The sequence below is a fragment of the Akebia trifoliata genome, chromosome 3, assembly GCF_017979445.1.
Source record: "Akebia trifoliata isolate Shusen 1 chromosome 3, ASM1797944v1, whole genome shotgun sequence".
Lineage (NCBI taxonomy): Eukaryota > Viridiplantae > Streptophyta > Magnoliopsida > Ranunculales > Lardizabalaceae > Akebia > Akebia trifoliata.
In genome coordinates, this window is record NC_141377.1 from 35,011,764 (window position 1) to 35,083,852 (window position 72,089).

Sequence of the window (72,089 nt, forward strand, 5' to 3'; positions counted from 1 at the left end):
CTGACCTATAAATACCTCACTTTTTTTTTTTTTTTTTTCAGATATTGCATATCCTTTTGAAATGTGAACTTATCCCTATGGTTGCATGCCCTAACCACACAGAAGTTACACAACATGCAACAGGGTAAATTAGGAGATCATCCAATTTCAAAAACACAATCAGAGAAAGCAAACCTCTGTTACTAGCTTTTGGCCCCTCATTTCCCTCAGGAAAATGAAGGGAAAGAGGGGACATAAGCACTATATTAAAGTATGTTGAGAATATATTTTTCTCTACTCTTGGGTGTGCCGTACCCCCATTTAAGCCTTGTGACCCTCTTATTCATAGCTCTCCCCCACTCCAACACATCGTAGTGATTCTCGGATCTTTTGGAGTAGTTGGTTGGTTAACATGGTATAAGAGCGCTAGGTTTGTACAGGTCACGAGTTCGATTCTATCCACCCTTTGGAGTGTTTAGTGTATATTTTCCTCCACTCCCAGGTGTGACATACCCCATTTAAGTCCCGTGACCCTCTTATATTCTTAGTTCTCCCAATCTCCAACAAATAGGACTTTTGGAGTAGTTGGTTGGTTAACAAAGTATATCAAGCAAACTTCCACGGATGGTAATAGTCCAATTAAGTTACAAGTATATAGTTGCAGTAAGATAATAGAAAATTCTAGGACCAGGCTCGTCCACCCTCTAGACACTTTCTCCCACCCTCTAGAACATCCTGCACTCCTTTATTAGAAGCATTATATTGAAAGATTTGAGATATGTATTGCTAAAGATCCCATCGTCCAATGTCAAGTGACTAACTATACTTCATTCTTCAACTTAAATAAGAGTGCACATCGCTCAAAGGAAACAAGAGATGTGCGCACATATAGGAGAATCATCACATAAATGCATTAGGTATAATGGAGATTCAACCAGTGGTGGTGGTGATTTTAGTCACCTATTACATTTTATTTGCATCTCACCCATGAGAAGCCATGACAAAGCAAAGAGATCGAAAAAAAGAAAAAGAAAGGAGAACCTGACTTTCAAGTTGACGCGCAAGAACCATCATGAGATCAATAAGAACATCCACAATATGGTTCCTTTGTATTAATGGAGATTCAACCAGTGGTGGTGATTTTAGTGTTTCCATACATTTAGCAAGAATATTTCCAGTCCCCCTGCTGTGAGCCTTACATCGTCATAATAATAGTCTTTGAAGCTATTTGCATCCGAGTTTAGTTCTACAATAACACTAGTAATTATCGGAACAAAAAGTGAGGCATTCCTTTGAGTCGAGGTCAGTAGTATTGGGAAGTAAGGAATTGATATAGTCGGACGTGTCTGTAGAACTGACCAGACCTAAATTGATAGAAACACTTACGAGGCCTTCAAGATCTATGGTTTTTAATCGTGGATCGGAACTTAGAATATTGACACACAAATTGGGATCCCCGGTCTTTGAACATAGTTGGTTAACTAAGTCCTTGGTAACCTTCACAAACGCACTTGTAGAGGATGGGTTCATGAAGAAGAGAAACATGTATGCATGAACTACTAAGAGCATCTCCAACAATGCTCTTTGAAATAAAGAGCATATTTTGTCAAAATCTGACAAATGTTATTTTTTAGCTATCCTAAAATTTCTTGTGTTCTCTAACAGACTCAACAAAATTTTCATTTGTTGAAAATTGACTCAAATCTTAATAAAACTTGTGACCTCACATTTTGAAATCTAAAAACATGATCTGATGCCATAGGTTTCTAGAGAATGAAATTCTAAGAACTTTGAAAAAAAAAAAAATTTGCACTGTTGAATTTTAAGTTTTGATAGTTCGGTAGCTGTCCATTTCAACAACTCGAATCAAATTAAGATTATATTTTTTTTAAAGTTTTTTTGTACGTATTAGTTTTTCCATAAAATCTAGAAGGATCTTGTGTTCGATTGTCAATGTGATAATTTATGTGGGCCCAACGACCCTTATTAATTTTCAAAATCTTACTAAGTTAATAAGGAAAGGTTTTTTATATCATATTTTTATTTATAATGAGCCAAAGGCCTTCGCTATATGTAACGAGTCATCTCCTCGATTTTTGAGCTCGTTACGTTAATTCTGACATCCATTGAGTCTGTTGGTTGTGAAAATGTGCATTTCACTCTTTATTATAAAGAGAGTATGACACCTAATGGGTCTCTTGGAGATGCTCTAAGTAATGACAACGAAGTCCTGCTTCTTTTTTTTTCCACTACATTCCCTTTATGAGCATTATAAAGGATTGATAATTGCGGATGATGCAAATGTCCTGTGATGTTATTACCTATTAGCTACATGATAATTTAATTTTAAACCCCATCCCATGAAATCATCACTATTAGGGAACATCCCCTCCCTCCCCCCGGGTCTCTCTCTCTCTCTCTCTCTCTCTCTCTCGCTCAAAATGCAAGATGAAGCATATCCCCCTAACAAAACTCTGTATCATTGATTGGCAAAGAGATGACAATGATTTTTGAATTATTTTTTTCACAAAATGTCCAAAGTATACTTTCAAAACAAAATTACTAAAGTGCAACTAAATATTAAAAAAAATATATATAGAAGAATAAGAAAAACATTGTTTTTATTGGAGAAGGAATGAAGGAGATGACGATCACGTCTTGACATGTACAGACCAATAGAACAAATTACAAAATTATATGTAGAAATGTGGGACGTATAAGATTAAGATGATTATTACATCTCCTAATAGTACTATAGTCTAAGGAGGGATGGTATAATCACTTATCGAACATAGAACATGATTTAAATTTGATATTTAGATTATTTCTGAGATTTTTATACAATTGCACGTGCCACTTTCTATCATGTTTTAATTAATTTTGTTACAATAACTTGACTCGGTTTTCTATGTTAAATACAAAAGTAAATAATATAAAATTAAAATTCTAATTTTTATATAGCATATATTTAGTAAAGCTGTCCAAATTGACTCATTCCCCATCGAGTTCACCAATTTAATGAACTTTACTATGGTTTAATAATAGGATTAAGAAGGAGCAGGGCTGTCAATGGGCCGGGTTTTGGCACAATCAGTCCAGGCCCGCTATGGACCAGGTTTATGTTTAGTTGTTAAATCCTTTTAGTATTTGGTCGGGCAAAGCCCGTTTAATAATAGGGCCGATTTTGGGTTTTGAATGTAGGCCTGACGGGTGGCTACTATATTAACTCATATATAATGTCCATCAAAACATAAATGAAGTCAGAAACTCGTAGTCATATTCTTGAGAAAAAACGAGAGAAAAAGAAAGAACGAGAGAGTGAGTGAAAGAGACTGCTTGAGAGAGAGAGAGAGAGAGAGAAAGTTGTTTGGATCGAAAGAGAGAAATGTTGTTTCCAGCAGGTTATCGGTTCGTTCCAAGCGACAAAGAGTTGGTGACTTACTTTCTGCTTCAAAAAACGTTGGGAAACAGTCCATCATCTCATGGTGATCTTATCATGGAGTTTAATGTTTACTTAACGGCACCATGGAATCTTCCAATTATCAGTTCAGATATCAGTGGAGGTATTGAAGAACGATACTACTATGCTCTAAGAGAGAAGAAGTGTAAGAATGGAGGATCTCGAGCTAATAGAGAAGTAAGTGATGGAGGTGGTCGATGGAAAGCCTCACGTGGAGACAAGAACATTCTTGATGCACAAGGAAATATTGTTGGTCTCATGAAAACTCTAAACTTCTTTAAGTTCGATAAATCTAGTAGTAAAAAACAAGTGAAGACAAACTGGATCATGCATGAGTACAGACTTGCATCAAATATTGGCCAACAAAATGAGGTTTGTAGTCAACTTTGTTTATTGAGATGTTTACAAAAACATGACCTAGCTACTTTTGATGAATCCGATTCACTGGTCATTTTAATTACCAAAACATGAATGAAAATGATATCAGACGTTTTAAACCTATGATCTCACGTCACTCGAAAGACCTCTCATTCAGGTTTTGGTAATTAAAATAAACACTTAGCCGAAATTGTAATTTCGTCAAATTCGGCTCACCAAATGATAATTTACGCTTTATTTAATTATTTATTATTTTATGTATTTTTTAATGACTTTCTTAAATTATTACTAAATCTTTATTTTATGTATTTCTAGATTCATGAACTAGTTCTTTGCAAGATCAGAGAGAGAAAAAATAATGATTCTGAAAGACACGAAGAAAATGTGGCCTTCTCTAACAACAATGAAGAAGAAACCATTAATGGTTTCGATCAAGTAGAGGAAGTAGAAACCATTAGTGCTTTTGAAAGACAAGATTACGATTATCAAAGCCAAGAAGTAAACAAGTTCTTCTTCAACAACGAAGAACCCAGCATTAATGGTTGTGAAGGAGAAAAGGAAGAAGGTGCGGTTGTCTACCCAAATGAAGTACCAAGCTTTAATCCTACGGAAAGACAAGAAGGCGTGGTTTTCTTGGAAGATTATGATTCTGAAAGACGTGAAGAACTATTAATCAATAATGTTTCTAAAGAAGTAGAAAAAGAAAAAGAAGACGAAGAAGGTGTGTTTGACTACCACAACAAAGAACCACAGATTAATGAAATACAAGAAGAAGGTTTGGTTTGCTCCAAAGATCACGAATATGAAACCCAAGAAGAAAACTTGGTCTTCTATGAAAACGAGGAACCACTGATTAATATTTTTGAAGGAGGCGAAGAAGAAGGTGTGGTTTTCTACGACGATTACTACGAAGAACCGTTATGGGATATCCAAGCATGGGATATGGAATACCTAAGAAATCAGAAACGACAAAAATTGAATTAGGGAGATATATTGGGTCGATAGTATGGATTCTTGGAATTTGTATTCTTTGGATTTTATAGTTTAAAGATTTTCCTGCTCGGATAGAGCCGTGGATGTTTCCCCAAATCGGGGTTTTACCACGTTAAAAAAAATGCCAATGTGTCTTCTAATTTGGCCCAATATTTTAAAACTTGGTAATTAGGATTAACTCAACTCTCAAGTTGAGTCTATCTTGATTACTTGCAAATCTACAAAAGCAAGTTAATAAACATGTTAGATCTAACAAAATAAAAAAATATATATCGTAAAATTATGTTAATGCTACCCAACTGAGATAATTCAGATTCGACTTGATGCACTAACTATTTCGATCAACTCTGTTTTTGTGATAATCAGTGCTTTAAAATCTGATTGTCTATATGAAAATAAATGACGGTAATTTAGAAAGAAATTAAAAAAAAAAAAAAAAGGCACATGTGTATATACATCTTTTATTTTGTTATTATAAATGCAAGTCTGCCGAACCTAATCCACTCAGATCCAACCAATTTTGGGTCCAATATTCACTTTGCTTTTTAAAACTATGATGATAATCACACTTATAATAAGTTTAATTATCTTGTCCTCATAACTGATCACTAGTATGGGGATAGTTTTTCAAGAATGCAAATTAATGAATAGTTTTTCAAGAATGCAAATTAATGAATCTTGTGTAGGTAATAGTGAAAGGATCTCACTATCATCCATGAATGTTTGCAATCTTGACAAATCACGTAAATTCCATTTTCTGTTTTTCTTTATGTTTGATGTGCATTAATATTTTCTAATGTTTGCATTGAGTATCATGCCCAACTGTCAATAGTACAAAATAACAATAGAATAATATACAGGGGTGATTATGAAATTTCCCATTTTGAAGAAACACATTTTCCTTACTAAATAGTAAGATTTCAAATCTTTGTAAGGTTTGTTGGGCCCACATGAATCATCACATTAGCAACTAACACAACAGCCTTCTAGATATTATGGAAACCCTCACATTCAAAACAAAAATAAAAAATATTTTTTTAACTTGATCATCAACTGAACTTTTAAATTTGAAAGTGAAAAATAATCATTTAAAAAAAAAAAAAAAACAAATTGTTCTTTGAAGTTGATATATAGAATTTATCAATTAACTGGAGTACCTTACTTGTCTGGCTTGGCAAGACATTTTGAAAACTTCTTATATTTCTCTTTTTGATAGAATGATTTTTCTACAAATACAACTTAACATAAATAATATTATTTTGTCATTGTTGTAAATGTAATAAAATCTCACAATTTTATTATTAACTAATTAGAAGATACATTTTCATGATAATTTTTGGGAAAAAAAAATAGAGATTTGGAGATGACTAATGTAAAAAAAAAAAACCAAAATGATGAATTTTTATTTATTTATTGTAGTGTAAGTGATCCATTATTTCCAGCACTGGAATCAAGCTGATGTCAGCAAGCAGAGGAACACTGGAGATCAACTACATCATCATGCTTCGATCCATTCAGTCATTAAGACATCCTCTTGATTGTATGGAGCACAAATACTTAAATATAAAAATATGTGAGTTGTTCAACCCAGAATTTGTTCCTCAATTTCCATAATTCTTCTTTTTTTTTTCTTTGAATTAATAAATATATCTTTTTCCTTAAGAATTTAATTGCATCAAACCCTTGATCCCAATACCGACCAACATCAGTCAAATCAGTGCGCACAAATTCCATCTTAGGTAGATTTGATTAGTACATAAATGATCTTTAGAAAGATTTGATTAGATTAGCTAAGATTATCTTTATCTAAATTGTATTTCTATTTAGAACTGCTGCATTTTAAATATCAAACTAGTAATTCATTGCAAATCTAAGAGAATGAATCCAAATCAATTCTTCTTTAATTAGCCTGCAATGTTGGGAAATTATTGAGGTGGATTGGAACTTGTATTGGGTTGGCCTCTTCATGATCCATAACATGGGCCGAATGAGCTTGAGCTACACGAGATAATGATATTGGTTGATATTTGGAAATTTTTTTGCTAAATGTCCTATCAAGCTCTCACTCAAAATTTACGGATTATTCAAAAATAAATCCTTCCGTCAAAGTCCTTTAAGTAAATTTTCTAATTATAATTGACCTATGAAAAGGAGTGAAACTATAATTTTCTTTTCAGAAGACATGATTTAATTAAATAAAATTTATTTACTTTCTTAGGACCTCTGAACGCTTCCCACACACACACACACATATATATATATATATATAGGCATTATACTTTACAGATTATAATACTGAATGTTAGAAAGGACATTATAAGCTGTTTTTCATAAATACGATAAGCAAGGACATTATGATGCTTATTGGGCAATGAATTTTTTTGTAAATATCATACTGTCTTGACTCTTGAAAAGTTATTTACAAATATACTTACTAAGTGATGACGAGGAAATTCTTACTTCTTTTTTTCTTTTTCACTAAAGTGTAATTAGTTATTTTAAAAAAAAGTAGTAGAAGAAGAAAAATAAAAATAAACGAAGTTTAAAATGAATTGCATACACCCTTTATTGACCTTCTTCATATTTTCTATATTAACGATTTTTTACTTAAAGTAGTCGTGAAATTGTACTTAAAATCTCTCATTTCATGTGATGGATGAATGATGGTTAAAGCACTTAATTAAGTTCTTCTATATATATATTCAATTAAAAATTTTCATTTCATAATAAAATTGAAGCTAAAGTTTTCTTTTCGGCACCACGAGAAACACTTTCTTTTTCAAGTTAGTAAGAAGTTTCCAAATCGTATCACCTTGTGGCATCCGAAAACATGATCTGATGCCACATGGTTTTATCAGACAAAATTCTAATAGCTTAAAAAAAAGTTAATTTCAATTTTAAATTTGGGTATCCACTAGTCATCCATTTTCAACACTTTAGGTTAAGGTCAAAATAGATTTTTCTTTTCAATCTACTTTTTTAATGAAATGTATTTGATTTCCAAGTGTAATAATCTATCTGGCCCAACAACCTTGTTAAGATATGAAATCTTACCAAGTTAATAAAGCTAATATGGTTCTTTTTGTTTTCTTATTAATGGAATGGGAAATAAAATTTAATATTCACACCTTAAAACACACATTAAAGATGTGCCAAGTACAACTAAAACCCTATCAAAGAATTTAGGATGAGTTTGAACATCTTCTTAAAGCAACTTCAATGCAAATAAGTATAATTGGTAAGTATTTTATTATAATCATTTTGCTTGCTCAAGGGGTTTGTTGAACTCCAACCATGCTAATTAAAATGACTCTCCACAAATGCAATTACAATAAAATGTTTTACAATTGTCATCGTTTTTTTTATACCACTAATAAGTAGAAATAGAGAATTTCACTCTCTTCTTTTATCAGTCCTACTCTCTCTCTCTCCAAAATATTTTAAGGTAGAGAATCCCAACTTGAGTGAGTTGGTGTGCTTTTGGAAGGTTAAGACTATAAAATAGCAATTGGAAGAGGGATATTGAGCCTAAGTACGTTGGAATTGTTTTTAGGGCTTAAGCTTTGCATCCTCTCTCAATTGTTACTTTGGAGAGCTAAATGCCTCTCAAGCTACTCCAACGCACTTTACTATAGGCTCTCAACTTTGAAATATTTTGGAGAGAGGTAAAAGAAGAGGGTGGGATTCTCTCTCTCTCTCTACTTGTTTTAGCTAACACAGTTGTAGTGAAGGCACTTGAACATACAAAATGACTATCCACGATAAAATGCCTAGTAGTCAAAGATTCAGAGATGCCTATTTGCGTTGGAGTTGCTCTTAAAAGGCTAAGGTGGTGTTTGTTACCGCTTCAAAATGCGGTTTTCACTGCATTTGCGGTGAAAAGCTGCGGTTCCATCTCTAATTACCGTTTGGTAAAAATAGCGTCAAAAATTTGAGGTTCGTAATTGCGTTTGGAAACACAAATTTGAGAAGCTCTTGCAACCCACTTTTTTTTTTTTTTTTTTTTTTTGCGTTTGCGGGAGAAGCAAACAACGAAAAAACGGTTCAAGCAAAAGACGTTAATAGCCCCCGATCTTCTCTTCTTCTCTTTTCTGCTGACGGCTCTCGCACAGCTGTCTCTCTCTCACTCTCTCTCTCTCCCACAGTAATCTCTGCCTCTCTCTCTCTTCTTCTCTTCGCTGTCAATAGAAGCTCGAACATGCACGCACAGCTCTCTTATGCTAGAACTCACAGAGAGGGAGGGAGGAGAAAAAGTATGAAATGTTAATTGAGTCAAAGTCGCAGCCAACTAATATGCACCACATATTCAAAGCTTGGAAAACAAGTTTGATGTGTTCTTATTCTATAAGAAAAGCTACAAAATGTGTTCAGATTTGGATACATCATATCTAAAAGCACAAGTATATTATTTCTATAAAAAAGTAATAATCTTTTGATACTCTCTTTCTAAGAATGTCTGCCATATAGTTAATTAGCTCATTAGCCTCATGATATTTGAAATATTTGAAGAAAACTCAATATAAAAATAAAAGGATTAAATTTACAACTAAAAATTATTAAATCTAACAAGTAAAAGTCATTAATCGAACTATAGATTAGAAGTGTCAATAGGTCAATTTTGTTGATTTGATTTGGTTTCACACATGCCTAGAATTGAAACTTAAATAAAACCTTGATTTTGGTTAGGTTAAATTGAACCTTGGAATCATACCCAGTCCAAAGTTACAAGTACTTTATATACAATAGACAATCATTAAGATGGGCGTATTTTTTTAATTAAGAAAAAAAGACGAGTATATGATATGATAAATAAACATTTTTGGATGAAAAAATCCAACTTGTAGTATGTCGAATGATAATTGATACCAACAATGACTTTTTTAATTAAATCAAATGTCTTATAAAATATCTTAAAAAATTATAGTATGGTGTAAAAAAATAAGAGACATAAAAATAAAAAAAATAAAAAATTCATATATATATATTGTTTTATATTTTAATTAAAATATGTTTATTTTAAAATATTTCTTAGGTTTTTGTTTTCGGAACGAGAAACTTATTTTTAATGAAATTAGTTACTTTGTACTGACTCGATTGTACCAAATATATCATATCATCAACCACAGATTTTATTCACTAAGCTAACTAGCAGTGACATTGTTGGTAAGTGGGAGGAGGGCAACACGAGGAGATGCTGCCGAAATTTCTATAGAATTATAAATTCTTTAAAATTAAAATAATTATTTTTATAAATTTTTAATATAAACTTATTATATTTATATATATTTAATGTAATTATATATTTATAAGGGTATTATGATAATTTTTTATGCATTATAGGTGCACTATCAACCTTAAGGGCATTCTGGTCATTTTACCCTAATACAGTAGATTCTAGAAGCTGTACCAGATTCTGGTCAACAACACAACATTTTTACAAAGCTCTATCAAATAAGCTTTTCAGTATTTCAATTTTTGATAGCAGAAACTGACAGCAGATTCAGGCAACTTAATCAAACGGGACCTAAAATTTTCTTTATAAAAAAAAAATCTGAAGTGAACCACTATTATTGTCATTGTTTCCCTACTAATCGTTTCTTGAAAAGTATTCGTTGCACGAAGAATGGATGAAGAACATCACAATCCAACTTCTTCTTCGTCCTGCTTGTTGAAACTGGAGCTTGGGGATTCGTACTCGACCTTCAATCTGGAGAAGGCAGTGTGCAGTCATGGACTGTTCATGATGGCACCAAACTTGTGGGATCAGTCAACCAAAACCCTCCAATGCCCATTGCGCCTCTCTGACTCCACCACTTCCCTCACTATTCGAATCTCCTCCTCCTCATCCTCATCCTCCTCTTCTCTCCATGTTTTTGTTCTAGGCACTCATTCTCTCTCCCCACTTGACCAACAATTTTTGCTCGTAAGCGCCCACTCCTAACCTACTAATACTTCTAAGTTCATATTAATTTGATCTCGAATTCTGTCTCTCTATGTGTCTGTGTCATAGTAACAAATTTTCGATTGGGTAATTATTAAATGGTGGTTTGTGACTATGGTGTGTGTTTGTTTGTTTGTTTCAGGATCAGGTAGCACGGATGCTGCCAGCGGCGGATTTACAGTGGGGGCAGTGGGGGCAATTGCCCCCGCAAGAATTTCTAAAATCAATAGGAAGGTATTAATAATTTTAAAAAAAAATTTAACATTGTACTGCTTTCTCCCCCACAAAGTTTTGAAATTTTTTTTATTTATAATTTGCCCCCACAAAAAATTTTAACATTCTACTGCTTTGCCCCTATAGAAAATCAGAAAATTTTTCTATTTGAAATTTGCCCCCACGAAAACAAAATCTTGGCTCCGCCCCTGGATCATGCTGCGGTTATCCGAAAGTGATGAAATGTGCATAGAGGAGTTCCATAGGATTCACCCAGAAGCCAAGAACAGAGGATTTGGCCGAGTTTTTCGATCCCCCACCTTTTTTGAATATATGGTTAAGTGCATGCTACTCTGTAATTGTCAGTCAGTCTTTTTTCTTTTTTCTCTCTTTTCTTCTATACAATTAGTGGGGAATGGAGATATCAATGTTTTGGAATTTTTAAGGTGCAACACATGGATATAACTATCCAATGACGGGCGTAAGTAACATTTATATCACAGATTATCTATCATGGTTTTAGAACTCGTTTTGATGTCCCGTCTCGGACGAGTTTTCCGATATGTTTGAGACATCTCATTCAACAATGAGAAAAATGAACATTGGGCTTTAAATCTCGTCCAATACGTTGACTTGTCCATCCATCTCGTTGTTGGGCGGTATGTCTTGGTCTCAGACGACTTTTGAAATCATGTTATCTATAACCTTGAGTACATTTGGTGATAATGGGATAATTTCCTGTCAAGGGTACAAATAATAACTCTAGCACATGATTTGTCCATTTCATGGAAAAGATGATATATTCTTGATAAATTGTACCACATTATATCAATGTTTTCGTCCATTCATATAATTATTAGCCTATAGATTTCTCCACATCTATAGTTTCTATATCGGACATGGATACATCGATTTCTCCTTATTTTTTGTTCCCATAACGAGATCTATTCAAACTTAAATGTGAGTAACACTCCCTTTTCTATCACATTACACATTTCCTTTTGCATGAAATGTTGCTAGGAAACATCCAATTTTCTCTTCGAACACTTGCCACTATGATATGGTTTATATTGAGTCCAAGGAAGGGCTACCTTGCTAAACTTTGGGTCCTGAGTTGAACCATGTCAAGTCTCTTCAAAGTCATGTTCAACACTCGGTCAATGAGTCAACTGAATTGGAAGTTTGACCCTGGTGTCAACTCCATAAATTCAAGTCCTAGTTGTTATATTACTTATGCAGCATGAGTTCAATAATAGGATATTTTGGTGGAAACGAAGGACAAGACCAACTTTTTAAGATCTGAAGGCGTGAGATGAGGCATCAAGATTAAAACCAGTGTTTTATTCCATTTGGCATCAACCTATTGAACAAAAGGAAGCATATTGGAATTGAAGAGTTGTATCCGTGTCTCGTTACCATTTTCCATATTGTAGCATCTTAGCTTGCGAGATATGAATTTTGAAAAGGTGGTTGCAATGAGCTATGAGCTATTAGCTATTGGATTGAAAAACAATCTACAATGTGTAGGAGTGCATTTTTGTATGTATTCTGTTGGCAATTCAATATGCAGAACAGGACAGAGGGATTCAGGTCTTGCCTGACTAGCTTTTGTCAGCATTCTAAGAGATTTCAGATACTCCTTGGTCTTTGCGAGTTTAGAGACACTTTGATAAAAAATACTTGAAGGATTTCCCTAAATTTTTTTGTAAAGGTTTAGTTTGGCACCCTTTGGTGATTCAGCTAGGGTTTTGATGGAGTTTGATCTTCGGAATAGTGAACCACACTAGAAGAGAAAGAATCTAGGATATGATTAATAGAAGGATTGTGTAATTTAAAAAAAAAAAAAAAAGGTAAAAAGCCCAAAAAATTTAACACTCTTTTCTCGATGCTCGGTTTTTCATTTGAGACTTTTTTATATGATTATCCTTGATGATTTATTGTTCTGTTCCATCTAAGTAGTAATTTCCTATTTACTTTTTATAGGTGGCCGAGGACTTTGACAATGGCTAGAGCACTTTCTGAGCTTCAGTTGAATCTGAAGTCTGACTCATTTAAATACCTCGGCACAGAAGTTGTTTCTCAAGATCCAAGCTGCTTGAAACCTCAAACTGATGGTTTCCTTCCAATACGCCTATTGGAAGAGAGTTAAAGAGAAAGTGATCAATGAAGAAAATATCTGCAAATTTAGATTGTAAATTTTCCAAGAATGAAACCAAGTTGGAAGCTGAAACCACCAATTGTCACCAATAGACTACTTGTTTTCTTAGTAAGGAGAAACCAAGCCTAAGCTTCCTCTTCTCTGTCGAAGAAGATGATTCTAATGGGAAGCGCAACTCTTGCCAACTTTTGAACGACAATAATAAGTTTGATGTATGCTCAATTTTAGATCAGACGTTGTCAGAAGGGAGAACCGACTCTTCCTATAGAATTGGAGATTTTCCTAGCCCAAAAGAGCTGGCAAGCCTTGACGTGGATTTCTTGGCAAAACGCTGCAAGCTTGGATATAGAGCAAATCGAATAGTAGAGTTACTGGGAGTATTACAGAAGGAAGGTTTCAAATTGAACAACTTGAAGAACTGGATTGCAATAGTGAAATCCCATCTCTCTATGATAAGCTGACCAAGCAGTTGATGGAAATTGATGAGTTTGGACCTTTTACTTGTGCCAATGTGCTCATGTGCATGGGTTTTTACCAAGTGATTCCAATTGATTCAGAAACTTTTACGCGTTTGAAAAAGGTTTGGAATTGTTAATTGTTTCTTCCTCATTCATGAATCCCCATTGTAAAAAAGTGATAAACACTTGAGAGGTTGTTTGTGCAGATCCATGGAATAAGTAGCACGAGTCAAACTGTTCGAAGAGATGTTGAAAAGGTCTATAGGAAGTATGCACAATTCAAATTCTTGGCTTACTGGTAAAATTAAACAAAGCAACTCTTTTGAATTCTCTCCCTTGTGCTTTTCATGATTGAAAACCTAAATGTTTTTCTATATTAAATTAGTTTCATTGTTCAGTTATGTCTTTGATCAAGTCAGAGCTATGGAATTTTTATGAGAAATCGTTTGGGAAGGCAAGTGCAATGCCTCCCTCTAATTATCATCTTATTACTGCCAGTAACATGAGGAGTAAGCAAAAAAGTAAACAGAAACACAAGGACTAAGATATCTTAATAAATGGATCTTGCTTTCATTTGAACGACGAAGTCACGTAAGCTCATTGAAGTTAATTCTAACGTAAGGTTTGTTGTCCAAAACTTCTCAGGGGAACAGTAGAATGCATTAACTCTTTTGTTTTATTCTCAACTTATACTCTCTTGTTTTGCGATGTTTTTGCATCGTGGAGAACATTTCTTGACAAAAGATGTATGGTTTTAGAATGTAATATAATTTTGTTATATGATTTATTTTGGACTTTGGTTAACGAATATAGATATAACCTGCTGAATATCTGATTGAAGTGAATTCATTTTGAAGGGCAAATGAATTCAATTGTTAGGCCCCGCCTTGCACTTTTAACAACCTTGCCTGGGAAAATATCAGAAGAGAAGGAGCCACTTAGCTAAGCAGTGAAGGCTTGAGGACATTTTTCCACTTATTTTCCATGAGCAATCGTACATACTAAATGAGGAAGTCAATTGTAAGGAATTTAAGGATTCTATGTTTTTTTCTTTTTTTGAGGATTTTGCTTGTTGGTAGGAGCAGGTTTTTCTTGGGACTATTAATATATATTTTTTGCACTTGTCCGAAACATTTGTGATATGTTTGTTAATAATGTATTTATGAAACTTGAAACTATAGTGAGCAACTGAGTCCGAGACCTCATCATGGATTTTGATATTTATTTCACATCCCTACTTTTTCATCAATATTTGTGATGCTTCATCCTATCGCACACAGATGTGCTTCTCAACGGTTTCCTTATTTGTTTGCCAGTTTTTCTTTTGTTTTCTTCTGTTTTCACTAAACGACTTCCACGATGATGAGTTAGTTCGTTTAGGGAGATCCACTGAAAAATCTGCCAAACTAATGTTTTGGAGAACCTCTTTGCCGATACAATGGTTTGCCAATAGATTAAAGATTTGATAGCGCTATCTGATATGTAGTAATTGCATTCCATAATAGAAACAAGGATTAGCGAGAAATCAATCTCAAATCAATTCATTCTACAAATTGTTATTTTCACTACCAAAACAGTCGATAACACTGCTCACCATATATGGTTCACTTCCAAACTCTGTACAATCAGTAAATTAAAAGCCTAGTTGTTGATCCATTAGAACTGTACAACATGGGCCAAGGGCACCAACCTCTGTTACACAAACAATACGACTAAATGCCAAAGCAGAGAGAGAAGCAATGGCAAAAAAACTCAAACCCTTAAAGAATTTAAATGGATCTTTTTTGAAGATTTTGTTTTTGGTTGAGAAGTTCTTTTTAACATTTAAGACATAGTTTCTTTTTCTTATTGTTTTTTTTTTTTCTTAGGTTGGTCCTCTCGACCTTCCTTTTTTTCCTCATAAATTATATATAAAAAAAATTAAAAAATTATTTTATTAATATTTTAAATTACAAATAAACCCCTTAGAGACATTGTGTTTGCACGTGCCACTTTCTATCATGTTTTAATTACATTTGTTACAATAACTTGACTCGGTTGTCTATGTTAAATACAAAAATAAAGAATATAAAATTAAAATTCTAATTTTTATATAGAATATATCTGGTAAGCTGTATGAATTGACTCAGTCCGCATCGAGTTCACAAATTGAATGGACTTTACTTTGGTTTAATATTAGGATTACGAAGAAGCAGGGCTTTCAATGGGCCGGGTTTTGGCACAATCCGTCCAGGCCCGCTATGGATCAGGTTTGGGTTTAGTTATTAAGTTTATTTAATTATTTGGTCGGGCCAAGCCCGTTTAATTATAGGGCCGATTTTGGGTCTTGAATGTAGGCCGGAAGGTTGGTAACTCATATATAATGTCCATCAAACATAAATGAAGTCAGAAACTCGTCGTCTTATTCTCGAGAAAAAAGAGAGAAAGAAAGCGAGGGAAAGAGAGAGAAAGAAAGAAAGAGAGAGTGAGTGAAAGAGACTTCTTGAGAGAGAGAAACTTGTTTGGATCTAAAGAGAGAAATGTTGTTTCCAGCTGGTTATCGGTTCGTTCCAAGCGATAAAGAATTGGTGACTTACTATCTGCTTCAAAAAACGTTCGGAAACCATCCATCATCTCATGGTGATGTTATCATGGAGTTTAATGTTTACTTAACGGCACCATGGAATCTTCCAATTATCAGTGGAGGTATCGAAGAACGATACTACTTTGCTCTAAGAGAGAAGAAATATAAGAATGGAGGATCTCCAGCTAATAGAGAAGTAGGTGATGGAGGTGGTCGATGGAAAGCCTCACGTGGAGACAAGAACATTCTTGATGCACAAGGAAATATAGTTGGTTTCATGAAAACCCTAAATTTCTTTAAGTTCGATAAATCTAATAGAAAAAAACAAGTGAAGACAAACTGGATCATGCATGAGTACAGACTTCCATCAAATATTGGCCAACAAAATGAGGTTTGTAGTCAACTTTCGTCAAATTCGACTCACCAAATGATAATTTACCCTTTATTTAATTATTTATTATTTTATGTATTTTTTAATGATTTTCTTAAATTATTACTAAATCTTTATTTATGTATTTTTAGATTTATGAACTAGTTCTTTGCAAGATCAGAGAGAGAAAAAATAATGATTCTGAAAGACACGAAGAAAATGTGGCCTTCTCTAACAACAATGAAGAAGAAACCATTAATGGTTCTGATCAAGTAGAGGAAGTAGAAACCATTAGTGATTTTGAAAGACAAGATTACGATTATCAAAGCCGAGAAATAAACAAGTTCTTCTTCCACAACGAAGAACCAACCATTAATGATTGTGAAGGAGAAAAGGAAGAAGGTGCGGTCATCTACCCAAATGAAGTACCAAGCTTTAATCCTACGGAAAGACAAGAAGGCGTGGTTTTCTTGGAAGATTATGATTCTGAAAGACGAGAAGAACTATTAATCAATAATGTTTCTAAAGAAGTAGAAAAAGAAAAAGAAGACGAAGAAGGTGTGTTTGACTACCACAATAAAGAACCACAGATTAATGAAATACAAGAAGAAGGTTTGGTTTGCTCCAAAGATCACGAATATGAAACGCAAGAAGAAAAGTTGATCTTCTATGAAAACGAGGAACCACTGATTAATATTTTTGAAGGAGGCGAAGAAGAAGGTGTGGTTTTCTACGACGATTACTACGAAGAACCGTTATGGGATATCCAAGCATGGGATATGGAATACCTAAGAAATCAGAAACGACAAAAATTGAATTAGGGAGATATATTGGGTCGATAGTATGGATTCTTGGAATTTGTATTCTTTGGATTTTATAGTTTAAAGATTTTCCTGCTCGGATAGAGCCGTGGATGTTTCCCCAAATTGGGGTTTTACCACGTTAAAAAAATTCCACTGTGTCTTCTAATTTGGCCCAATATTTTAAAACTTGGTAATTCAGATTAACTCAACTCTCAAGTTGAGTCAATCTTGATTACTTGCAAATCTACAAAAGCAAGCTAATAAACAGCTGAGATAATTCAGATTCGACTTGTTTTTGTGACAATCAGTGCTTTAAAATCTGATTGTCTATATGAAAATAAATGACGGTAATTTAGAAAGAAAAAAAATGCACTTGTGCATATACATTTTTAATTTTGTTATTATCAATTCAAGTCTGTCGAGCCTAATCAACTCAGGTCTGACCAATTTTGGGTCCAATATTCACTTTGATTTTTAAAACTATGATGATAAGCACACTTATAACAAGTTTAATTATCTTGTCCTCATAACTGATCACTAGTATGGGGATAGTTTTTCAAGAATTCAAATTAATGAGCCATGTGTAGGTAATAGTGAAAGGATCTCATTAATTCTGTTTTTTCCCATTTTGATGAAAAACATTTTTTTTATTAAATAGTAAGATTTCAAATTTTGCTAAGGGTTGTTGGGTCCACATGAATTATCACATTGGCAATCCAACACAATAGTGTTCTAGATATTATGAAAAATCTCATATTAATATTTATTTAATTTTTTTTTTTTTTTTAAACTTGATCCAAAGTGTTGAAAATGAACAATTACCAAATTCTTAAATTTAAAAGTGAAAAATAATCATTTTTTTTTTAAATGATGAGTGGTATGGATTTCTATTCCATTACTGCATAATAGATACCGCCAAGATGACATACCATCACTAGGCCTAGTTATATACTTGGGTTCACCCTTTGGAGTTCAAGGGACCATTGTAATTACCTTCGCGGGTGGTTTGATAAATCTAGTTGGGAGGAATACTTATAATGGAACAAGTGGAGCAGCAAATATAATTATTTATGAGGTATTTAACAACGTCGGGCTAGGAGCAATTACAATAGGTCGTATTCCATCCGAAGAATTTAGAATATTAAATATATTTGAAGCAAAGATGTGCATAGTAGGAGCTTTTATCAATAAACATGACTGGTTGCTAAGGTTGTTAGCAACTGCAGTACCTTACTTGGTTGGCTTGGTGAGACATTTTGAAAACTTCTCATATTAATTTCTCTTTTTGATAGAATGATTTTTCTACAAATACCACTTAAAATAAATAATATTATTTTCTCATTTTTGTATAGGTTATAAAATCTCAAAATTTTATTATTAACTAATTACTAGATACATTTTCAAGAGAATTTTCTGAAGAAAAAAAAAAATAGATCTTGGGAGATCACTAATGTAAAAAAAATATACCCTAACGATGACTTTTTTTATATTTATTTATTGTAGTTTAAGTGATCCATTATTTCCAGCACTGGAATCAAGCAGACATCAGCAAGCAGAGGAACACTAGAGATCAGCTGCATGGTCATGCTTTGATCAATCGTCAGTCATTAAGACATCCTTTTGATTGTATATAACACAAATACATACTAAAATATAAAAATATATGAGTTGTTCAACCCAGAATTCATTCCTCAATTTCCATAATTCTTTTTTTTTTCTTTAATAAATAAATATGTCTTTTTTTCCTTAAGAATTTAATTACATCAACATCAGCCAAATCACTGCACACATATTCCATCTTAGGAAGATTAGATTAGTACATAAATTATCTTAAGAAAGATTTGATTGGATTAGATATGATTATCTTTATCTAAATTGTATTTCTATTTAGAATTGCTGCATTTTAAATACCAAACTAATAGGTCTATTGTAATTCATTGTAAATCCAAGAGAATGCATCTAAATCAATTCTTCTTTAGCCTCCAATGTTGGGACATTATTGAGGTGGATTGAAACTTGTACTGGGTTGGCCTCTTCATGATCCGTAACATGGGCCAATCGAGCTTGAGCTACACGAGCTAATGGTATTGGTTGATATTCGGGAGAAAATTTGCATCTCACATTTTAAAAGGTAGTGAACACGACAGTAAATAGTGGTGAGATTGATAGTAAAAACTGTTAACCCGACAGTACATAGTGGTTAGTTCTACAGTAAAAATTATAAACTCGACACTAAATGAATAATCATTAAGTTAGATAAAAAATAAAAAATGGTAAACTCAACAATAAATAAAAAAGCAGTGAGTTCGCTAATAATGAGGGATCAAGAAATAAAAATTTTACTAAATGTCCTATCAAGCTACCACTCAAAACTTAGGGATTATTTAAAAATAAATCCTTCTGCCAAGGTCCTTTAAATGACTTTCCCAACTATAATTGACCTAAGAGAAGGAGTGAAACTATAATTTACATTTATGAAGACATGATTTAGTTAAATAAAATTTATTTACTTTCTTAGAGATAATCTCATTTTTATGTTATAAAATAAAGGGCAATGTTATGGCAATATGCATGAGTAGTCAAGCGCCGTAGTTAAATTTATACAAGCAACTAATATAACATTTGCGTATAGAGTAAGAGGGTTCATGAAAATGGATGTTTAATAGACATATTAAGTTAGTGCACACCAAAGTTGCCCAAGTCCTAATATATATATAAGCATTATACTTTACAGATTATAATAATGGATGTTAGTAAGGACATTATAAGGTGTTTTTCATAAATACGATAAGCAAGGACATTAGTATCTCTATTGGACTGATATTTTTTTAGGATGATCTTCTCATCCATAGAGACCATCCACAAAAAAATCGACTTAATCCAAAACTTCTAACCCATATTTTGAAAATTTTATTATTATACATTGTTTTACATATATATATATATATATATATGGTGGCGTTCAAGGGCCAACTTTTTGGCAAAAAAAATTTCAAGACACGGGTTAGAGGTTTTGGAATGAGCTGATTTTTGGTGAGGATGATCTCTACGGTGAGGAGATCATCCTCACAAAAAATCAGCCCATTCCAAAACTTCTAACCCATGTTTACAAGTTGAAAAATCGTGGACCGTCCATTTTTTATAAACTGTTTTTGATGGGGCTAGAAGTTTATCATCATCACCGTAGAGATCATCCTCACCAAAAATCAGCCCATTCCAAAACTTCTAACTCATGTGTTTGAAAAATGTTTTGCCAAAAAGTTTGCCATTGAACGCTACCCATATATATATATAATAGAAGTGAAGGTTTTCTTTTCAGCACCATGAGAATAATATTTATTTAATATTTATAAGTAGGGACAATATCAATTTTGTTTTGAAAAACACTTTTTTTTTTCAAGTTAGTAAGAAGTTTCCAAACTGCATCACCTTGTAACATCCGAAAACATGATCTGATGCCACATGGTTTTATTGGGCAAAATTCTAAGAGATTTAAAATAATAATAATAATAATAATAATTTTCACCATTGAATTTCAATTTTAAATTTGGTGTCCACTAGCCATATTTTCAACACCTTGGGTCAAGGTCAAAATGGAATTTTCTTTTTAATCCATGTTTTTCAATGAAATGTGTTTGATTTCCAATGTGATAATCTATCTGGCCCAATAACCTTGGTAAGATATGAAATATTACCAAGTTAATAAAGTTAATCTGGTTCTTTTTGTTTTCTTATTAACAAAAAGAAAAAAAAAACTTAATATTCACACCTTAAAACGCAAGATTGAAGATGGTGCCAAGTACCCCTAAAAGCTCGAAGAATTTAGGATGAATTTGAACATCTTCTTAAAGCAACTTCAATACAAATAAGCATAATTGGTAGGTATTTTATTATAGAGAGTCATTCTACTTGTTCAATTGGTTTGAATTACAATCATACTAATCAAAATGACTCTCCACAAATTCAATTACAATAAAATATTTCATAATTGTCATTATTTTTTTTACCTTTAAAAGATAGAAAGAGAGAATCACACTCTCTTTTTTTTTACCTGTCCTACTCTCTCTCTCTCTCTCTCCAAAATATTTCAAAGTAAAGAATCTCAGTCCAAGTGAGTTGGTGTGCTTTTGGAAAGGTAAGGCTCTGTAAAATGATAGTAAGAAGAGGATACTAAGCCTAAGTATGTTGGAATTGCTCTTAGGACTTTGCATCCTTTTTCAATGGCGACTTTGGAGAGCAAGATGCCTCTCAAGCCACTCCAACGCACTTTACTATAGGTTCTCAACTTTGAAATATTTTGGAGAGGGGCAAAAGAAAAGAGTGATATTTTCTTTCTATACTTGTTAGAACTAGAAAATAATGACAATTATGAAATATTTCAATGTAGTTGAATTTGTGGAGTCATTTTAACTAATACAATTGGAGTGAGGGCGCTTAACATGAAAAAAGACTATCCTCAATAAAATGCCAAGCAGTATCCAGATATGCTTTGCATTGGAGTTGCTCTTAAAAAAGTTAAAATTTTCTTTATAAAAATACAAAATCTGAAGTGATTAAAATTCAATTTCACGTCTCGTCTCATCCAAGCCCGATATCGAGTTATCTCGGATGAGTTTTTCGATATGTTTGAGATGTCTCATTTAAAAAGAAAAGAAAAAAAAAGAATATAAGGTATTAAATGTCGGTAAAAAAAAGTGACTTGTGAATTGGTCTCGTTCGACTCCAATACCGAGTTAACTCGGGCGATACGTCTCGGTCTGGCCGAGTTTTAAAATCATGAACCACTGTTGTGGTCATTGTTATTGTTTCCCAACTTTTGGTTTCTTGAAAGGTCGCAGGAAGAATGGATGAAGAACATCACAATCCATCTTCTTCTTCGTCATGCTTGCTGAAACTGGAGCTTGGGGATTCGTACTCGAGCTTCGATCTGGAGAAGGCAGTGTGCAGTCATGGATTGTTCATGATGGCACCAAACTTGTGGGATCCATCAACCAAAACCCTCCAACGCCCATTGCGCCTATCTGATTCCACCACTTCCCTCACTATTCGAATCTCCTCCTCCTCCTCTTCTTCTCTCCATGTTCTTGTTCTAGGCACCCATTCTCTCTCCCCACTCGACCAACAATTTTTGCTCGTAAGCGCCCACTCCTAACCTACTTATACTTCCAAGCTCATATTAATTTGATTTCGAATTCTGTCTTTCTATGTGTCTGTGTCATTGTAACAAAGTTTCGATTGGGTAATTATTCAATGGTGGTTTAATTTGGGCGAATTTTGTGACTATGGGATGTGTTTGTTTGTTTGTTTCAGGGTCAGGTAGCACGGATGCTGCGGTTATCCGAAAGTGATGAAATGTGCATAGAGGAGTTCCATAGGATTCACCCAGAAGCCAAGAACAGAGGATTTGGCCGAGTTTTTCGATCCCCCACCCTTTTTGAAGATATGGTTAAGTGCATGCTACTCTGTAACTGCCAGTCAGTCTTTCTCCATATCTCTTTTTCTTTTTTTTTCCCCTCTTTTCTTCTATACAATTAGTGGAGAATGGAGATATCAATGTTTTGGAATTTTTAAGGTGCAACACATGGATATAACTATCCAATGACGGGCGTAATTAATATTTATATCACACATAATCTATCATGGTTTTAGAACTCATTTTGGGCGTCCCGTCTCGGACGAGTTTTCCGATATGTTTGAGACATCTCATTCAACAATGAGAAAAATGAACGTTGGGCTTTAAATCTTGTCCAATACATTGACTTGTCTGTCCATCTGGTTACTGGGTGACACATCTCGGTCTCGGACAAGTTTTGAAACCTTGTTATCTATAGCCTTGAGGGCATTTGCTGATAATGGGATAATTTCCTGTCAAGGGTACAAATAATAACTCTAGCACATGATTTGTCCATTTCATGGAAAAGACCATATATTCTTGATAAATTGTACCACATTATATCAATGTTTTCGTCCATTCATATAATTATTAGCCTATGGAATTCTCCACATCTATAGTTTCTATATTGGACAAGGATATAGGATATTTTGGTGGAAACGAAGGACAAGACCAACTTTTTAAGATCTGAAGGCGTGAGATAAGGCATCAAGAATAAAACCAGTGTTTTATTCCATTTGGCATGAATGATGTAGGCTATAAAAATGTGGTATCAACCTATTGAATGAAAGGAAGCATATTGGAATTGAAGAGTTTTATCCGTGACTCGTTACCAATTTCCATATTGTAGCATCTTAGCTTGCAAGATATGAACTTTGAAAAGGTGGTTGCAATGAGCTATAAGCTATTGGATTGAAAAACAATCTACAATGTGTAGGACTGCATTTTTGTATGTATTCTGTTGGCAATTCAATATACAGAAGAGGACAGAGGCATTCAGGTCTTGCCTGACTAGCTTTTGTCAGCATTCTAAGAGATTTCAGATACTCCTTGGTCTTTGTGTGTTTAGAGACACTTTGATAAAAATACTTGAAGGATTTCCCTAAATTTTTTTGTAAAGGTTTAGTTTGGCACCATTCTTTGGTGATTCAGCTAGGGTTTTGATGGAGTTTGATCTTCAGAATAGTGAACCACACTAGAAGAGAAAGAATCTGGGATATGATTAATAGAAATGGAAAGAAACTGGGTTTTTTTTCTTGGAAGAATAGAAGGATTGTATAATTTAAAAAAAAAAAAAAAACGTAAAAAGCCCAAAAAATTTAACACTATCTTTTCTCAGTGCTCAGTTTTTCATTTGAGACCTTTTTATATGATTTTCTGTTCCATCTATGTAGTAATATCCTATTTACTTTTTATAGATGGCCGAGGACTTTAACAATGGCTAGAGCACTTTGTGAGCTTCAGTTGAATCTAAAGTCTGACTCATTTAAATACCTCGGTACAGAAGTTGCTTCTCAAGTTCCAAACTGCTTGAAACCTAATACTGAAGGTTTCCTTCCAATAATGCCTATTGGAAGAGAGTTAAAGAGAAAGCGATCCATGAAGAAAATACCTGCAAATTTAGATGGTAAGTTTTCCGAGAATGAAACCAAGTTGGAAGCTAAAACCACCAATTGTCACCAACAGACTACTTGTTTTCTGAGTAAGGAGAAACCAAACCCAAGCTTCCTCATCTCTGTCGAAGAAGATTCAAATGGGAAGCGTAATTCTTGCCAACTTTTGAATGACAATAATAAGGTTGATGCATGCTCGATTTCAGATCGGACGTTGTCAGAAGGGAGAACCGACTTTTCCTATGGAATTGGAGATTTTCCTAGCCCAAAAGAGCTGGCAAGCCTTGATGTGGATTTCTTGGCAAATCGCTGCAAGCTTGGATATAGAGCAAATAGAATAGTAGAGCTTGCTCGGAGTATTACAGAAGGAAGGTTTCAAATTGAACAACTTGAAGAACTGGATTGCAATAGAGAAATCCCATCTCTCTATGATAAGCTGGCCAAGCAGTTGATGAAAATTGATGGGTTTGGACCTTTTACTTGTGCCAATGTGCTCATGTGCATGGGTTTTTACCAAGTGATTCCAATTGATTCAGAAACTCTTAGGCATTTGAAAAAGGTTTGGAATTGTTAATTGTTTCTTCCTCATTCATGAATCCCTATTGTAAAAAAGTGATTTAACACTTAAGAGGTTGTTTGTGCAGATCCATGGAATAAGTAGCACGAATCGAACTGTTCAAAGAGATGTGGAAAAGGTCTATGGGAAGTATGCACAATTCAAATTCTTGGCTTACTGGTAAAATTAGACAAAGCAACTCGTTTGAATTCTCTCCCTTGTGCTTTTCATGATTGAAAACCTAAGTGTTTTTCCATATTAAATCAGTTTCATTGTTCAGTTATGTCTTTGATCAGGTCAGAGCTATGGAATTTTTATGAGAAATCGTTTGGGAAGGCAAGTGAAATGCCTCCCTCTAATTATCATCTTATTACTGCCAGTAACATGAGGAGTAAGCAAAAAAGTAAACAGAAACACAAGGACTAAGATATCTTAATAATTGGATCTTGCTTTCATTTAAACGACGAAGTCACGTAAGCTCATTGAAGTTAATTCCAACGTAAGGTTCGTTGTCCAAAACTTCTCAGGGGAACAGTAGAATGCATTAACTCTTTTGTTGCATTCTCAACTTTTACTCTCTTGTTTTGCGATGTTTTTGCAGCGTGGAAAACATTTCTTGACAAAAGATGTATGGTTTTAGAATGTAATATAATTTTGTTATATGATTTATTTTGGACTTCGGTTAATGAATATAGATATAATCTGCTGAATATGTGATTGAAGTGAATTCATTTTGAAGGGCAAATGAATTCTGTTGTTTGGTTGCATCTGGGAACTCTGTTTTCAAAAGCCCTGTCTTTGCCCCGCTTTTCCTGCCTAGACCATCCAAGCACCTAGGTCTTACCCGCTTTAAGTGAGGTTTCAAAAACTGGGGTTAAGACGATTCTTTTATGAAATAATTTTGGATAAATAGGGTTTTAAGGGTATTTAATCAATTTTAGAACATAAGAGATTTCTCAAATATTTAGCTAAACTTGTGAGGTGTGTTGAAGATTTAAAAAAAATTAGTAGGGGGATTGTTCAAACACACATGTATGGAACAATTTAGGATTTATGCACAATTAAAATTACTTCTCTCTCTCTTTCTTTCTTTCTTTCTTATTTTATATATATATATAAAATAAAAAAGAATTATTAAATTTCCATATAGCTTGAAGCCATTAGGAGATCTCAAGGAGAGAGTCTTTGGAATGAAGAAAGAGTTGAGAATAGGTTCTTATTTATAGGTTTAAAAATCCCTCCAAAACATTTAAAAAGTAATGTGGAATTTATAAAATATTTGAAAAAGGAGTCAAAAAGAACTTTTATAAATTTCAATCTATATGAAAAGTTATCAATCAATAGAAATGTTCTTTTTAAAAATACTTACTTTTCTTTAATAAAAGTACACCAATCATAAAGTAACTTTCAAATATCAATTTAAAATAAACTTAATTAATTTTATTTGAATCAATTTTAAATAAATATTAATCAACATTTATTTTAACAGGGACACTTTTCGTTAATTCAATATTTGTAGTTAAATTGTTTTCATTTCCCTTTGTGTGGACTTACAAGTTTGGTTAGTAGTTAATAATGTATTATTATCTTGGTAATGACATTTACATTATTTTTTTGCTCTTTTTATTTTTTATTTTTTTATGATCTTTATTACATATAAAAAGTTGAAAGGAAGTGTTTGGAGGTCCTAAAAGAGAGCCAAACATTGTGCTAAACATTTTTCAAAATTGGGGTTAGAAGCTTCGAAATGAGCTGATTTCTGGTGAGGATGATCTCTATGGTGAAGAGATCATCCTCATTAAAAATCAGCTCATTCTGAAATTTCTAAGCCTAGTTTACAAGTTGAAGAATCGTGGACCGTCCAATTTTTGTAAACCAGTTTTGATGGGGTTAGAGATTATCCTCACAAAAAATCAGCCCATTTTGAAACTTCTAACCCATACATTTAAAAAATGTTTGGCACAATGTGTGGCTGTCTTTAGGGTCTCCGAACGCCACCCAAAGTTGAAATATGAAATTCTTTTGTTGCTTAGACCTCGCCTAGGCCCTAAGGAGGTCCACCACTTAGCCCCACCTTGCGCTTTTAACAACCTTGTGTGGGAAAATATCAAAAGAGAAGGAGCCACTTAGCTAAGCAGTGAAGGCATGAGGACATTTTCCCACTTATTTTCCATGTGCAATCGTACATACTAAATGAGAAAGTCTTATGAGATCATTGAGTTTTTGTCTTCAAATATTCAGTCTTCTTTTCTATTGCTAGGGTGGAAAATCAATTTTCATGGAAAATAATATTTTTCAAGTATTTGATTGCACATGGCAATGGAAATTCATTTTCCACCCCAATCAAAAAATCCACCAAAACATGATTTCACTTTCACACTCATATGGGTGGGAAAATGAAATCCATCCATATTTTTCATCCCCAATTCTTCCCTACCACCACCACCATTACACTAATTCGCCATCGTCGTCGCCATTGGCTCCGTCTCCGACCACCTTTTCTCTCTCTCTCTCTCTCTCTCTCTCTCTCTCTCTCTCTCTCTCTCTTCTTCTTCTTCTCTATCCTTCACCTCCTCTACCACCACCACCACCATGTTCTCCCCCCCATCTTCCTCACTTACCTCCGTCGCCGCCACTACCTTCGTCGTCACCGTCTCCACATCCTCCCCCCTCCCTCTTCGTCGTCATCTTCTTCTTCCTCTCCCCCTCCGCTCATCTTCTTCCTCATTCTCCTCTTCTTCTTTTTTCTCATATTTTTTTCATGATTTCATCGAAGTAAAATCAAATAATGGAATTTGATTTTCCAACCCTACCTATATTTCCACGGATTTCAAATTCCATGGGAAGTGACTTTCCATGCAATCAAATATACCCTTATTTTCCATGTGCAATCGTACAGACTCTAAATGAGGAAGTCTTATGAGATCATTGAGTTTTTGTCTTCGAATATTCAACCTTCTTTTCTATTACTACCCTTTCTTGACAGCTTCAATTTTCTTTCTGCCTCATAGACTCCACCTTTTCTTTATCTCTTATCCTTTTTTATTTTTTTGCTCCAACTCCAATATACTTTCATCAGTGTTTAGTTTTGTACCCAATGCAGGTTATGATGTAAACTTCAGCTCCAAGGCATATTATATGGAAATAAAAATAAACATGTAATCTTTGACAAGAAGGAAATGGAAGGATCTTTATGGAGATGGTACTCTGAATGTGAATGCCCTGCCATATTCTTAGACTATCAATTGTAAGGAATTTAAGGATTCTATGTTTTTTCCTTTTTGTTGAGGATTTTGTTTATTGGTAGGAACAGGTTTTTCTTGGGGCCACTAATATATATACATATTTTTTTTGGCACTTGTCCTAAACATTTGTTTATTGATATTTATTTCACATCACTACTTTTTCATCAATATTTGGGATGCCTCCTTGGAGACATCACGTGTAATTCAAGGAAGAGGGTTCTATTGAAATTTAAAAAATATGCCTTCCCCTAACTATTTAGAGAGAGATTGCTCCATCCTTTCGCAGATGTGCTTCTCAACAGTTTCCTTACTTTGTTAGCCAGTTTGCCAGTTTTGTTTTCTTCTGTTTTCACTAAGAGACTTCGACGATGATGTAGTTCGTTTAGGGAGATGCACTGAAAAACTAATGTTTTGGAGAACCTCTTAGCCGATACGATGGTTTGCCAATAGATTAAAGATTTTCTAGCACTATCTGATGTAGTAATTGCATTCTATTAGGTTTGCCAATAGATTAAAGATTTTCTAGCACTATCTGATGTAGTAATTGCATTCCATAATAGAAACAAAGATTCACGAGAAATCAATCTCAAATCAATTCACTCTGCAAATTGTTATTTATACTACCAAAACAGTCGATAACACACTGCTCTCCACATATGGTTCACTTTCAAACTTTGTACAAACAGTAAATTGAAAGCCTAGTTGTTGAACCATTAGAACTGTACAACAAGGGCCAAGGGCACCCACCTCTCTAACATGAACAATACAACTAAATGCCAAAACAGAGAGAGAAGCAATGACAAAAAAACTCAAACCCTTTTAACTTGTCAAGTACAAGAAGAATCATCCCCCCATGTTACCTTTCAACTCATCTTGTAAGCCCAGCCATGGTCTTCTAGAAATGCTTGGACCGCTTCCTTAATGGCCAGGTTCGGAATGAGCTGGTGTTCATAAAGCGGTTCACGTGTGATTGGATCAAACTCACCCACCTATTTTACAACAATTGGTTGGAAATCAGTTAAAAAATATCGGATGAAACTAGACATCACCTCCTGAAGATGACATTATGGTAAAATGAAACTGGAAGAAATTAACCTTCTGAAGATGATTGAGGAGTACTGCTCTTTCGTATGAAACCCCACTTGGAGTGATGACAGGATCACGGAAGATATCAAGTGTGATTTTACAGCATAAGTAATCCGGAACCTGGAAGTTGTCAATTAGTTCCCAGCAAGAAAGCACAAAGCAGCATGATTAAGAGGCCTAGATGATCACCTCAGTTGCTGTGTCAGCTTCCGCAGCTTTCATGAATACTTGCTCTAGAGATTCTAATTGTTCTAAATGGGTTTTCTCGGCTTCCTCTGTGACACCTTCGGCTTGAGAAGCATCAAGTAAATATTGCTCTTCTAGAGCTTTCTCGCATGTTTCTCTGAAACGAATTGGGTATAATGAAGGTAAAGGTGTAAAAGGACAAGCAACCACACGCACAATTATTTTAAAGAAGAGATCATATTAGAATAATTTGGTATTTTTCCAACACAAAATGTCTAAAATCACGGAAGAGACAACATACTTCAAGCTTTGCAGCCTCCACGATCGCTTGCTCGACGCATGCTCCCACTCCAAGTATTTTGCTTTGGCAAGTTCTTGCCAAATCTCTTCCACCATGTAGCTCTGAGGATTTGCACCTCTCCCAAGGTCCAAGGCCTATATTAAGAATTCAAGTGAGAACGGATACAAATCAATGTGTTAACATAGCAATCTTTTCACAATTGAAAAATTAATAGCTTCTCTTCATATTAAGGAGTTGTGTATGACATATAGTTCATCTGCTCTTTGTGAGTGTTACGATTTATATATTAAAAGAAATTGCATCCAAGGTACTCTCCTCAAACAGCATTTGGATCATAGCCCTTTGAAAGCCAAAGAAGATTTCCATTCAATTCAATGAGGCTGAATGACCTGAATTTAAAGGGTAGGGTGGAAGAATGGTGGAACTCTTTTACCATTCAAGGATGGAAAGGTAGATTTTGATAAATGAGGGACCACCGCGAAAGGATCAGCCTAGAGAATGATTCCATTGACAAGAAAGGTGGAATGGATATTAAGAATTGAGGGTAAGAGGAAGGAACTGAAAAAGGAATTCATACCCATGGTCTATATGAGATCCTTGGAACCATAACCGACCCGATAAATACCTGCTACCCATCAGGTACCTACTAAGACAGATTATTACTTTTTTTGAATGAGAGAAAAATATGAGTATCTAATCAAATAGACAATTATTTATAAAATGTAACAATTTAACTTGTAATTCTTCAATTGAAATTTAAGATCAAGAATAAATTCTTCTGAAAAATAAATAGTCAGAAAAGTTACTTCAAGACATCTCTTTGTAAGCATTTAATTAGATTACTAATTTTATTATAATATTATAAATTTACTAGTCGGGCACCTGTCGGCACCCGAAGGAGACCCAATTCTTATCGAGTCCTAAAGATCGCTACCCAGAACTGGACCCAAAAATGATTGGGTCCATATTGGAGACTCTGACTAATCGATTTTGGGTACATCGGGTAATTAGGTACCCATTGACACCCTCAGTTAAGAGTGGCTCGAAGCACCATAGCATGCATGCCTTTGTCAAAGTGAAGACCTTAAGGTAACCCCTTCTCAGGTAAGCATGTGTGCACTGATACTGTAAGCATATTTTACATCTCCATGAGCGCAGTTTCTGTAACCTACATATGGCAGTAACAGGCACCAAGTACGACAAGCACATACGAGAAGAAAATTTTTGCCACCTCATACTGATGGCGTAGTGGGGGCCATAACCAGTTTTTGGACATAATGTGGTTCTTTCTAAACTAGGGTAAAACATGGCACATGTGGTATGACATCCAGCGATCTCATTTGATGAGTTCCAGTCCTCTGCCCTAATTGGGACTCCAACCTATAAATACCCCCACTTTTTTTTTTTTTTTCCCAATAACATAAGGTATCACACATCCTTTTGGGATGTGGACTTATCCCTAGGTTGCATACCCTGACCACACACAACTTACACAATGTGCAATAGGATAAATTAGGAGGCCGCCCAATTTCAAAAACACAACCAGAGAAAGCAAACCTCTGTTGCTAGCTTTTGTCCCCTCTTTTCCCCATGAAAATGAAGGGAAAGAGGGGACATAAGCACTATATTGAAGTGTGTTGAGAATATAGTTTCCTCCACTCTTGGGTGTGTCGTACCCCATTTAAGCCATGTGACCCTCTTATTCATAGTTCTCCCCCGCTCCAACAGATCGCAGTGAATCTCGGATCTTTTGGAGTAGTTGGTTAGTTAACATGGTGTAAGAGCGCTAGGCTTGTATAGGTGGTCACGGGTTCGATTCTTTCCACCCTTATGGGAGTGTTGAGTGTATATTTTCCTCCACTCTCGGGTGTGACATACCCCATTTAAGCCCTGTGACCCTCCTATATTAATAGTTCTCCCACTCTCGAACAGATCGGACTTTTGGAGTAGTTGGTTGGTTAGCAAAGTATATCAAGCAAACTTCCACGGATGGTAGTAGTCCAATTAAGTTACAAGTATATAGTTGCAGTTAGATAATAGAACATTCTAGGACCAGGCTCGGCCACCCTCTAGACACTTTCTCCCACACCTCCCCCACACCCGCACTCATTAGAATGATTTGAGCTATATATTGATAAAGATCCCATCATCCAATGCCAAGTGACTAACTCTACTTCACTCTTCAACTAAAAAAAGAGTGCACATCGCTCAAAGGAAACATGAGATGTGCGCACATATAGGAAAATCTTCACATAAATGCATTAGGTATAAATGAGTGCAAAGGGTGCTCACTGCCATCAGCATCATTATATGCCTTTCTCAAATCTTTTTTGGTGAAGGAGTGTGTCCCTCAAATATTTTCTTATATCCTAAAAAGTAACTTTATAAGCCTTCCTCCACTTAAAGCCTTCAATCATCTAAGGCACATAGAACTTTGTTTTCGCAGAATCAAAGAAGAGTTTGAGCGCGTGTCGATCCCCACTTGACTTCATTGGCTAGAGTCCAACATATTGATATAGCCTCTCTTAGCCCCCTTTGTTTTCAATATTGACCATCAACCTATCACATCGCCACCTTTTATCGACGCCCCTTGTTGCTAAAAATTGACCATCAACATCCCTTTGAAACTTTGCCCTTGTTACCAATTTACCCTATTGTTGTCTCCTCATACAGCTCTAGGTCCAATAAGTACTTAGCCATCTTGAGATGCCATTTTGATTTTAACTAGAAATTTGCCTTCTCTTGACAACTTTTTTTTTTTTTTGACAAGTCATCTGATGCCTAAGTTGCAAACATCATATTAGATAATTTTGTTGATTTAGAGCAAAAGTTATGTATGTCCCTTGCACCCGTGATTTTTCCATGCAAAAGTTGTGTACACCCTTTAATTTGCTGCCATGATGCAATGCCCTCTCTTGTTAACTTTTTATTCAGTCACGAAGGTGATTACGTCTATCTGCAAGTTTGAACTCAATAACACTTCTCAACATTTTATGTCTAATTGACCCTATAGGGTCAGGGCTGCCTATGTCCAAGTGGCCTTGTCTCTTTGCTTCATTGACACATTGAATCTTTGCGTTTGATCACATGTCCCTTGTATCTAGGTAACCTTATGTTTAGTCTTTCAGTCTTGACCAACAAGGTCTTGGACACCACTATAAAGGGACTTTTTTGAGACAAGAACAACTCCTTGGGATTAGATCTCTTTCTTTGAGGTCTCCCTTGCGCACTTCATCTCTCTCTCTTTAGGTGTCATTATTATAAACTGACTTAGTTTGACTTATTTTACACATAGGTTTCAAGATATCTCTAGGGTAATGGTGCGCAATACAATCCTGAAAGACATAAATTTCATAAAACATATATCTAGTTGCCTATGCCAAAATGTACGCTCACTTAGAAAGATTTGGGAACTGAGAGGAAGGATGGCAAAAGAAGTCAGTAAAAATGTGTGTGCATGCATGTGCGAGTGTTGTGCGTGTGTATTTCCATTATGATATGCCAATGCCGAAAAATATGCACACTCAAACATCCCCAATTTGATCCTTTGTAGCTTTCACATGGGAAGCTTAAACACAAAACAATAAAAGAAGAGAGGAAATTAATGGAAATATTAATGAAGTGATGAAGGATGTAACAGATACTGATCTAAGGAATTTGAACTGAATCAGAAGGGCGAACGAATGCAAAACAACTAGTAACTAGTACTATGAGGGGTGAGAAAATGCCTCCAAAATAACTGTTGAAACTATTAATAATTAATAGTATCAAGTTTTCAATCCTGATCAGTTCATCAGGAAGGCGGTTAAAAGAAGTGTGAAATGAATAGTGCACATGAAACATACAAAAGATGATGAGCATGGAAAGAAAAATTAATAAGAATAATAGGATCTGACCTTATCCAATTCCTTGACTCCAGCAGAATATTCTTCCTTTTGTAGTAATGCAAGTCCCAACATATAGTGGGCCTGCATTATAAACACATGCAATAACTCAATTACAGACGTGGATCACACCATATTATTCATATATATATACACTTAAAAAGACATGCTATTCAGAACAGGTACGAATTTAAAGTGGATCATGTTACATTTAATAATAATCAGATAATAACATATTCCAAAAAGTCCAATACATTTTCTTACACAATGTTCTTTGATCATGCTAAGAAACAAGGGAAAAGGAAGCAAATAGCATAATGTAACAACTTTAGAAGAAAGAAACAAAACACAAACCACTTGCATATAAGACAAAAAAATTCAATGTGCATATAACGATTGTAATCATTCAGTTCAGTCCAGGCATCTGCTAAAACCCCATATTACTTCCCAAATCTAGGACACTTAACAACAGAAGAGATTCTCATAGCCATGCAAAGAAAAGAGGGAATAGAAGCAATGTTCCCATTACTAAGTGTGATGTGGAACAGCCACTAAATAGTACACATTGAACAACTTAATCGTAGTTATAAAACCATTTTAAGTCTTGTATGTATATACATAGGACACCGTTCAAGGGACAAAAAAATTTGACCACATGCTTCGAAAACATGGCTTAGAAGTTGAAGAATGAGCTGATTTTTTGTGAGGACGATCTCTATGGTGAGGAGATCCTCCTCACAAAAAATCAGCCTATTCTGAAACTTCTAACTCCAGTTTACAAGTTGAAGAATCGTGGACCGTCAATTAGTTGTCAACATGAAAGTGGCTTTAATGGGATTTGAACCAGGTCATGGCGGCCCCTGGGATCAACACCCCACATACCTTTACCAACTTAGATAAGTCGGCACCTTCTTTTAAGTCATTTATAACGAAACCAGAATGATTAGAATAAAAATGGCACTTTAATGACTCCCCCACAAACTGAGTGGTCCAAGGGAAAACTAAAAGCTTGTATCAAAGTGTGTGGCACAGTCCTGAATAAAGTCCTTTGTTCAACATATCAACCAACTGATCGTTGGAGGAGACAATGCAGACATTTTCTCTATCTTCAACTTTTTCATGAAATGATAATCGAGTTCAATAACATAGAAAACAGGGATTGCAGGGACCAAAGACAAAATCCATTCAAGAGTCCTTCACAATACATATTCTCAATAACGAGTCCTTCACAGTCATTGTCCCAATTATCTATCATAAGCTCAATGTCCAAAAAGAAGCTTCTCCAGTAAAACAAAAAACCAAGAAGGTTTGTCCTGACACTCCATGATGCAATAAATGAAGAGATTAGGAAACTCATCCAAGAAGTACAGTTATCCAGCCAATATAGTTGTAGCCCCAAAGAAGAACGGGAAAGCAAAGGGTCTATATTGATTTCAAAAAATATAACCAAGTTTGCCAAAAATATTGTTTTCCTCAACCTCAAATAGATCAACTTGAAGATGCAAACTGGTGGGTTGACGATGAAAACCAGATCAACACAACACACATTCCAACGACACAAAGAAACTAATTTTCATTCGGGGTCATTACAATTTCTGCAATCTTAAAATAATATACATACAAGGATTGGGTCTTACAACTATATGTAAGTACCCAACCTACATCACTAAATCGAAGGTGGAGTGAGCAAAGCTCAGCCCAAATATTCAATTTTTATTCCAATTCTCTATGTAATGCTCATGAAAACATGATGGCAATTGAAGAAAGCAGTCAAAATATACTTCCAACTTCCAAGAACAAAAATGGTTCACAATCCAAAATAACTAGAATTGACAAAGGTAAGTTGATTCACAATGAATCTTCACAACAGAATAATGCATGCAACACTTACTTCTAGAGCCATAATCACTCTCCACACAATACCCAACTTCTAACAGCACAACACGTACTCATTCCCGCACACCTAAGACACCATTGGCATCACCATCATCTACCTCCCCTATTTCATCAACTTCCCATCTACGACACACACAACCTACTCACCTCCGCTCACATGGTCCACTACCAGTGCCACTCTCATCCGAGTGCCCATTATCCACCTGCCCAACATCACCACAGCCAATTCATCCTGTAACTCAACTTCCACTTCCTTCCCCCAATTCACACCCTTCATAAGCACCCAAAGAAAGGAGGGGGGTATGTTAGATAGAGAATTGGAATAGAAGTAGAAAGTTTTGCACCCTCCACCTTTTTTGGAGTGATTGGGCATTGCTTGTGTACTTACAAATGGTAGTAACACCCAATCCTTTTATGCATTTTGTTAAAAGACTGTTGAAATTGTAATGATTGTTCCAATGATTTTTTATTTTTATTTTTTTTCATATGTAATTTTTATTGATAAAGAGGATAAGATGTCCACTAAAAAAAATTACAACCACTCTATCTCTCTACAAACAAGATCCCACCTAAAGATAAAATCCTCAAAGAAGAAACCTCGAAAATCTATGAACTGTTCACACCAAAAGAAAACCAGACCAAGAATGCTAAAAATTATATCTTGAAGAGAGCTTTCCTTTCATTCAAAAGTGTGCCTGTTCCTTTCTTTAAATAAACCCCAGCAAATGGCAAAAAGTTATGGTTCAAAACCTTTAATAATGAGGCAAAATGAGGTTATGGTGGCCAGACAAAGAATAGCATGAGGGTTACACTTGAAATAAATCATGATCTTCACTGACGTAACATTTCTTCATGAATCAAATAAAAGGTAGTACAAAGCATGGTACAGCAGCATCTCATGCTACTTCGCCAAATGGATTGCAGCAAATTTCCTTGGGCTTGTATTCAAGAAGCACAACTGAAGAAGTTCACTGGGAGCATATGCTTTGCAGCTTTGGGATCCCGCATACCATGGTTGCAGATTATGACCAATTGATCACAAGAAAGGTTTTAACAGATTTTTATAGGAGTTTGGGAATAAAACAATTGTTTTTGCACCAAAATACATACAAGTGAGCAGACAAGAAGAAAATACAAATCAAACACTTGAGCGTAATTTGAAGACGAGGTTAGAAGATTAAGGGAAGATAGACTCAAAGGTTATATGGACATACAAAACTACGTCGAAAGACAACAAAGTACTCCCTCTTTGCCTTTGGCACATGGAATGAAATCAGTCATCCTAAGCCCCAACAAAGACTGAGGTACTGACTAAACTAACCCCCATGAGTCTATGTTGCTTGAGTCCCGTGTTGCGTCAACCAAATTTGAGTTTAATAGAATCACTCAAAGAATAATTCCAACAGTCTTCTTGGCCACAAAATTGAATTTTGAACTACTCAAATTATAACTAAGATGAATGTGGAGTCCCCCACCCCACAATATGAAGTAATAGTCAGATAAAAAAAATAAAGGCAGATGAAACAATATGGAAAAAAAAAATCCATTAAAATCAGGAAAAAAAAATAAACAGAAAATTTTTCACCTGGGGTTTACCAAAATGAAAGATAGAGAAGAAAAATCAGACCTTGACAGAATTGTTATCGAGCTGAAGAGCTTTCGTACAATCCTCTTCGACTCTTGTCCAATCACTACCAACACACAGAAGTAAAATCAGAATCAATAAAGGGGGCAAAAATGGAAACTTGATAATCGAAAAAAAAAATATGTATATATATATACATACTTTCGCCTCCGATGGCAAAGCGCACGATTCGTCCAGTATACAGGAACATTAGGGCAGAGTGTAATCGCCTAAAAAAACAAATTTCAACAAAAAAAAAGTTCAAGATCGATAATTGTTTGTTTCGCTATAATTGACTGGATGATTGGAGTTAATTAATGGAAAAAAATCGAATAGAACACCTCAGTATAAGCATCAATGGCGGCTCCAAAGCGATCTTTCTTGAAGTAGGTATTTCCATCTTGTTTCAAGATCTCTGCTTGCGTCGATGCCTGATTTACTGAATCTCTTGTTGTCGGGGACATTGCCCCCTTTACAGACTTCAAAGAAAGAAGAAAAAGAAGATCAATAAGAACTAAAGAGGAGAAAAAAACCGCCAAATTGATGACATAAAAAAAGAAAGATAGAAAATTCAAAACGAGAATCGATGAAGAAAATCTCTCCCTCTCTCAGCTTTATATGAGATTATTGCTCGGGAAATGCTACCAACGCGTCCGCTACGGTACTACCACGAAGCGTCGTCGCACCATCACTTCCTCGAGTCAATCACTTTACTTTCTTTTTTGTGGGACTACAATCCTACGGTTGAGATGTTAAGTAAGGTGTTTTATTTAATAACTATACAAGGAAAGTGATTGGTAAAAGGGAGAGGAAATCGGGACCGTTAAACATGGAATCCAACGATCAGAATAAATGCTGATATGGCATTATTTTAAAATAGATTAAAGTTTTTTTTTATTCTTTTGGGGTGACTTCAGCTGACTCTTGTAATAATAATAATAAAATAAAAGAGTTTTGTTAACGATATGCCCTATCTTTATGCATTTAAAACACATTAGACATATATATATATATATATATATATATATATATATATATATATATATATATATATATATATATATATATATGGGTAGCGTTCAATGGCAAACTTTTTGGCAAAACATTTTTCAAAACATGAGTTAGAGGTTTTGGAATGGGCTGATTTTTGGTGAGGATGATCTCTACGGTGAGGAGATTATCCTCACTAAAAATCAGCCCATTCCAAAACTTCTAACTCATGTTTACAAGCTGAAAAATCGTGGACCGTCCATTTTTTGTAAACTGTTTTTGATGGGATTAGAAGTTTTGGAATGGGCTGATTTTTGGTGATGATGATCTCCTCACCGTAGAGATCATCCTCACCAAAAATCAGTCCATTCCAACCTCTAACTCATGTTTTGAAAAATCAGCCCATTCCAAAACCTCTAACTCATGTTTTGAAAAATGTTTTGTCAAAAAGTTGGCCATTGAACGCCCCTATATATATATATATATATATATATATATATATATATATATATATATATATATATAGGGTCCCGTTCAGCACCCTAAGCTTTACCACACACTTTAACAAACGTGTTTTGTCTTACATGGGTTAGAAGTTTTGGAATGAGCTGATTTTTGGTGAGGATGATCTCTATGGTGAGGAGATCATCCTCACCAAAAATCAGCTCATTCAAAAACTTCTAACCCCTTCAAAAATGATTTACAAAAAATGGACGGTCCACGATTTTTCAACGTGTAAACATGGGGCTAAACATTTCGGAATGGGCTGATTTTTGAGGAGGATGATCTTCTAATCATAGAGATCATCCTCACCAAAAATCAGCCCATTCCAAAACTTCTAACCCATGTAGGACAAAAAACGTTTGTTAAAGTGTGTGGTAAAACTTAGGGTGCTGAACATTTCCCATATATATATATATATATAAACAATAGTCTTTTTGGTAGGAAAAAGTTTTTTGAGGGTATTTTAGGTAATACGATAAATCTTTGAGGTTTATTTAATGTATCTTAACGTATGCCATTAGCTTACAAGTTAACATCACCTAAAATAAAGAGTAGTGTTGGGGTGGCACAGCATTTCTATAGTGATTCTCACAATTCTGACATGGCTTAATATCCATGTCATCCACTTAATGAGTCAGCAGCTTCGTCGTCTTTTATTATTAAAAAAATAAAAATTTGGTGAAGAAATTAAAAAAAATAGAAACTTAGTAAAGAAGTTAACATCTTCTCCTCTTCTGTCTTTGTTTCTTAGATAAAGTCATCTCTTGTTTTCTCTTCTCACCTTTTTTCTTAGATTGAAGTTAACAAGCCTAAATACTCTAGGATTTATGGCTCATTAGGTATTTGTTTGTCTTTTCTTTTGGTCTTCTGGGTTTTATCATTGAAAACTCCATTAATGACGTTGAACGAAAGCTTCTCTCTCTCTCTCTCTCTCTCTCTCTCTCACACACACACACACATCTTGTCCTTTCTTTGAATCTCTAAAGCTCCATTGAAGTTTGAAGCATTTATTGCGGATAATAAACTTTGTTCTTCACTAAACCATAACAACGATTAATTCAAGTTTCTGCTTTTTTAGCTTCTTCACCAAATTTCTTCTCTTAGCAAAGAGAAAAGAGGAGGAGATGTTAGCTTCTTCACCAAGTTTTTGTTTTTTCATCAAATTTCTTTTTTTTTTTTTAATAATAAAAGATGATGTGGCTACTGACTCATTAAGTGGATGATATGGATACTAAGCCATGTCAGAATTGTGAAAATCACACTAGAACTGCTATGTCAACCCATCATTACTCTAAAATAAAACATAGTTTTCAAACCCAGTTTTCGATAACAACAAACACGTTCAAGACCTAGTTTGGAGTCATAAAATTTATTTAAATATGTTTGTTTGTGTAAGTACATTTTATTTTATTTTATTGTTGCAACTCATAAGTTGATTACTATAAATTCAATTTTAAATTTTGTTATGAATATTTATTTATGGGGAGTGCTAAAGTCCAAGAACTTATGGGGGACGCTAACATTTTACACCATATTTTTTTCAATAATACCCCTCTCCATTTCATCATTTAGGTTATATTTGGATTGAAAGAAGTGGAGAGAAGAAAAACTCATTAATAAAAGAGAAGATAAACTCAATTTCTCTCCACCATGTTTGGATTGACAAGAGAGTACTTAGGACAACTTTGAAATTTTAAAATATCTTAAAAGAGATCTAAGGGCAGAATTGAAATTATAAAATATTTTAAAAGGGTTTTCCTTCTCTTTTCTCCACTTTTTGAGAGAAAGAAAACTCGCATTTTTTTTTCTCCAATTCTTTTTTCTTCTCTCCCCACTTGATAATCCAAACAAGAGAAATGGAGAGAAACTCATTTATTTTCTTTTTTCTTCTCTCCATTTCTCTCAATCCAAACTCAACATTAGTAAAAAAAAGACCAAAGTATGTTAGTTTTATACATAATAAATACATTTATTATGTCCTTGATAAATACATTTATTATGTTGGCATTGATTATCGAAGCATTTAATAAATAAAAAAAAACAACATTTAAATCAAAAGACTAAAATACTCTTATGTTATGTTTGGATTGAGAGAAATGAAGAGAAGAGAAGAGAAAATAAATGAGTTTCTCTCTATTTCCCTTGTTTGGATTGCCAAGTAGGGAAAGAAGAGAAAAGAATTCGAGAGAAAATGAGAGAAAAAAATGTTAGTTTTCTTTTTCTCCAAAACTTGAGAAAAGATGAGAGAAACCCTTTTAAAAAATTTTACATTTCCAACTTTGCCTCAAGATATTTTTTAAGATATTTTAAAATTCCAAAATTGTCCCAAGTTCTCTCCTGTTAATCCAAACAAACATGGTGGAAAGAAATTGAGTTCCTCTTCTCTTCTCTTTTCTTATCTCTACTTCTTTCAATCTAAATATAGTTTTAGTATTTATTATGTAAAAGTCCAACATAACATTGTCTTTTTCACTGAAAGATAAAATGCGGAAGCTATTATTAGAAAGTGAGTTTAGTGAACAATATTAATGTCATAATGAGGTCTTAAATGTTAGCATTCCCTTTTATTTATATTTATAATAATTATTAATAAAAAATCATTTACTTAATCTTAAATTTTATGAAATGCCACATGAATCATCCTAGACCTTGGATGAGTTAATTTGATGGGCGATTTGCATTGACTCTTAACTTAATTATAGAGCAAGATAACTTGCCTAAATCATCTTGGTCTTGGAAAAATTTCAAAATCATGTAACAAAAATAATAAAAAGTAGCAATTGATAAATATAATACACAATATTAAAAGATATAGAATGATTTATTAATTACTAACTGAGACTTGTGTGTATATACAATGCATCAAAAAATTAGATCAACACTTTCTATTTTCTTATCTCTACTTCTTTCAATCTAAATATAGTTTTAGTATTTATTATGTAAAAGTCCAACATAACATTGTCTTTTTCACTGAAAGATAAAATGCGGAAGCTATTATTAGAAAGTGAGTTTAGTGAACAATATTAATGTCATAATGAGGTCTTAAATGTTAGCATTCCCTTTTATTTATATTTATAATAATTATTAATAAAAAATCATTTACTTAATCTTAAATTTTATGAAATGCCACATGAATCATCCTAGACCTTGGATGAGTTAATTTGATGGGCGATTTGCATTGACTCTTAACTTAATTATAGAGCAAGATAACTTGCCTAAATCATCTTGGTCTTGGAAAAATTTCAAAATCATGTAACAAAAATAATAAAAAGTAGCAATTGATAAATATAATACACAATATTAAAAGATATAGAATGATTTATTAATTACTAACTGAGACTTGTGTGTATATACAATGCATCAAAAAATTAGATCAACACTTTCTATTTGCCCCCCCCCCCCCCCCCCAAAAAAAAAAAATTCTTTTTTCAATGATGATATTTCTCCTGATATCTGTAAAAAGTCTTAGACTTGAGATATGTTTCCAATTATGATCATTCAATGCTTAAGTTAGCAAATATCAAAAAAAAATTAAGTAGATCAGACAATTGAAGAACTAAGCAAAAGTCTTTTACCTAAGTGTTGTCTTGTATTTTTATAGGATTAGTTTTTTTTTTTTATCTTTTTTTCTTTAGGCAACCTTCCTTGATAGGGTTGTCCAAATCTTTCCGTGTTCATCCTAAACTCTTTTTAATGTTATATTTTTATTCGTTAGACTTTCCTATAATCCTAATAATCCACGAAAAATCTTCAATTATGATTTGTATTTCTCTTCTCAGTCATCTTCACATTTTTTTCCTTTACAAGAGTGATTACTCGGACAAAGCTATCTCCAGCGTAGTATTCTCCTTTAGCCATATGTTATTTTAGTTGAGCTTTGTTTTGCACTCAGTAGAGTTGACACATGGCAGTCTCGGCTAATCTCACTCATTAGAGGCGGATTTACAGTGGGTTCAATGGAAGCTCTAGGCCCCACAATTAAAAAAAAATTACATTATCCTCTTCATAATTTGATATAATTTGACTTTACCCCCATGTTAACCCCACATTAGAAAATTATTTACTCCCGTCCCACTTAAATTTTTGGGTTTATTATAGCCCCTCTATTTGATTAATATTTGGCATTTGCCTCCACCCTAAATGATCACATTATCCCTTGACTTAGGTCTTATCTCATAGAATAATGAGAAATAACCTAAATAATCTTTTTTAAAGTTCTAACAAAAAATCCTTGAATTTTCTGCTCAAGACCCCTCATATTCATGAGTAATTATAGTTTGCCACCTCTACAAGAAAATCTTGACTCCACCCTTGCTACTTGTCAACTGAGTTAAATCTTAAACATGGATAGGTCAAATACGTGACTAACTTGATTCAACTTATTCATCCCTCGTTGTCACGTGGAAATTTCTTATTGGTCCATGTCGTCGATTGTAATTATGCACCTACATTTTCATAAGATTAAATGGTCCTTTTCTTTTCCCCTTGCCTCCAACCAACACAAAGTTAAAGAAAAATTAAGAATCAAATATGATCATATTTCAAAATCAAAAAGTAATAAAGTAGTTGTATATGCAAATAAAATTTAGGTGACGAATAGGAAATAACAGGTTGAGATGGATCTACCACTTTGTCTAAATCCAAGGGTCATAGCACGAGTTATGGAAAAGGAACTCAGAGGAGAAACGATCTTAACAAAGAATAATGATGAATGCATGCAGTCTTGGTACGCGGTTGACATGGCAAGGGCACATAATCACACATCTTTTTCATTGGGATGCACATGAAAAAGATGTGCGGTTCTATGCCCTTGCCACATCGTCCATGTACCCAACCGCGTGCATTCATCACGACTCTCTTACAAAAGAGGAAGAAAAAAGTATGAGAGAGATTATGGGGAAATTAGATAAGAATTTGAAAGTGAGCCCACATCTTTTATATTGTCATAATAATTTGTACTATAGATATGAAATGATTGAACTCCCGATCAATCATCTAACAACTTGCAGTCAAATGTACTTTTAAAGAGTATTTTAGAAATACCCCTATTAAATTGGTGATATTAGGTTTACCCCCTTGACCAAATTAAAATTTGCATTTTCTTGATGATTTAAGAGTGAAATTTTGATTTTTGATTTTTTTTTTCTCAAAATACTCTTCAAAAATTTAAATTAAATCGTCTAGAAAAAAGCAATGTAATTCTACTGTCATGGGGGTAAACCTAATCTTGCATTTTGCAAGGGGGTAAACTTAATATCACAGATTTAATAGGTGGTATTTTTAAAATATCCTTTCTTAAAAAAATGTCTCGAATTAATGACTACCAATCAAATTTCTGTTTTGGCCTTTAAACATATGTTTTCTTTATCCTCCAATGTTGACAATGGTTTTCTCACACATTAATTACCAATGCACAATGTACATGTGGATCGATTCTTTTTTCACAATTAACATTAACGAACGAAGACAAAAGAAAAGGTCAAGTGATTTAGATAAGCCAAACACCCGAGTATTTTTTTAGGCTTTAAAGTTAATTAATGAATCTAGGGGCTGGCAACAGATCGATTCGATATCGGATCAGTGGCACTCCAATTTGACCCGATTTTTTTAAAGATGTACCTGATCCAATTCAACCTGATTCGAATAGATTAATGAATATGTAAATCGAATCTAATATGTTTCATTTTATCCTTAATCCCAAACCAATCCGAACACATGCCTTATTTTCAAACTATCAATGTTCAAAATTATAAATATATAAAATTTAAAAAAATTTACTGTCCTACTACAAATATAGAGGGAAATAAAAAATACTAAAATGTTGTATCTATATGTATTTATATGAAATAAAGAATAAAAAAATTTATTGAAATAAGTTCGGATTGGATTGGGATAGATCCGAATATGATCCAAAATTATTTCGAAGCTAAGATTTCAATCCGAAAATCCGATTTTTCATGTTTTTCCAGATTAGATTGGATTGGACCTATTTAGACATCGGGTATATTTTGGATCATTGCTAACCCTAGATGAATCTTGTGCCGGGATCAATCACCAATAGGTGGACTCATTGAGGTCTACAAACAAATAAGAGAGTGAAACAAGTCAGCCCTAGTCTTTAAAGGTCATAATTTATAATTTTATCTGAAATCTATCTAAAATGTAATTCTTTAAGAATATCCTTACAAATACAATTTTTGTGGAACTTATTTTATTGCCTTTCCTATTAAGTCCTTCTAATTTTACTATATTTCCTCTTTTACTCTTTAAATTCATTTTATTATTTTTCATCTTTTACCCTTTAACCAATTTTTTTAAATAATACCCCCTAACTTTATTTTTTATTTTTTCTACTTTTACTCCCTTAATCCCAAAGAGGATGCCTGTGTGTATCACTAAGATAAGATAAGATGCAAATTGCACATTAAATAATCATCTAAGGGTTGGTGAGATGGCCAAGACCACACCTCAAGAAGTGGAGGTCTTGAGTTTGAATGCCCCCTTTGAGATCACCATGAGGGATTTATCCCATAAATTACTTGGTGTTATCGGGTGCTCTAAGAATACAAATGAGTATTGATGAAGCAAATTTATATTAATTATTTAAAAAAATTATAAATAAATTCATATATAATATTAAATGACACATCATATTATAAAATTAGATTATTTATTTAATATTTATAAATAGATCTCTTGAATTAATATTTTAAAACAATTCAAACCTTAAATAATTTTTTATTCTTGTAGTTCATGAGCCCATTTGCTTCCCACCAGTTGTAGGTTTAGGATGAATGAAGAAAATCCTTCAAATATTTTCAAAGAACAATTCTCATGTAATGCATTGGTAAAAGGTGTTTTTTCCTATACAACACTACCAACTTCAAAAAGAGAGTGTCACATTCAACTTTACAAAATTGGCACTAACACCACACTTTGAATGGACAATTAAAAAAGAAGAGAAAGACTTAAAAGTTGTTGCCTACACTAGAACCTTCCTTCTCTTTAATTTTTAGAGCTGTTAATGGCACACTAACTTTTACTTATTACACCCTAATTTCTTAAGTTATTTATCACATCCCAATTAAAAATTTGAACACTCTTCAAACATTAATAAGGTCTGACTCAAATTAAAATTTAAACATTATAACACTCATTCAAGTAATTTCAATAGTTGTTTTCAATTATGATTATGCTCATATAAAATCCTACATCCAAAAAATAAAAATCTAACTAAAAACGAGAGAGCTTCTACTGGCACCCCAACTTTTACTTATGCTCATGCATTTACTTATTTACTTTATTTTTAATTGAGGTGTAATAAGTAAAAGTTAGAGTGCTAATAATAGCTCTCATTTTTGTAGAGAATTACTATTGGCACCCCAACTTTCACTTATTACACCCCAATTAAAAGTAAAGACAATAAGTAAAGGGTTTGGGTGCGCTTATAAAAGCTCTCTTGTTTATTTTTTTGATTAGATTTTTTCTTTTTATTTTGTTTTAAGATTTTATATGAGCTTAATCATAATTGTAAACAACTATTGAAATTGTTTGAATGAGATTTATAATGTTGAGATAATAATTTGAACCAAACGTTTGCAATGTTTGAACGGTGTGTTTTAAACTTTAATAGGGGTGTGATAAAGAATTTAAGAAATTGTGATGTAACAAGTAAAATTTGGGGTGTCAGTAGCAACTCTTTTTTTAAGAGAGTAAAAAAGAGTCCGTGTAAGGTATTTGGAATACATGAAAAAATATAATTTTATTCAAATTTTGAATTACAAAAATCCGGTCAATACATTTGCTAAATGACAAACATGCACATATATATAAGAAATAAAAACACTTTAAACCGACCGAATTATGCATATAATAGGACAATTTTGAAACAGGGAAATGGATTCACATAGGAGAAGTTTTAAAACTATTTAAGGGTATTAGAATATTATGAAATATATGATCCTTGGGATTTGCACTTACAGATTCAAGTTTCTGAACTTGCAAGAGTGGGACCCATTAATGGTAGGTTATGCTTTTGCCGAGTACAAATGAATTACCAATTATTGTAGCTCACATCGTGCTGGAGTGACATAAAGATTGTACCTCGTTATGGTATATCTAGACATGAAAGTGAATAAGAATCATAGATGCTTTTTTGACTTGTTTTTAAAAGCACTTATGGTTACTACTCACTTTCACGTCATGGTGTGGAGTATGGGGTACAATTTAGAAGTCACTTCAACATTGTTCTAAATTATTAGTAAGAACAAGAGGGATGGCATAGAAAGATAAAAGAGAGGAGAAAAATCGATGCGGAAGCTTACCCTCAAAGTCTACTGCTGTGTTTTCTTTGTAGCTGATTTTTAGAAAAATTCTTTAAAATCCGTTTGATTCTTTTTATAACTAAAACTACTCTGAACTTTTCTGAATCATTGAAAGATGTGATCGAATAATACTTTTATTTAATAAAATGAAAAATTCCCAAAATAAAACAAGAGATTGCTAACAAGTGTTCCGATCGTATGCACCCAGGTAATGGATTGAAATCCTTCCTCCCACACCTCAAATCATGCCACGGAAGCCATAATTGAAGGAAATTTTAAAATATTTATATTTTAGGCATTAATTCCTTGTATTGTGACTTACACCACATGCATTGAGGTATATGGGAGGAGGGTTTCAATCCCCCACCTTACCCTCTAGGTGCATAAGATCCAGATTCGACAAAAAAAAAAAAATTACCAAAGACCTATGATAAATAGTAAATGATTGTAATACTCTATGAATAGCACATTGGTTCACTTCAGAGCCCAGGATTTAATCATGATGTATATGTCAACAAAATTTGCATCTCCTCTTTTTCTTGCGGATTTAGGCATATTTATTGGATTTTTGTACATATTAATACGCTCAACTTCAAACTTTTGGGTTTTGAATAAAGAGTGTCAACTTACCAAAACAATTACCACCATATAAGATTATCATAAATGAAAGTGAATCGGGCTAGTTTGGCATGTACAATGTGAAGCCAACAATTACACAAAAAGTACCACAAATCATTTGCAAATAAATGTTATTCAAGACCAATCTTGGGCATTCTCTCATCTCTCTAGAAAAATAAAAATAAAAATCCCAAACAATAAAACTTTTTTTTTTTTTTTCATAATCAAAACTTAATTAAATGATTTGTAGAAGATAATAATAACAGCAGCATTTAATATAAAAATTACAAAATCATCATAATTTTCTATCCCAAATATTGTGGTTGATCACAAAATTTATACTATATCTTGAGAAATATATTAAACAAGGGATGCACCTATATCTCATATTAATACTTCCGTCAATTTTATTATCAGCATTTCTATCAACGAAATTTCTTTTATTTTCATATTGGATCTATATTTGAGAATCACTTGACCTAATCAAATCATTCATCCATCTTAACATATCCTCTTACAAAGATATTACTGGTACGGTAAAAGAAGAAGAAAACACAAAACTTCCAAAAAATAAGCTGAGTCAGTCAATTTTTTCAGAAATTGATTATTCCAGCCATATTCTTATATTATTAGCTGTAATATAAGACTTAAACCAACCCAAGTTCCCAATAATAAAACATATGAGTTAAAGAGACTCAGCCCAAATAAGAGCTACTCATCTCCACAGATAATGTCATAAAACATACGTATATCTCCCTGCCCGGTTTCTGCAACATTTCTTCATTAAAAGAAAAGAAGAAGAAAAAAAAAGTTGAACCATTTTATTAGAGGGGGGAGACTGAACAAACCTATGATCCCACAAAATCTGGCTGATTTTCTGGCTTAGCAGCCTGGAATGCTGGTAGCTCATTGTATGCCTCGTGTAGCCGTGCTAGCAGAGGGAACTGAGCCTGTACAAACAATTGAACAAGAAAGACTTGTGAGACCTTGAATTCAACTGAACATAATAAAGTAGTTAATAATAGATGCAGGACCCTTGGAGTGGAAAACTGATGGCAACAAATAGATCATGAAAAAATATGGGGAAAGGAAGAATTTGCATTAAATAAATAACAGAGATTAGTGTGTGCTCTTATAAACAATTTAATGGTTTTATCGACTATAGTCATTCGTTAGAATAATTAGCTTTTGGAAACAAAAAACTGTATGACATTGATCAAGGAAAATATGGGTTTCTAAGTAAATGCAGAAACGGTAAGGTTCCAAAGTAGAAGCTAAACTTACATCAGAAGTGCAACACATTCGATTGAGAATGTTGATTCTAAAAGATGGGACCTGAACAACTATAAATGTCTCTGAGTGACACAGTGACCCTTCTTTAGTACTCACCCCTTTTTTATAATTTTTGAAGATCAAGGACGAGTGAAACCATAAGCAATTAACCAATTCACAGAGATATCAAAAGCAAAATCCATATGACCAGATATGAAAAGCCCATATATGTTAACAGTGTGGAAATTTAAAGTAGGGGCACCTACCATGTCAATTTTGAACCGTGTCACCGCAGCATGAAGCTGAGGAGCTAGAAATATGTCTGCCTGCAGTAACAGTCAATCCATGCATCATATTTCAGTCAATACTCAATGGTAGCATAAAACACTGTTCATAAATGATGCATTTGTGCTGTCCAATCTCATGTGGAGTTCAGTTATGATAAATCATAGGGGTAGTTTAGTCCAGTGTTTTTAGAGGGGTGTGAAACTTACGCATTGAGGCACGCCTCAAGATGAGACACATTAAAAATGCCGAGGCACAAGGTTGAAACATAAACGCAGCGAAGGTTTACACCTCAAACCATGACACAAAAAATGGCATATGCCTCAATGTGAGGTGTACGCATTTTAGCTGAGGCATACGTATCACATTAATTAATATTATTATTTTTTGTTAATAATTAATTTCTTCCTCATTCTTCTTATTCTTTTCTTGCTAATTTACTTCTATTTCTTTCAGAAGGTTCATGAACATGTAAGGCGCATGACTCAGGACAAAGAGGCATGACAATATAATCAAAGGAAAAAAAAACAAACAAACAATGCCAACAATTATATGATAGCTCATTCAAATGCAAGTATGTTGTGCCAATATTATCAATATGTTCACCAAGAAAGGGCATGCAATCTAACAATATTACAATCATAAACAAGGAGCAAGCATATCAATAAACACATGAACTTGGAGAAACATACCAGGAACACTTCATCTCCTGTGGCATATTTTCCAGCATAACCTTCTAACAGCTTCTCAAGTGCTGAAACAGGTGCAAATACAATATTAAAAAACAAAAAAAAAAAAAAAAAAGTGAAAAAAGGGCACAAAAAAAAAAAAAAAACCTCAGACTAGCACATTCAAAGGTAGCAAACTTGAGATAATGAACTTATCTCACCATGGAAGGGAAGCTAAGAGACTAATGAGGTAGTAGGACCACTTACAAAAGGGTGGTCAAAAGAGCAACATTGGACAAAGGGAATTCTTTTCACTAGTTCTGTAGTTTGTTAATAATATGAATACAGCAGAATACAGACGCTTAGCCAAAAAAACAAAAAAAAAAACAGGTCAAAGAAGATGGAGCTTGGGTTAGAAGTTGCAATCATCAAAAGACAGCATGGATTCTAGAGCAGCCTCTACTTGAGGGACAAAGGAGCTTCACAGATGAAGAGGATAGTGCAAGAATCTGTTACTCGGAAGTATGGATTGCCTTCATAAGGAAGTCATGAAGTTGAAACCACAAACTCACAGCTGAGAAGAGGGAGAATGACAACAGTAGATACCCAAGTGGGAGAATCAGCCATTCAAGTTGAAAGGGCCTCGAGTGTTGTACAAGTAGTTAAAGGAATAACAGAAATTAGGACGAAGTACAACCGAGATGGAAGCATTTTAAACCATGATCTTATGCACTCATTTGTGAAATTGACTGCTACAGTCCCTTGGGCCTTTATTAGACCATTATGGTCATCGAATAACATGTTCCCCCCCCCCTCCCCCCCTCTCACATTTTAAATGATAACAAGGAATATTTTATTAACAAACAGCTAAAAAGTAATTGAATAGAAAAACAAAAAAAAAAATAAAAAAAATTCAAGGATAAAAATGAAAACAAGAACAAACACTAGGGTAAGAAATTGGCCAATAACAGAATTACCAGTTGTATTTCTACGATGAAAAATCCCAAGCAAAAAATATACACACATACATATCTATAAAATAAAACACAACTGAGTTGGAACAGTTGTGTGTGACACAAACCTCCCATCCTCTACAGTTTTGGGGGTTAAACCTCCCATCAAATTATTATGTCATAGGACCCACTTTATTTCTTTTATTCTTCATCTCCTCTAATTTTCCTATATTTTCTCTTTTACCCTTTTTAATCTCAATTTTTTTTAATAATACCACTCCAACTCTTTTTTTTTTCCACTTTTACCCCTTTCACCAAGGATGCTCCCCTCTAACTTTATTATATTTTCTCTTTTGCCCCTTTAATCCATCTTATTGTTTTTGATCTCTTACCCTTTTAATCTCAATTTTTTTAATAATACCCCTTCCATCAAGCTATATTTTCTTGGGACCCACTTTATTTCATTTATTCTTCACCTCCCCTAATTTTATTACATTACCTCTTTTACCCCTTTATTGTTTTTCATCTTTTACCCCTTCAATCTCAATTTTTTTTAATAATAATACCCCTCCAACTTCTTTTTTTTGCTTTTACCCCTTTAACCTGAGAGAAGATGCCTGTGCCTACTATTATGTAATAAAACACAATTGTAGGTAGGGCTGCATCTTGGGTGGACAAAACTCGAATCCGATGTGTTGAACCCGACCTTGGGTCATGCATGGGCATAGTTAGTTTGGGTCTGTCCTCGGGTTTGGGGAACAAAAAAAAATACCCAACTCAAATCAGGTTGGACGCGGGAATAGATATCAACCAACCCCGATTTGCTCGAACCTGAACTTAATATAATTATAATTTAAAAATATTTCTTATCTTGGTTTCTTTTGCACTCATAATTCATATTTCAATATGTATGCTTTCGTTTATCTATATATCCAAATTAATATGTAAATATTTTCATTAGATAAATAATCATCTTTGTTAATAATGCTTTGTTTTAAGTGTAATTCTATATTGTCATACAATAATTATATTACAACTTTAAATATTTTTCTTTTCTTAAAAATGGTGATTATTAATAAAAATGATTATTTTAGTCAATCTTCTTATTTTTCTTCTCTCTTAAATTAGCATATAATTTTATGTATAAAGCTTTTGAAACACATTTTTAAGAAAAATAATTGTAAATTTTAAGTTATTTTACATGCCACTTATATTTATATAAACCCTTATTAGTACAAAATTATCTAGAATTAATGAGGAATGTATTAACCCGAACAACCCGACTAGCTTGACTTGGGTAGGGTTCGATTTGAGCATTTCATGCCCAAGGTCGGATTGGGCTAAGGCACGGGTTGATCTCTAACCTTACCCAACCCGCCCAAGTTGCAGCCTAATTGTAGGGCCCCACTTTACTACAGTTGTGTGGGGGATAAACGTCTCATTCGCTAGAATGTTGTGTGGGACGAACATCCCACCAAGCTACAATATTATGGGTCCCACTTTATTTTCTTTACTCTTTACCTCCTCTACCTTTACTATATTTCCTCTTTTTACCTCTTTAACCAACTTTATTGATTTTTCATATTTAACCCCTTACCGTCAATTTTTTTAAATAGTATCCCTCCAACTTTATTTTTTTCTTGTTAACCCCAACGAGGATGCCCTTCATCCCATCAAACTTTACTATATTTTTTTATTTTCCCCCTTTAACTCACTTAAATGTTTTTCATCATTTACCCCCCTAACCTCATTCAAAATTTCAATCACGTTTGCTTTTTCTAAATGCCCAACACACAGCAAACAGAACTAAAGAAGTATCACCCACACAATTTTTCCTTTCAAACCAAATTGACCAATTAGTCACCTAGGGAAAAAATTCTCTCCATGGAACACTAAGGAAGGCAATGTTCTTTGTAGATTCAGAAAAAAAACTACTTAAAATTTGCAAGAGTACCAATTATGAGGGTAGATGGTATACCAATTTGACTCCATAAACGATGACAGATGATACACAAATGATGTTCTTAAGTATGGTAGCTATCTTTTTTATGAGATGGTTCTTCTCTGGGAACAATGGTCATTTCTAAGCCCTTGGGGATCTGTGTGGACGTGTCTGCAAAAGGTTGACAAGAAGACCACAAATCTAACGTCACTCGATGGAGCATATCTAAAAGGGAGGAGGAAAATATCAATAGTCTTCATTAGTTCTAGAAATCGTTCAAACATGTTGATCATGATGGTGATAGAAGAGACCAACCACCCATTGAAAGGACGAAAGTTCCTTAGAAAACATTGTAAGGTTGGTAGTGATGAACTAGATGCACAAATGAGCCTAAAAAAGTAGAAACAGGTGAAACCATGTGGAGAAAAACAAAGGGGTCACAGGTTTTAAAGAAATTCAAGTTCCCTTCATAGATCCTAGTGGAATACAACATTATAAGCGACAATGCTTAACAACAGCTAAGTTTTTAAATTCTAACATGAATTTCTTCTTCCAATAGTTGAACCATTTTAATTCAAAATAAAGTAGTCACGAAAAGTGAAAACAAGTGGTGTAAGTTGGCTTGTTGATGTAGGGTAGAACACACAATCCTAAAGTTTATGTTAAAAATGTGGTTCTAAGGTGAAATCCCAAGAACTAGGCGTAATGAAGAATCTCTATGTCGAGCAAAACATACTAGAAACTTCAATCTAATGTTTGAGATTGTGGGAATCAATTGTAAAATCTAAAATTAAGAACTAATATCGGGTACTTATCTCAAAATAAAATAAAATAAAAAGGGAAGAAGTCTCTTCTTTTTCTTTTATTAACCAATCTTCAAAAACTAACTTCACTGAATTTGTTTATTGGAGCTCTTTATATAGAGAACTCCTTCATAACAACTTCAAAACCTTTTAAAACATTAAAAAAATAACTTCCTAATCTATCTATAACATATTACTAACCTTCTAATTCTATTAGAACTCAATTTTGACATTTAAACGGACTTTTAATTATAACCTAAAGAATAAAAACGAATTTGAAACATAAAACAAATTAGAAACTAACTAGAAAAGGAAACTTTCTAAAATAGAAATAGAAACTAACTAATACTTGAGCAACTTAAAAAATAGAAATTCAATAAAAGAAAGAATCCTAAGAGAAGTTGGACTAGGTCTTGTGTACCGGTCAAAGACTGGGTCGAGTTGAATCGGTTAATGTTGTTGATTTCTTTTTTCGACGCATCTTAACTCGATCATAAACACTGAGATAAGTGTCAACAAGCCTATCTACATCACTTGTGCCTCTAAAAAAGTCAATAAGGTTTATGACTAAACCTACAGCTTTACAGGGTGTGGTTCCTAAACCTAGTATAAACCAAAAGAAGTAGTTTTCACATAGTTGCATAGGAAGGGGGATGGAAGGGATGAATCTTGTGCTAGTAAATAACACAATCTATTGGTATACTGTCAATTACAATGCATGTAAAGCATAGCTTGACAAAGTGGAGGAAATCCAAAAGTAATCACCAAGGAGTAAACCATGCCTTTGAGAGTTCATGCTTGGAGAAGCATCAAGGCAGCCCCAAAGAGAAATTCAACAGAAATTGAAGATGGGCATGCTTGGAGAAATGACCCAGGTGGGAGTAGCCATATCCCGCTTTCTTTTTCTTTTTTTCTTTTTTTCTTTTTTCTTTTTTGATAAAGAAAGAAAATTTTATTAAAAAGGAGAGAAGGGGAGGTTGAGATGACCAACCTGAATACAAGAAACCACCAAAGTTACAGCACTGAAATACTACACACCATGTCCCACCGAACTTGGAAGTCCTAAAAAAAAACCGCTTTAAATTCTTTAAAAATCTTACACCAAAAAAATAAAAAACCAAGCAACGATAAAAGAAACTCTTGACTAGTTTGTTCTTTTCCTTAAAAAAATTCTTGGCATTTCACTACTTCCAAACACCCCAGCTAATAGCAATGAGTTTAGGCTCTAAATCAATCTCTTTGAATCATAGAAGCTCAACCCCAGCTGAAACCACTCCATGAAGACCTCTGTTACAGCAGTAGGCACACAACAATCCACGCCAAATAAAGAAAAGAAATGGTCCCATAGCTCCTTTGCCGCAACACAATGGACAAGCAAGTGGTTCACAGATTTCTCCTAAGACATGCATATACAACAACATTTTGAACAACAGAAGCCCCTTCTTCTCAACTGATCACAAATTCCTCCATTGCCATATCTCGCTTTCTATCCAGGACAGATATGAGAACTTGCAGATTATTCCATACAGCAGAAGCTATAGTGGAGGATAAGATGGCGCTTGGGGACCTTTGACTGAATTTTTATATTATCACAATGTCGAGCCTACTAGGCTGTCATTGGGATTGGTGGTCTCTTAAGATCCTTTTTACAATCTGATTGTATCAAAGTTGAACTGTATGCTACTAACTGGAGGAAATTTGATAGAAATTGATGGCACCAAAATGTCATGCTATCTATAATTAAGATGCAGACATTTGACCTTATAAGCAAAGTTGAACCGTAGTGCCAGTAAAAATGCATGAATGATGCACAATTAGATTGCTTGATTATAATTTTGACAATTATGAAAGTATAAGCACCAAGAATTCTGAGGATTAAATATGAGATATAGTGGCAACAAAAGCTCACCTGTGAATCCTTTTCCTATATGATATTGAACCCAAGCAAGCTTCTCATCAGAGCTCACTTTTTCCTCGATGTATTTCTGAAGACAAAGAAGCAGAAATGGTAAACAGCTAATGAGTCATGAAAACATCAATAACCTACAAAAAAAAAATGCATTTTCGAGGAGCGAGGATTAATCATACGAATAAGTACCAAAACCACCAGATTCTGAAGGGGATGTATGCTAGAGCAAACAATGGTGGCAGCCTAAAAGCAGAAAATAATAATGGAACACATTAGTATCTGACAATTTGCATTTTTTACACATGATCTAAGAAGAAGTGTAATTTCAAAAAACAAATTGCAAGATGAGAAAACAGGTACAAACCAAATAGCCAGTGAGAAACTATAAATAAGTCAGCAAGTTGGAAGTTATAATCTGTGACTTCCTTCTCAGAAAATCAGCAGCTATAGACTACATGCTATCCTCAAAAATGTAGGGTAGAAATCAATCATATATAGTCATACAAGTTGTCTAAAGAATCCATAAATTTCCGGAAACTATGTTCAGGGTATCTAGTAATGTCTGTCCAGAAATTTCAGTAACTTTTTTTGGTGAGTTACACCTTGTGTAGGAAGTTACATCAGTGCCCCTACTCCCATCAATAACAAAGAAAAAAATTATTAATGAGAAAAGGGAAATATAAGCAACAACATTCCCTTTTTGCTAGTAATCCCTCCACATGAGGTAATTTCCCCCTCTAAGTCCATAATAAGTTCCCTAAGGAACATTAGCATGCATTCACTTTTGCACACACGCACCCATGCATCATCATCAAAATGATCGAGTCATTAAAAAGTGAACTCTTATTAGATTTGCACTCCAACTCAAAGCAAACAAAAAAATCAGCAAGTGAAACATTTCATTTACATTTCACCATGTGCCCACACACACACACACATTACATTATCATAAGCATTCTAACTAAAAATCTTCAAAAACAGTCTTAATTTTCACTTTTGGACAATATCATGGTAACCAGTAACTTGGTGGGTAAGATGAGGTACCTAACACCATCCTCAACATGCAACCAAACCTCCATACCCAAACCACTAGGTTAAGGCCATATTTGAGTCACCAACTCCTTGAAAATTGATTTTCAAAACTGTTCGTATGGTGTCCGTTTACACCTTAAACTTAGGTTTGCTTTCATTGATTGCCCCCTTTAAAGAAAGTGTAGTTCCGCTGGGCCTACTTATAAAAAGTTTCCCTTTATGTGTTGCTGATGAAACTGAATCCACCGTTGTTGCCAGCATTGTGTCTGATGAAACTCTATTGACTAATAAAACGAATGGTGGTGACTCCCAAACCCAAGTAGATGAGATTTAGACCACTAAACTCTCACTATATATCTACACATGAGTTCAAATAATTGTAAACTCTCATAACGAATGTCACATGGTAAACCAAATAACATCGCAACCATTTTGTTCTTCTTGAGGTTGTTCATGATATTAGATGCAATAGACAAGTAACCAATACAAACAGTGAATCCATGAAAATCATGGATGTGATGAAATATAGTCCAACATGTATGTAGATAAGGTGGCAATGTTTGTGTGTGGTAGTGCAACGGACTTGGGATCAAAACCCATCTTGACACTTAAATCTAGGCATTTACATTCAGGTAGAACCGAATTGAATTTTCGGATTCGGTTCGGATACCGCTAAAACTGAAACTAACTCGATGTAGTTCAGGTTCGGATTTTCATCAACATTCAATACCCAGGTATTTTTTGTTAGGTCCGGGTTTGGTTCCGTTTTATCGGTTCAGTTCCAGGTCGGGTAATGGGTAATTTGTACATCCCTACTTAAATCTATTTTAAAAAAAAATATGTATGCAAACAACAAAAAACACCTCAAGGCCCGTTTCTCCCAACTCCCCCCCCCCCCCGTTCTTTCCCCAAGTTATCTCAACTGATACTAATTTATTTTTTATATTGTCAGCAGATATACAATCTTCAATTTAACTTAGTTCAGCACATTAAACTTATCCAACCCTTCACTTTGGTGTAATGACTTCATCTTAGGTATCACATAGTACACACCAAAAGGATAAATTTGAAGCAAAAGGAAGATGACATGCTATTTACCTGGATATTAATGGCTTTTTTCTGAATATCATGAGGCAAAAGTGGATGTTGAGGATACTTCTCTTCCAAGTACTATAACATGCCATATAAACCACAACACATTTTAATTAATTAATAAAATTGATGAAGAATACATTATTGGTAGTAAATTTTGAACTCACTGTTAAAAACATATAATATAGAAAGGAGAAGAATGATATTCACTGACTAGTGTGATTGCAAGAGAATCGGCAATAACTACATCCCCATCCACCAGAACCGGCACAAAATTAATAGGGTTGAGCTTTGAAAACTCTATAATTCAAGCATGGAGAAAAAGTGAGAAAATCAAATAATAAGTGATACATAAAAAACAAGGGAATACTATAAGAAGCTTCCTTCACCTCATAAGTTAAAAACTCGTCTGAGATGGCGAGTCGTCTCGGTCTCAGGGGCAACCGAGCGAAAGAGTGAATATGACTAGCTCCGAGCGAGAAAATAAATGTGAATAGACCATCTCATTGACTCACCCGAGATCGGATGACTTGCCCCATATTTTGAAAATCTCAACTAAATCAATGAAAACTCAGTCAAGTCGATAAATGCTTCGATGGGATGGGCTGATTTTATGTGAGGATGATCTCTATGATGAGAAAATCATCCTTACAAAAAATCAGCAAGTTCTGAAATTTCTAACCCTAGTTTATAAGATGAAGAATCGTGAACCGTCAATTTTTACCGTTAGTTTGTAACCACTTTTCATGGGGTTAGAAATTTTAGAATTGGCTGATTTTTTGTGAGGATGATCTACCGACTATAGAGATCATCATCACAAAAAAATCATTCCATTTCGAAACTTTTTAGCCATATAAGACAAAACTTTGTTTAGAATGTTGGCTGTTGATCCCTTCCTATATATATATGTGGGCTTGATCCAAGATTTTGAAAATCGACGGCTACCAAACTTCCACGGAACTCCCAAATTTAAAATTTAAAACTAACGGTGAAAAATAATTTTTTTTTTATTTTAAATTTTATCAAAGTTCATAGAATTTTGTCCTCTACAACCCCGTGGCATTGAATCATGTTTTTGGATGCTACAAGGTGAGTTCAACAACTCTTAAAGTGACTCTTTCACAGGTTTAAACTGAATTTAATTTTAAACCTGCCAAATTGTCATTTTAAACCTACAAAATAGTCACTTCGTTCTGAATTTTGTTTTTAACGAAAACGTGATTGTTCATGAGTGAGCCAGAATCATAAATAACACATTTTCAGCCCACGAAATAGTAATTCACCCTATACTAAATGCTTGTACAGTACTTCACAAGATAAGTCAAATGATAATTTTGATGGGAAATTACTTATCTTTTTTACTAAAAGATAAAATAATTATTATTGAAAAAGAAAAGAATTGGAGGATGCCAAGGTCTCTTGCATACTCACTCAGACGAGTCGACTCGTTCCTTATGGGTGTCCGAGACCAGAATAGAAACCGGGTTTGAAAATCACACTTTACCTGGACTGAATTGCTCTCCTTTTAACAGGTTGACAGCCTTGTACTCGTAGTTCAAACCTTTTTTTTCACAAACACGCACCAACCAAATAGAAATCAAAACACTAGGGTTTCACCAAATTTAATAGATAAATTTTGTGGACTCTCAAAGAGAGTTTGAGAATCTAACCTTTCAAATTCAGTGCAATACGAACCCGGAACGAACATGAGCTCCTCCAATACGAATATAGCTTCAATTTGGGTTCTTGAAGAAGATGACGAGTGGAGTCGCTATTGCTTGCTTCCTGCCATCCATTGAAAGGTGAAATAATTCAACTCAGAAATCGGAAATTGATTATAAAAAAACAGAAAAAAATAGTTTTGAAAATTATTAATTTTAGGGCAAGTGAAAAGGAGAAGAAATGGAAGAAGAAGACACTCACCATGCTGAGATACCGATAGTCCGATACTGAATGATGATCAGTAGTGACGAATTTGATCAACAGATGTCTACGTATGTATTTATTTGGAGAAAAGCTATGGTCCCATCGCAAACATTTGTTGTGTATCCCGAGGGAAAAATCTACAGTTCTTTGAGGGTACACGTCAGTTGAGTTACTAAATTATTACACATTTAATAAATATATATATATATATATATATATCTATATGGGTCAGGTTCAAGGGCCATATGAGAAAACATATAAGAAAACTTTCGACGGTTAATATAATTTTAAAATATGGGTTAGAAATTTTGGATTGAGCTGATTTTTTGTGAGGATGATCTCTATGATGGGAAGATCATTCAAAAACAAAATCAGCCCAATCTGAAACTTCTAACCCCATTAAAAGTGATTTAGAATGTGGACCGTCGATTTTTTACCAATTTTTATCACTAATTTGTAAATCACTTTTGATGGATTTAGAAGTTTCTGATTGAGCTGATTTTTTGTGAGGATGATCTTCTCATCATAGTGACCATCCTTGCAAAAAATCAGCTCAATCCAAAACCTCTAACCTCTAACCCTTTGACCATTATAGTAACCCTTAATATATATATATATATATATTTTAGGCGTTAATTCCTTAATGGACCGACTAGTCAACCTTAAAAAAAAAAAATCTATCATTTTTTATAGGGAAAATTATCAAAAAAATAAAAAAAAAAAAAATTATTTACAAAAATCAATCTAATTTTAAAAAATTTCGAAAAAATATACAAAACCAGTCTTTGAAAATTTGGTTTTTCTTTCTCTTCAATTTTCTCAACACTTTCTCTCTCCTCTATTATTTAAAAATAAATAAATTTTTTTTTAAAACCGGTCTTTGAAAGATCGATTTTTCTCTCTCTTCATTCATTTCTCTTTCCTCTATTATTTAAAAAAAATGAATTTTTTTAAATAGATTTTTCTCTCTTTTCATTCATTTCTCTCACCACTTTCTCTCCCCCATATTATTTTAAAAAAATGATTTTTTTTTAAAATAGGTTTTTCTCTCTCTTCATTCATTTCTCTCACCCCTTTCTCTTTCTCTTATTATTTAAAAAAAAACGATTTTTTTTTAAATAGGTTTTTCTCTCTCTTCATTCATTTTTCTCACCCCTTTCTCTCTCCTCTATTATTTAAAAAAATGAATTTTTTTTTAAAATAAGTTTTAAATAACGATAAAAAAAAACGACTAAAAAACGGTCGAATTTGAAAAAGAGGAGAGAGAAAAAAATTCAATTTTTTTTAAATATTAAGATAAATGAATGAAGAGAGAGAAAAATCGATCTTTCAAATATCGATTTAAAAAAAAATTCATTTTTTTAAATAATAGAGGAGAGAGAAAGGGGTGAGAGAATTAAAGAGAGAGAAAAACCTATTTAAAAAAAATCATTTTTTTTAATAATAGAGGAGAGAGAAAGGGGTGAGATAAATGAATGAAGAGAGAGAAAAACCTATTTTAAAAAAAATTCATTTTTTTTTAAATAATAGAGGAGAGAGAAAGGGGTAAGAGAAATGAATGAAGTGAGAGAAAAACCTATTTAAAAAAATTCGTTATTTTTAAATAATAGAGGAGAGAGAAAGGGCTGAGAGAAATGAATGAAGGGAGAGAAAAATCGGTCTTTCAAAGATCGATTTTTTTAAAAAAATTCATTTAAAAAAAAATAATAGAGGAGAGAGAAAGTATTGAGAAAATTGAAGAGAGAGAAAAATCGATCTTTCAAAGATCGATTTTATATCTTTTTTCGAAATTTTTAAAAATTAGATTGGTTTTTGTAAATAATTTTTTTTTGTGTGATAATTTTCCCTTTTTTATAACATCTATGTTAACCTATTGCTTGCACTTCAATACCTAATCTTTTAAGATTTAAGTTTTATTTTAACTTGTAATTTTATATTTTTTGCTGGTGTTTTGTAATTAATTTTATTTGTATTCTCTGTGGTTCTAACTTAATTAAGGCATTGGTTTTCTAATCTTTATTAAGAATTTAAATTGAATCCGTGTATTTCAAGAGAACATAATTTTGTAAACATGATTCTAAAATGAAAACAATATTTCTCGCAAAAATTATCAGCTAACAATAATTTCTTTAGGCATAATTGAAGTATCTGTGTATTTCAAGAGAACATAAATTTTGTAAACATGATTCTAAAACGAAAAAAATATTTTTTACAAAAATTATCAACTTAACAACAATTTCTTTAGGCATAATTGAAGAATCTGTGTATTTCAAGAGAACATAAATTTTGTAAACATGATTCTAAAATGAAAAAAATATTTTTTACAAAAATTATCAAATTAACAATAATTTCTTTGGGCATAGTTGAGGAAGAACCCTCCCCCCTCCCAAATAAAAAAGAATATATATATATATATATATATACATATATAGAGGGTCGCTTCAACACCAAACATTTTAGCCAATCATTTTTGTCTTACATGGGTTTGAAGTTTTGGAATGGGCTGATTTTTGGTGAGGATGATCTCTACAGTGAGGAGATCATCCTCACCAAAAATCAGCCCATTCCAAAACTTCTAGCCCCATGTTTACAAGTTGAAAAATCGTGGACCATCCATTTTTTGTAAACCATTTTTTATGGGGTTAAAAGTTTTGGAATGGGCTGATTTTTTGTGATGATGATCTCCTCACCGTAGAGATCATCCTCACCAAAAATCAGCCCATTCCAAAACTTCTAACTCATGTGTTTGAAAAATGTTTTGCCAAAATGTTTGGTGCCGAACATTTCCCATATATATATATGGGTGGCGTTCAAGGGCCAACTTTTTAGCAAACTTTTTGGCAAAACATTTTTCAAAACATAGGTTAGAGGTTTTGGAATGGGCTGATTTTTGGTGAGGATGATCTCTACGGTGAGGAGATCATCCTCACCAAAAATCAGCCCATTCCAAAACTTCTAACCCATGTTTACAAGTTGAAAAATCGTGGACCGTCCATTTTTTAGAAACTGTTTTTGATGGGGTTAGAAGTTTTGGAATGGGCTGATTTTTGGTGATGATGATCTCCTCACCGTAGAGATCATCCTCACCAAAAATCAGCCCATTCCAAAACCTCTAACCCATGTTTTGAAAAATGTTTTGCCAAAAAGGTTGCTAAAAAGTTGGCCCTTGAACGCCCCCCTATATATATATATAGGGAAATGTTCAGCACCCAACCATTTACCCAACATGTTTTGTCCTACATGGGTTAGAAGTTTTGGAATGAGCTGATTTTTTGTGAGGATGATCTCTATGGTTAGAAGATCATCTTAACAAAAAATCAGCTCATTCCAAAACTTCTAACCCCATGTTTACAAGTTGAAAAATCGTGGACCGTCCATTTTTTGTAAATCATTTGTGATGGGGTTAGAAGTTTTGAAATGGGCTGATTTTTGGTGAGGATGATCTCCTCACCATAGAGATCATCCTTACCAAAAATCAGCTTATTCCAAAACTTCTAACCCATGTAGGACAAAACACGTAAGGCAAATTGTTGGGTAAATGGTTGGATGCCGAACGGGACCCATATTTATATATGGGAAATGTTCAACACCCTACACTTTACCTTATGTCTTTTGTCCTACATGGGTTAGAAGTTTTGGAATGGGCTGATTTTTGGTGAGGATGATCTATACGGTTAGAAGATCCTCCTCACCAAAAATCAGCTCATTCCAAAAATTTTAGCCCCATGTTTACAAGTTGAAAAATCATGGACCGTCAATCTTTTGTAAACCATTTTTTATGGGGTTACAAGTTTTGGAATGAGCTGATTTTTAGTGAGGATGATCTCATCACCATAGAGATCATTCTCACCAAAAATCAACCTATTTCAAAACTTCTAACGCATGTAAGACAAACACACGTAGGGTAAAGTGTAGGGTGTTAAACAGGACCCATATACAAATATATATATATATATATATATATATATATATATATATATATATATATATATATATATATATATATATATATATATATATATATATATATATATATGGGTCCCTTTCAGCAACAAACATTTTGGCAAACATTTTGGCAAAACATTTTTCAAAACATGGGTTAGAGGTTTTGGAATGGGCTGATTTTTGGCGAGGATGATCTTTACGGTGAGGAGATCATCCTCACCAAAAATCAGCCCATTCCAAAACTTCTAGCCCCATGTTTACAAGTTGAAGAATCGTGAACCGTCCATTTTTTGTAAACCATTTTTGATGGGTTAGAAGTTTTGGAATGGGCTGATTTTTGGTGATGATGATCTCCTCACCGGAGAGATCATCCTCAACAAAAATCAGCCCATTCCAAAACCTCTAACCTATATTTTGAAAAATGTTTTACCAAAATGTTTGTTGCTGAACATTTCCCTATATATATATGGGAAATGTTCAGCACCCTAAGTTTTACCACACACTTTAACAAACGTTTTTTGTCCTACATGGGTTAGAAGTTTTGGAATGGGCTGATTTTTGGTGAGGATGATCTCTATGATTAGAAGATCATCCTCCCCAAAAATCAGCCCATTCCGAAATGTTTAGCCCCATGTTTACACGTTGAAAAATCGTGGACCGTCCATTTTTTATAAACCATTTTTGATGGGGTTAGAAGTTTTGGAATGAGCTGATTTTTGGTGAGGATGATCTCCTCACCATAGAGATCATCCTCACCAAAAATCAGCCCATTCCAAAAATTCTAAACCATGTAAGACAAAACACATTTGTTAAAGTGTGTGGTAAAACTTAGGGTGCTGAACGGGACCCTATATATATATATATATATAGGGAAATGTTCAGCACCCTAAGTTTTACCACACACTTTAACAAACGTTTTTTGTCCTACATGGGTTAGAAGTTTTGGAATGAGCTGATTTTTGGTGAGGATGATCTCTATGATTAGAAGATCATCCTCCCCAAAAATCAGCCCATTCCGAAATGTTTAGCCCCATGTTTACACGTTGAAAAATTGTGGACCGTCCATTTTTTGTAAATCAATTTTGATGGGGTTAGAAGTTTTGGAATGAGCTGATTTTTGGTGAGGATGATCTCCTCACCATAGAGATCATCCTCACCAAAAATCAGCTCATTCCAAAACTTCTAACCCATGTAAGACAAAACGCGTTTGTTAAAGTGTGTGGTAAAACTAAGGGTGGCGAACGGGACCCTATATATATATATATATATATATATATATATATATATATATATATATATATATATATGGGTAGCGATCAAGGGCAAACTTTTTAGCAAACTTTTTGGCAAAACATTTTTCAAAACATAGGTTAGAGGTTTTGGAATGGGCTGAATTTTGGTGAGGATGATCTCTACAGTGAGGAGATCATCCTCACCAAAAATCAGCCCATTCCAAAACTTCTAACCCCATCAAAAACAGTTTACAAAAAACGGACGGTCCACGATTTTTTAACTTGTAAATATGGGTTAGAAGTTTTGGAATGGGCTGATTTTTGGTGAGGATGATCTCCTCACCGTAGAGATCATCCTCACCAAAAATCAGCCCATTCCAAAACCTCTAACTCATGTTTTGAAAAATGTTTTGCCAAAAAGTTGGCCATTGAACGCCCCCCTATATATATATATATATATATATATATATATATATATATATATATATATATATATATATACAAAATTTGCCTGTCGATCCCTTCCCAATATATATACGGGTCCCGTTCAGCAACAAACATTTTTCAAAACATGGGTTAGAGGTTTTGGAATGGGCTGATTTTTGGTGAGGATGATCTCTACAATGAGGAGATCATCCTCACCAAAAATCAGCCCATTCCAAAACTTATAGCCCTAGTTTACAAGTTGAAAAATTGTGGACCGTCCATGTTTTGAAAAATGTTTGTTGCTAAACATTTCCCTATATATACATATAATTTACCAAACGTATTTTGTCCTACATGGGTTAGAAGTTTTGGAATGGGCTGATTTTTGGTGAGGATGATCTCTACGGTTAGAAGATCATCCTCACAAAAAATCAGCTCATTCCAAAACTTCTAGCCCATTGTTTACAAGTTGAAAAATTGTGGACTATCCATTTTTTGTAAACCATTTTTTATGGGGTTAGAAGTTTTGGAATGGGCTGATTTTTGGTGAGGATGATCTCTACAGTTAGAAGATCCTCCTCACCAAAAATCAGCCCATTCCGAAATTTTTAACCCCATGTTTACAAGTTGAAAAATCGTGGATTGTCCATTTTTTGTAAACCATTTTTGATGGGGTTAGAAGTTTTGGAATGAGCTGATTTTTGGTGAGGATGATCTCCTCACCATAGAGATCATCCTCACAAAAAATCAACCCATTTCAAAACTTCTAACCCATGTAGGACAAAACACGTTTGTTAAAGTGTAGGGTAAAGCTTAGGGTGGGGAACGGGACCCTATATATATATTTGGAGTGAAATTATGCAAGGGGAGTGCAAAGAGGAATTTTAAAGTGATGGAGTGCAACTAGTCAGTCCCTTCCGTAAATCACATGTGACGTGTATTGAGGTGTAGGAGGAGGCTTTCAATACTCCACCTTGGGTGCATACGATCCAAACTCTACATGAAATTATATGGTTTTGTGCTTACCTCTACACCAACACAGTGTGCAACATAGTGCATTTTTCCTCGACTCTCTGAAATGATTTTTGCTCTCATGACAGTCAATCCAAGATTTCAAAAAATCCTAAATCGACGACGGATCACACAAATGGCATTTTAACTCACACCAAAATGGAAAATAGTCAAACCTAAAGTTGATCACAGAAAATAAACTGAATTTTTAAAACTGTTATTAGCTCAATTGCTTGAGCTATGGGCCTCATCTTCTGAATAGGCAGTGCAATTTGTGAAACTTGTCACATGCGTCTTGCATTTATTGAGGGTATCTCCAATTTACAAAACTACCCACCTTAGGCGTCTTGCAATTAGTCAATTGAGATTTTGTGAAATCTTAGAATAACTTTTCTTTGTACAATATTTTTTTATATTATATACTGTTGATCAGTTTAAAGTTTCATTTATTTTGATAGATTTTTTATGGTTGTGATGAGTTTGATGAAGTTGGTTAATCAAATGGATGGTTTTGGGGTTAATTTGTTTAGATGGTTTAAAACTTGAATTTCTCAATTACAATAATATCTAGGTAGAATTTGTTACATAAGTAATTTATAGAATTATGGTTGCAGTTGAGAGAAGATAAATTAATCATTTTAAAGTGAGTGAAATTAAAATGAGAGGAAACCATGTGAAATTAAAATTAGTAGCTTAGAAAAATGAAAAAAAGAAACAATTACAATGTACTTTGGAACTTGAAAACATAGTGGAATTCAAGGTGTGGGATCTTTTATCCAAGATCTAGCCATAATCCTTGATTAAAAAAGAAGCCAATAGAGCACGTGCGCACACACACACACACATGGGCCAAGAGTTATTGAAATATGTTCTTTAGAAAAAACAACTTCAACAACATTTGACAATGGACTAACAATATTTTCAATTAGGACAATCCGAAATATATAGAGGTTTCTACACTGGAAAGTAATCACATTTTTCTAATCACTAGTGCTTGGGTGACATTGGATTTATTGTGATTTTTTACAAGTCTATCGTGGAGGTGTGCACACAACTGTGGATGTTTTTTACTCGTGTCTCAAGGAAACACATCTACGGGTATGTGCACACCCCACGTCAAAAATGTAAAAATCGTAGTAAATCCCAATGTCACCCAGCACAACTCTTTTCCAATACTCTTACCTAGAAAACCTAGGGCCCATGTGGATACATGAGCCAGAAGTATATATAACATAAGTATTCTCAAAAGTATTTTTTGAAGTACTGTCTGAAGTAGCTGCATCCGTGTCGTACGTTTGGATGCAGTACTGAGAAGTACTTCTCACAGAGTTGTGTTTGGAAACTATTCTGGATTCTATTAAAATGATCAAAATGCACTTATATATAATAATTATTGTTTTTAACATTATAACTCAACAATTTATGCTAAAAAAAAAGTAATAGTTACTATTTTTATTCAATAAAACATTATAACATCATTTTAAACTCAAAATATATTTATTCTCATTTAAAAAAAATTCGACAAAACCTCCCATATATATTGGACATATGAAAAATAAAACCTGTATAAAACTTGTATCATCATACATAAAATCATATCTAATAATCACACTAACATATGTAAAACAAAAAAGAACATTCATCAACAAAATATACATGTAATCGTCATACCAATAAACAAAGATGTTCATATAGTAGAAACATATTGAATTTACCCAAAAATATAAATTATTCAATTAATAGGAATTTCTAAGTCATACAACACCAGATAATTCATCTCTTCGTGTTGTTAGAGCAAAGTCGACACTCATACCCCGACTTATTCTCAAACCTTGACTTAGTGAATATGCTGATACTCAACCACACATGCACTTAGAAAATTAGATTAGTAGACATTTTTAGCACAATTAAAACTTAGGCAAAACATCATACTTGAACTATGTTATTTTTAGCCCAATTAGAACTTAGGCAAAACTCAACAAAACTACAACAAAATCTCAAGAAAAAGATACCCAGAGCACCAAGAACAATCATTGGGGGCGTAGAATTGACAACTTTAGGGAAGGAAACCAATCAGACCCTTTGTTTCTATTCGATCCGGATAAGAATATATTAGAGAAATCATTATAAAATAAATAAATAAAAAAAATAAATAAAAGATCCCTTTCTTCTATGGATATAAATATGCAAAGCAAATAAAAGAGAAGAAATTAAAAAGATTACTTGAATTCAACCCAAATTCACTAGGCCAAATGGGTGGAAACACAACATTTCTTTCCTTTGGTTATAAAACAAACAACGATTATAGAAAAGGCAGTAAACCCATTTGACTATTCAACATTTTCTCTTATTTTTTGGAGCAATTTTACATGTGAGGTCATTTAACTTTTCACCACAAAAAAAAACCCAAAACACTTCCTTGTAAGAATCTAATAAAAAGAGAACAAATAAATAATAAAAAATAAATTGAACCATCTTCAATCTTACATTCTATGTTTATGATCCTTCAAGACTTTATCTTCTACATTATTCTCTCATTCAAATATTAGAGAGAAATTTGTAAAAAAAAAATATAAAATTCAAAACATCCCACAGAAGAAAATCCAACTTACAAAATCTAAGAATAACTATTAGGTACGATGATTTCCAAAATCCAACCAACTTTCCAGAAAATCAAAAATAGAAAAGAAAAATAACCAATTTCAGAAACTACTAAGATGGGCATGTTGTAAGAGTGATGATATTCAAAAAAAAAAAAAAAAAAAAACCATGGATTTTCCAGACAACCCAAAGGAGAATCTTCTCCCTCGAATCGAAGAAGTGAAACCTGGAAAGAATCACTATTTGCTACGATTTCTGACAAGGATTCTGTTGAGGGTTTCAAAGATAAAAAATTAGGAAGAACTCGCCGCCGCAGTTGCCCAAGGGAGAAGACACTGTCGGAGGGAGAGAGATCTACTCTTGAGGGTTTTGTCGAGATTCTATCGACTCTTTCTGTTTCTGTCGACGTTTATTTTTGTCGATGTTCCAAACGAGTTTCTGTCGACGTTCCAAACGAGAGACTCCTTTCTCTATTTCTATTGACGTTTGCTTCGGTGAGACTCCTCTCTCTGTTTCTATTTTGTGTGGTTAGGGTAAAAAAAATAAAAATAAAAACTGTTTACCCTTTTGGGTAATTTTCAAATCGCACAAAAAATTTTGACAAAAAATTGGCTCTTCCCAAAAATGAAATAGACAAGCATCAATTTAATACTTCTTATAAAAGTACTATTTTGACTCTTACTCTTTCAAAGCATTGGATGTCCAAACGATAGAGTAAGTGCTTCTGACTCCTTACTAGAACCAGAAGCACTTAAAGAAGTCAATCCAAACATGCCCCTAATCTTTTAACGGATAACATTTTAAAGTACACCTATCTAAAAAAATTCTAAAACAAATAGGATTTAAATTGCAGCAAGCCATCTATCCAAATTACCATGCCACTGCAAATACAAAATAAAATACTCATTCTCGTGTAATGAGGTGGTTCTATAGACATAGTCCTAGAAGATATTTTAGATACAAGAATATATTAGTAATATAGGAATGTCAATGATATATCAATAATTATCTTGTCAAAACATCTCTATTAATCTCACTCGTCAGGGGAGGATTTACAGTGGGGCCAATGGGGGCTCTTGCCCCCACAATTTTTTTTTTTAATTACATTATCCTCTTCATAATTTGATATAATTTGATTTTACCCCCATGTTTGCCCCACATTAGGAAATTATTTACTCCCGCCCCACTCAAGGTTTGGGGTTTCCTCCACCCTAAATGATCGTATTGTCCCTTGACTTAGGTCTTCTCTCATAGAATAATGAGAAATAACCTAAATACTCTTTTTTAACGTTCTAACAAAAAATCCTTGAATTTTATCTTCAAAACCCCTTATCTTCATGAGTAATTATAGTTTGCCCCCTCTACAAGAAAATCTTGACTCCACCCCTATCACTCGTCAACTGAGTTTAATCTTAAACATGGATATGTCAAACACTTGACTAACTTGATTCAACTCATTCGTCCCTAGTTGCCACGTGGAAATTTCTTATTAGCCACGTCGTTGGGTGTAATTATGCACCTACATCTTCATAAGATTAAATGGTTCTTTTCTTTTCCCCTCGCTGCCAACCAATATAATATTAAAGAAAAATTAAGAATCAAATATGATCATATCTCAAAACCAAACAGTAACAAAGTAGTTATATATGCAAATAAAATTTAGGTGACGAATAGCAAAGAATAGGGTGAGATGGATCTACCACTATGTCTAAATCCAAAGGTCATAGCATGAGTTATAGAAAAAGAACACGGAGGAGAAACGATCTCAACAAAGAATAATGATGAATGCATGCGGTCTTGGTACGTGGTTGGATGCGCAACTTACATGGCAAGGGCAACTTTTACTAGAACCTTCCTTCTCTTTATTTTTTAGAGCCGTTAGTGGCACCCCAACTTTTACTTATCACACCCTAATTTCTTAAATTATTTATCACATCTCAATTAAAGATTTAAACACACTCTTCAAACATTAACAAGGTCTAGCTCAAATTAAACATTATAACACTCGTTCGAACAATTTCAATGGTTGTTTTCAATTATGATTATGCTCATATAAAATCTTAAATCCAAAAAATAGAAATCTAGCTAAAAACGGAGAGCTTCTACTGGCAATGCAACTTTTACTTATTCTCATGCATTCACTTATTTCCTTTATTTTTAATTCGGGGTGTAATAAGTAAAACTTAGAGTGCTAATAGTAACTCTCATGTTTTAGAGAGTTTCTATTGACACCCCAACTTTCACTTATTACACCCCAATTAAAAAGAAGGACAATAAGTAAAGGGTTGGGGTGCTTATAAAAGTTCTCTTGTTTATTTTTTTTGGTTAGATTTTTTATTTTATTTTATATGAGCTTAATCATAATTGTAAACACAAGAGTTATAATGTTGAGATAATAATTTGAACCACCTTTGTAATGTTTACATTGTGTGTTTTAATCTTTAATAGGGTTGTGATAAACTATTTAAGAAATTGCAGGGTAACAAGTAAAATTTGGGGTGTCAGTAGCAGTTCTTTTTTTTTTATTTTAAAAAGAAAGGAAAAAAGAATCCTTGTAAGGTATTTGGAATAGGGTAATAGTTCGATATGTGAAAAATTTACAATAATCCAGTCAAACATTTGCTAAATGACAAACATGCACATTTATTTTTATATATAAGAAATAAAAACACCTGAACCAAATTAAACTGGCCGAATTATGCACATAATAGGACAATTTGAAACAGAGAAATGGATTCGCATAGGAGAAGTTTTAAAATTATAAGGGTATTTGAATCTTATGAAATATATGATCCTTGGTATTTGCACCCACAGATTCAGGTTTATAGATATAGACAACCTCCAAACTTACAAGAGTGGAATCCACTAATGGAAGGTCCCGTCTTACAAGTGGGACCCATTAATGGTGGGTCATGCTTTTGCCGAGTACAAACGAATTACCAATGTCTGAAAAAATTATTGTACCTCATATATGTACGAGGAAATGAAAGTGAATGGGAATCATAGATGTTTTTTGACTTGTATCTCACTGAATAGCACTTTCACTTCATGACGTACGATATGAAGTACAATCTAGAGGTCACTTCAACATTATTCTAAATTATTAATAAAAACAAGAGGGATGGAATCAGAAAGAGAAAGAGAAGAGAGAAAAATCGATGAGGAAGCTTGCCTTCATAACCTACTACTATGTTTTTTAGGGTAAAAATTGTAAATAAATATTCTGATTACTGTTTCGATACACATTTACCTAGTATTTTTTTTTTTTTTTTGTTGCCGAAATTTAAAAAAAATTCTTTAAAATCCTTTTAATAACTAAAACTCCGAACTTTTCTGAATCATTCAAAGATGCAATAAAATGAAAACTTCCCAAATAAAACAAGAGATTGCTAACAAGGTTTTAAATCATATGCACCTAGGTAGAGGATTGAAATCCTTCTCCCACACCTCAATTCAT

At 33.7% G+C, this 72,089-nt stretch overlaps 3 protein-coding genes across 3 annotated transcripts; 1 reads left to right on the plus strand and 2 right to left on the minus strand.

The window, feature by feature from the left end:
- Positions 1 to 22,125: 22,125 nt before the first annotated feature.
- LOC147406577 (uncharacterized) lies at positions 22,126 to 25,587 on the plus strand. Its single transcript, XM_086434670.1, has 5 exons — positions 22,126 to 22,450; positions 22,627 to 22,790; positions 24,127 to 24,880; positions 24,966 to 25,057; positions 25,174 to 25,587. The coding sequence occupies exons 1-5, from the start codon at positions 22,160 to 22,162 to the stop codon at positions 25,301 to 25,303; spliced, it is 1,431 nt and encodes a 476-aa protein (XP_086290796.1). The 5' UTR covers positions 22,126 to 22,159; the 3' UTR covers positions 25,304 to 25,587.
- A 3,121-nt stretch (positions 25,588 to 28,708) lies between these two features.
- CHIP (carboxyl terminus of HSC70-interacting protein) lies at positions 28,709 to 37,814 on the minus strand. Its single transcript, XM_086434671.1, has 8 exons — positions 37,441 to 37,814; positions 37,262 to 37,329; positions 37,103 to 37,166; positions 33,592 to 33,663; positions 29,696 to 29,829; positions 29,398 to 29,551; positions 29,218 to 29,328; positions 28,709 to 29,111 (listed from the first exon to the last, which is right to left on the minus strand). The coding sequence occupies exons 1-8, from the start codon at positions 37,561 to 37,563 to the stop codon at positions 28,986 to 28,988; spliced, it is 852 nt and encodes a 283-aa protein (XP_086290797.1). The 5' UTR covers positions 37,564 to 37,814; the 3' UTR covers positions 28,709 to 28,985.
- Positions 37,815 to 48,036: 10,222 nt separating this feature from the next.
- LOC147406579 (glutathione S-transferase zeta class-like) lies at positions 48,037 to 59,569 on the minus strand. The gene is made up of 11 exons (XM_086434679.1): positions 59,415 to 59,569; positions 59,162 to 59,276; positions 58,996 to 59,052; positions 57,706 to 57,791; positions 57,498 to 57,569; positions 55,557 to 55,610; positions 55,368 to 55,443; positions 49,785 to 49,846; positions 49,074 to 49,133; positions 48,384 to 48,485; positions 48,037 to 48,291 (listed from the first exon to the last, which is right to left on the minus strand). The coding sequence occupies exons 1-10, from the start codon at positions 59,415 to 59,417 to the stop codon at positions 48,384 to 48,386; spliced, it is 687 nt and encodes a 228-aa protein (XP_086290805.1). The 5' UTR covers positions 59,418 to 59,569; the 3' UTR covers positions 48,037 to 48,291.
- Between the last annotated feature and the right edge of the window lie 12,520 nt (positions 59,570 to 72,089).

Coding starts and splice junctions, on each gene's coding strand:
- LOC147406577 (XM_086434670.1), top strand. CDS start 22,160: ATGGATGAAGAACATCACAATCCATCTTCTTCTTCGTCATGCTTGCTG. Junction 22,791..24,126: donor ATGCTACTCTGTAACTGCCA/GTCAGTCTTTCT, acceptor TACTTTTTATAG/ATGGCCGAGGACTTTAACAA. Junction 24,881..24,965: donor CTCTTAGGCATTTGAAAAAG/GTTTGGAATTGT, acceptor TTGTTTGTGCAG/ATCCATGGAATAAGTAGCAC.
- CHIP (XM_086434671.1), bottom strand. CDS start 37,563: ATGTCCCCGACAACAAGAGATTCAGTAAATCAGGCATCGACGCAAGCA. Junction 33,664..37,102: donor TCGATAACAATTCTGTCAAG/GTCTGATTTTTC, acceptor TTTATAATGCAG/GCCCACTATATGTTGGGACT. Junction 29,329..29,397: donor AAGCTGACACAGCAACTGAG/GTGATCATCTAG, acceptor GACAACTTCCAG/GTTCCGGATTACTTATGCTG.
- LOC147406579 (XM_086434679.1), bottom strand. Junction 55,444..55,556: donor TTCAGAATCTGGTGGTTTTG/GTACTTATTCGT, acceptor CTTTGTCTTCAG/AAATACATCGAGGAAAAAGT. Junction 49,847..55,367: donor TATAGGAAAAGGATTCACAG/GTGAGCTTTTGT, acceptor CACCTGTTTCAG/CACTTGAGAAGCTGTTAGAA.